The sequence below is a fragment of the Cygnus atratus genome, chromosome 29 (genome assembly GCF_013377495.2).
Source record: "Cygnus atratus isolate AKBS03 ecotype Queensland, Australia chromosome 29, CAtr_DNAZoo_HiC_assembly, whole genome shotgun sequence".
Classification (NCBI taxonomy): domain Eukaryota; kingdom Metazoa; phylum Chordata; class Aves; order Anseriformes; family Anatidae; genus Cygnus; species Cygnus atratus.
The window spans coordinates 2,089,835-2,152,258 of NC_066390.1; the positions used below are offsets into that span (position 1 = coordinate 2,089,835).

The following is a 62,424-nucleotide window of genomic DNA, read 5'->3' on the forward strand; positions in this document are numbered from 1 at the left end:
CTCCCCGTTTCCCATTTGGTTTTGGCCCCCCCCCCGCCCAGCGCCCTCGCACCTGGAGCCCCCCCCCCGCGCCCACGGAGCCCCCGAGCCTCACCGGGCCCAACCCTGCTCCCACCGGCGCTGGCTCACGGCGCTAATTAACCGCTGCTCGCTAATTAACGGCCGCGGGGTTCGCTGCTCCTGGGCACGGCCGGGCTGGCCCAGGGCTCGGGGGGGGGGGGGGGGGCACGACGCGAGGAGTCCCTCGGCCGCAGCTCCGTTAATTGCAGCACGAAGGGACGAGGGACGCACGGGGAGCTCCCGGCCCTGCCAGCAGCGCCCGCTAACGAAGCGCGGGTAATTAAATTAACGGCCCCGAGCGGGGGGGGCGGCGTCTCCAGCCACCACCTCAACTCCAGACGGGGCTCCCCGCTCCCAGCGAGGTGCCATTGATTTAATTCAGCTTCGTTTATTTTCAAAGTGAATTCGGGGAGAAGTGAGCCCCTGCAGAGCCCCTGCGTGGACGCTCGTTAGGGATTAACGAGGAAAAGTCCGCCGGGTCGAATATCGCAGAGCAGCCCCCGTGAGCAGCGCTCACAGCACCCAGGGCACGCAACGCGCCCGCTTACCTCCAGGACAGCGGCCACGATAGCAAAAAACACAATTTGTGCCTCAAAACCGTGGCGGTGCCCTGACTTCTTCTGGGAAAAGCGGCTGGGGAGAGCGGGGTGAAACCTGGAAAGGTTAAAGGGGAGCTGAGAGATTCACCGGGAACGCCCGGCCCGGTCGGAGTCAGCGCAGTGCGAGCGAGTGCTGAACGCAAACAAAAAGGTGTAATTGGGCAGAGATTTAATTAGAACAGAGATTTAATTAAAGGAAAGCGAAGCTATGACAAGTGAAACTGCATCCGTCTGGGGCTCAACAGTGTCATCGCGAACAATCAACCAAAACAGAAGAAGAAAATAATCACGTTGATTTTAAACTCTGCTTGAGGATCGATTCTGGGCTGCGGGAGGGTCCCAGCAGCACCCAAAACCTCTTGAAATGGCACAGAAACGGCGAGCGGGTGCCAAACACGGGGGCAGCTTCGGGAGAGGGCTCCGAGAGGGAGCGCGTCCCGCCTGCAAAGCCGCTGGGAACCCAACGCCGCAGCTCTGCCCCTTGCCTGGCCCAGCCCGGAGCAGGGAAATCCATCGCTCAGCACCAGCAGGAGCCGTGCTGGGCAGGAGCAGCGCGAAGCCGGATCGGAAAACCAGCAGCGCATCCCCTCCCGGGCCGGACACAACTTTTTTTTTCCTTTAAATATAAAAATTTTGGAGGTACCTAAAAGCGCGACGCCGACCCCAACGGCGGCGGTGCCTTCAAGTGGAGCTTCCTGGGTGCTTGGAGCCGCCGGCCCAGCGCTCGGCCCCGCAGAGCTCCCCGGGGCAGAGCCTGGGCTCTGCTCCCCATCCCCATCCTGCCCGGTCCTGCGCCAAGCGCGGCTGCCGGGGGGTTTCCTGCAGCACCCGAGGTCTCCGTTAACGTCTGCGCTGCCGGCGTCATCGAGCCACGACCGAGTCCGCGTCGACGTTGTTGAGGAGGAAGAGCTCGGGGCGCATCGCGAAGCCCAGCTGCTGCTGGAAGAGGCAAAGGAGAAAAGGGTCAGGGCTGGGGAACCGCGGCGGCCTCGGGACCCGGCCGCGGGACTCGGAGGTTTGGGGGTTCTCTTTTTTTCCCAAATCTCTCGCGTACTGCATCGTCAGAGCGACTTTTTCGCAAAACAGAAAAGAATAAATATTAGAGCTCTTGTAAAAAATAAAGTATTAGGGTTCTTGAAGATTCGCTGAGCTGTTAATGGCACTAGTTAATTGCGAGTGCTTAATTAATCTGCAGGGAGCATCACTGGAATCAGTGAGGCCGCACGCAGCTTGGGAAGGGGCCGCAGTGCCTTCTGCCACTGCGCTGACCATTGCTTAAGGCATCGGATCGCTAATTATTTGTCACTCATTTGCTAATCAGGGGTTAAAGCAGAGGAAAGGCAGAGCTCGATGCGACACCCGCAGCCGCTGCTATTTATTAAACCGCTCCAGCACCGGGGCACGTCTACACGCACGGTGATGCTCCAGAATCGCCAGGTTTGTCTGCAGAGCAGCCCCTCGGCAGCTTTTAATTCAAACGAAGAGGGAAAGTAATTGAGTTTTGGGTGTAGACAAGCCTCAATCAGCACTACGTGATCACGGTTTGGGTACGGTTGTGTGACGGCAGCGGGGTTCGGGGGGGGAGCAGCCGCTCCCTGCCCAGGTGCAGGCGAAGCGCCCGGCGCTGCTTCACCCCGCTGCCAGCACCAACGTGCCAGTCGGGCTCCATGCACGCGGCCGGGCGCCCGCCACGCCGCTTGGAAGACTTCATTTTAGCGCTCGATTCAATCAAATTTGGCTCACGAGATTCGGCTGCAGCCAATCAGACCGGCAGGCTCAGCGGGACTTACCACGAGCGTCTTACCAGACAGACACAAAACCTAAACGGCAGTGGTTAGGGTAGCGTAGCAGGCTTACAAAGCAATCCTTCCTCTTCAAACACAAAAACAAAAACCACACAAAGCTCCCCGAGAGCCAGGAGCAGCGCCCAGCTCCCTCGGAGGGGACGGAGAGGCTGCGGAGGGTTGGGTGCCCCCGGGTCAGAGCAAATGCCGACGCCAAAGCAGGAGCTGGCGCTGGCCAGAGGCAGGAGGAGGGGACGCGGGCAGGTGGCAGCTTCGGCCTCTGTCTGCAGAAGGGTTTTAGACCACAAGGGACAATTAGCTCGGTCGTTATACGAGCCCGTCCCGCGCTGCCCGGTCCGCAGGCACAAATCCTTCTTCTGTTAGAGCCACGCGCAGCTCGCGCCTCCGACCAACCCCCCAAAAAAGAGCCGAGGAGCCACGTTGAAAAAGTATCTGTCTTTTTAATCGAAAACGTAGTTTGTACAAACTGGTTCAAAGGCAGATACGGGGAAAAATCAGTGTCACGGGGAGCAGGAGCCACGAGGGACAGCGTGACGCAGAGACTCCTGCTCCGAGCTCCGGTCGGCACGTTACATCAGTAGAGCAGCCAGGAAAATCCCCTCTGCAGTTACAAACCCCGAAATCCCAATCACACAACATCAGAGATGATCGCTACAGCAGAATTACACGAGCCCTTGGCCACGGAAGGCAGACCCCTCGCCACTTACAGACAGATTCACGCCCTGGCTTTTTGTTCGCACCGTGGGACAGGGGAGCTAGGCACAGAACCTACGGGAGCTGCAATATGAGTGTTAATTCCAGCTGGAGTTTCCATGCACTTTTTGTTTTCTAATGCCTGCGAGATTTGAGGCGGGGGGAGCAAGTACAGCTCAGCTGGCTTTGTAAAGGGTAGGAACGGCGTACACAGCCCTGTCCAAGTTAAAACAGAGCCGTAGCACCGTGCGTTGGCTTTTGGTGTCGTGTCACCCGCTTCTAAGAAACGTGTCCTCAGCACCACCCAGCACCCACAGCCCCTGCGCTCCGTGCACCCTCTGCTCCCTGCCCTGCGTCCGCCTCCCGCGCCAGCTCTGCCGGTGCGAGGCATCGCGCTGAGCCACGCCAGCTCGGGCGGCTCGGGCTGAAACTCTGCTGGGACCCGCGGCGTGTCCCCAACGCGCCCGTCACCTTCTGCAGGAGAGCTCCGTGTAGGAGAACCGTGAGCAAAACCAGGGCTCGACTGCCACGTTGCCTGCAGAGCGTGTCCCAGCGAGGCCCCTCCGAGAGCCATCGCCGCCCTGCGACCGGGGAGCACCCAGGAAGATGCTGAAATCCCCGAGGAGGGCCCAGAGCCCTGCCTGAGCCCACTGGGGGTCGGTGCCACGCTGTGTGGAGGTGCAGGGCTTTGGAACAGGGATGTCAGGACCCAGCCCGGCTCCTGAGGATGTGCGGGAGAGGCCAGCAGCCACCACCCCGCGTTTTGGGAGAGCTGAGCCCAGCGAGGGGCCAGGGGGGACAGGCAGAGCTGCCAGCAGCTCTGTTCAGTGGAAGCATCTATGGACACAGGCTCCTTGCTCACACCAAACCACTCGTGCTGGGTCCTTCAGATCCGCAAGAGCCGCTCTGTACCTAAAGATCTTCGTGGAGCTGTGCCCTGACAGCGCTACATCTCCCGGATGAGGAGAGAAACCTCACCAATAAACCTGGCTTCCAGCTTCCAGCACGGTTTTCATGATCAAATCAGACACAGGACACCTAACTGAGGCCACGCAGGATGTAACCTCACAACTCATCTGTCTCGGGAGAAAAGGCAGGCTGCCTTTTCTCATCAGAGAAGCCGAGGGGACTGCTCTCGGCATTGTCAGACTGAGGCTGCCTCCCAGGCGAAGGGTTCTGATTCTCCCCAGAGGATAACGGAACACGTTCCGTGCTGACAGAGAAGGGCAATGAGGGAGGTCACGCAGTGAGCTTAAAACAGGATTTGCACATCAGGCCCTGAGGTTGTGTTACAGCGATGACCGCACCGAAGGCTGATGGCACGCCCTGCAACGTGACTTTGTGAGCCACACGGCAGGGACTTTTGAGAACTGCAGTGTTTCCATGAATCACATCCATAGGAAATTAATTCACAAAACCATAAATAACCAGACAGATTAAAACTTTTTTTTTTTTTTTTCCTTTGCTGACCACCAAAATCACATGCCAGGCAAGTTAAAAAAAACCAACGTGATAATGCTAACACCGAGGCGTCCTGTCCTTACGCCAGGGGACGCTGCTCCGGCATCCCAGCTCCCACCTGCATGGCAGCTGCACGTGGCATTCAGCCTCACGGCGAAATTGAGATGTTTGCCCCCAGTATTTTCAAGTGAAACATCAAATGCAGTCAGCTCACGATCCAGAGCCGTGAGCTGACCGCAGAGGTAGACCCTGAACGTAGTGTCACTGCAGAAGCATCCTTCCGACGTGGCCCAAAGGGCGCACTTGGAATTTCCTAGCTTATTGTTCCTTTGATTCTGCAGCTGAGACCCAGTAATTACGTGGGGCTGGATTCTCACTGTGCTTCAGAATTTCTGCTACTTGGATTACAATGCAAAGAGAGGAGAGAGCCTGCTGGCTGTAATGCAAAAACGAGGGGCTGAGGCAGGGCTGAGCCACAACGAGGAGTCAAGTCAGCAGCACAGCACCCTGCCCTCTGCTACGTGTTAGTGTCTGCAAGCAGGCAGCCTGCAAGTCCTGTAGTGCTCAGCACCGCTCTTACGGCTGTGATTAGAGGCGTTCAGCAAAGAAAACAACTGACTTTTTAGTATTTTTAGCAGCAACGCATTTCCCAGTATGTACATCTGATTTCCCACGCGACAAGCAGAGAACTGCACCAGTAATCCCTGTGCAAACCGCACATACACTTGTATATGTTCACACGGTAAACCATAGAAACGCACTGGCTCTGATGGCTACTTTCTGTGGAGGGGCGCCGCGGCTACTTGGCGGCGTGCGACGGGGACTCCTCCGTCAGCAGGGTCCGGGTGACGCTTACCGTTTTCCCGCAGGCCAGGAAGGAGACGCCCAGAGCGATCAGGCACAGCCAGGTCTGCAAGAGAAGGAGGCGCTGGAGATCAGGGGGACCCGGGCTGCACGGCCAGTTGGGGTAATAGCTAAATACACGGTCTGCTGAAATAGCAGAAGCGGAGTTGAGAAGTAAAACAAACAAGGCACTGATGGCATTTTGCTCCTCTGGCATTATTACAAATTCTCCTCCAACTTTTCACCTGCTGTGACTGATAAATGGAAGCCCTTTGGGGAGCAGCCACGAGAATTGCTACAGAAACAGCTGAAAGAGCCGGGGAGAGGCCGTGCAGGTTAGCAGGTGCGGCACAGAGGGTTCCCAAGCCGATCCGGCCACAAAAGCCTCAATTTCCCCATCTGCTCTGACTCCCTGGCAGAGTTTAATGCCTTCCAAACGTGACAATATTAACACAGTGGTGAAAAAACGAGTCTGTTGATGTGTCCCCCCTACAGGGACACTCCAGACTTACCAAATAGGCGACGAAGGACAGGTAGACCACGCTGAGAAGCGCCGCCCCGATGTACAAACCCAGGTGGTTCAGAGACATGACGTAGGCCACCACGAAGTACATGTTGATGCTGCAGATGAGAAGGATCACCACTCCGCCGCCGATCTTCCAGAACCTGTGAGCAAAATCAGGGCACGGGGGGTGAAGCAGAGGGGCCACGCTTGCATCCGGAGGGTCAGGAGGTGAGGTCAGAAAGGCGTGCCTGAGAAAGCAACGCGCCTGCTCCGTCCCCTCCGTACTTACAGTCCATTGGCAAAGTCATTCATGACACTGGGCAGGCTGGTGAACGTCAGGACCGGGATCAAAGCGAAAGGAAGCTGGAACATGCAACGAAAGGCAGAAGAATAAAGAGTGGAAATCGTTTAGGTTATCTCGGCACGGACAAACACCGCTCACAGCTGACAGCATTTCCCCACGGCTATTGTAGAGCGAGTCAAAGGGACTTCCCCTGGCTGGAAAAAGGAAGCAATCTGAAACCCTGGCGGAACCTCTTCACCTCCCACCACAGACCAGAATCAATCAACGCTAACTTCTCCGCTCAGCTTAGCACCAGAGCCTGAGACGTTCAGGGCTCCACGCGTTGTTCTGAGCCCCGTCCCTCACCTGGAGGCTCATGAGGACGTTTAAGAAGTCGTTCATGCCCGTCAGGTGCTCGACATCCTGAAAGATGGCCACGAAGAGGGTGGGGGTGATGGCGATGGAGCGGGTCAGCAGCACCCGGGCGAAGCGGGACCAGCGCAGATTCAGGAAGCCCTGCAGAGAAAAAGAGCAGCTGTGGGTGAGAAGAGCAAGGAGACATCAAGTGTGTGGGGAGGTGAGGGCAGGAGGAAAAGCTGACTAGTTTGAAAGGCACATAAAGGAATTTCACAGAGCTTCCGTGTGCTCAGTGAAGGGAAATGACCAATATTAGCTCTAAAGGTTCATGAAGAGAGAGAGCAGGGACAGAGGCAGCTGTTAGAGTGCTCATTACCTCCATGACAAACTGTCCGGAGTACGTCCCTGTCATTGTTGAGCTCTGGCCTGCAGCAAGGATCCCGACTGCCCAGATGTAGAGAGCGGCGGGGCCAAAGTAACAGCCCAAAACGACGCCCTGGAACAGAGATCTGCAGGTTCCCATCTGCTCAGTCCCAAGTAAATCCCCCGTGGCCAGCGCTTCCCATCATGGGCACAGAGTTGGAGGAGAAGCAATAATCCATTTGGAGAAGGAAAAGCACTCCCCACATTTGCTGCAAGTAAGGCAACGCCCCGTGGACTCCCATCTTAAGAAAGGGGATTTGGGATGGATTTAAGAGAAAACTCTGTCATGGCCAAGCTAATAAAAGAGGGCAATAGGCAGAGCGGGGGCGTCTCCGGGGTCAGGTTAGATGCAGCACAATTAGCAGAGGGATTGATAATTGTGCTTGGGCAAAGGGCGAGGCTCAAGGACCTCCTGAGCCCTCTTCCAGCTCTGCTTTCAGCAACGTCCCGGGCTCTGTTTACCCAGGAGGAGCAGCAGCTAACAGCCGAGGCTGTCCCGCCCCGCAGGTCCTCACCCCTTTGTAGATGTCCACCTGCAGCGTCTGGTTGTTGTTGGGGAAGAGGGAGGAGTGGGGGCTGCTGGTGTTGGCGCAGACCTCGTGCTGCAACGAGACAAGGGCAGGCGGCTCGACCGGCTCTGCAGGAGCGCTGGGGCCCCTCAGGCTGGTTTACACGGGCAGCTTCAGCACCCGTCATCTTTCCCCCCCAGTTACACACAGAATAAGTGGGCTCTGCCTGACACAGGGGCACTGAGGAGCCTCAGAGCCCCCCTGCTGCCCCAGCAGCCCCACGGCTCGGCATCGGCCCAGAAATCACAGCCGTGTCCCAGCCCCACTCACCACATCCGCATTCGTCTTGTCAAAGAAAGCCTCAGCAAAGACGGTCACCACAAAGATGTTGATGATGAAGGAGACAAAGAGGGCTATGCAGGACTCGATGAAGAAATACTTGTTAGCCTCTCGGACTTCCTTCTTGTTTGCACGGTTCACTTGCCGGGACTGAAAGGGAGATGGTGACAACAGCAAGTTTGAGAAAAGGGAACTGGATATTCCACTACTTCTAACTCTAAGTACGTTATATCAGACTGGCAGTGGGACACAGGTCACCAAAAGTATGGAGAACATGCTGAAGGGAAGCAAAACTACGAATGTGCAGAACAAGCAATGAGTTGGCATCTAAAATGCTGACAGCCCTGTCAGCGTGGCTGTGCTAGCTTGGAACTGGACGCATCCGACGTCCAGGGACCCAGCCAGCCTGGGGTTTGCTGTGTCCCCTCAATAACAAACGCTGACTCTCCGAGCTCCGTGGCTGTGACCGCTCAGCACCGCAGACCTCCCCGCACAGCATTCCCCTCTCTGCATTACGCAGAGCAGCTGCTCACCTTGACCAAGGCAGAGTGCAGGTACATGTTGTGGGGCATGATGACGGCGCCCACGATGCCCACGGCTTGCTCCAGCTGCGGCGTGCCGCAGTTCTGGCAGTAGGGGATGAAGAGCCCTTTCAGCAGCTGCTCCTGGTCAGGTTTTACTGTGACGTACTGGGCACAAACACAAAAAAATGGGGGTTTTTAGTGTGACGTGCATCATGCAGCAGCTTGGACTGCCCATCTGAAAATACTCAAAAACCAAAACGTGGCCACCGTGGGGAGGCAAAACCACACTGCGGGAACCGTGTGCCATTTAGTTAAGGCAGGGATGCTTCGCTGAGCAGCACGCACCGGTGCTCGCACTGCAGCGTGCACAGCAGCTGGGTGACAGCCTTACCCCTCCGTACAGACCCAGCTTCAAACAGCCTCAGTTTTCCAGCTGCAAGTACCTCGTATCCGAACGTCAGCGCCATGATGGTGATCAGAAAGCCAAAGAACGCCTCCAGTTTCCGCAAACCTGCAAAGAGAAAGAGACCGTCAGCGTGCTCGGGAGGGCCGAACCTGATTTCCCTTCCAGGATTCCGCCGGAGGAATTACCGTATTTGTCCAGGAAGAGGAACACAAAGGTGTCGGCGATGGTGATGAGCACGCCGCCCCACAGCGGGATCCTGCAGGCGGGCGAGAGCAGGCGTCAGCTGACGAACCCCCCCCCACCTCCCCCACCAGCACTTCAGGGTCAAAAATCTCTTTTTCCTTAGGCCATCTGTTTGGGGAAGGAACCATGCTGTGAAGAGGTTTGTTTGCAGTCTGACGAGAAGTTTGCCTACACGGGACAAGACCCCGGAGGTTTATTTTCTGCTCAAAGCAGCAAATAAGCAGCTAAGAGCTCAGCATAGCTCCGATAAGATTTTTTTCCTCAAATCTAGAGAGCAAACTGCACGTCTGCAGCAAGGACAGGAGCGAGCGAGACTTCAGCAGCAAGCTGGTACAAAAAGGTAGCTTCCTTTCAAGTTTTGATTTCCAACCTTTGTGGCCAAAAAGGGACACCTTCCTGGCGGTCCTTTACTGGGAATACAAAACTTGCCAGGGAGGCTGCAGCCCAGTTTTTGGCACGTATCAATTACAGCTAAAAAAAAAAAGGCAGCCACCTACAGTTCTCCTTAGAGTCAAAGTAAATCGGGCACCAGCGGCTGAGTCATCTGGGACAGAGCCAGCACAGCGTGGGTGAATCACCCTCCCCAAAGAGCTTATTTCGGGAGGTTTATAGGAAATAAATGAGTACATTTGGCACACGCGACGTCCCTTTCTTAATCCTAGAGGGGGGCACTCATTTCTTGCGTCCCTGTGACGACAAACCCAACTCACTTCCCCATCGACAGGAGGTTGATGGCAATCGCCGAGCCGATGACTTCTTGCATGTCGGAGCCGATGATAGCGAGCTCGACCATCAGCCACAGGATAATCCGAGGAACCTGGGGGTACAGAAACATCAGCATCAATAAAGAGAGGGAACAGCTCGCTTCTCCCTGTAATTTCTGAGAGGGACATGTGATTATGGGGACTGCACACTCAGGAACTGTTGCTCTTCCCTGCTTTGCTGCTTCCACATCGAATGAACGTGCGGAAAACATGTTGACAATTGGCACCTGGGGCTGGTCTGGAGCAGAAATGCAGGTTACCTGTGGCAATCCCCAGGGGAGGTTCCCAGGTCACTTATATAACCTCAATTACTCGCCTCAACAGATATCGCGCGTTGCGAGAGTGAAACCAGCTGGCTCTGCGTGCTGACGAGCCGGGAGCCCTTTCGCACGGTCACGCCAGTGACGAGTCTCGAGGGTTTGACAGGACGGGGACATCACCGACTTCCCCAGCCCTGCTCAGCCGCAGCTGAGGGCGACGCACGGCCCCGCGGGCTTCTGAAGCAGGGGGATGTACCACGAGAAAAGGGTCTTGTTCTAAAAATGCCATTTCTCTCCTCGTGATGCCTTGTGCTTATCTAACCGAGACGTATTTCAGCTTGCCTCGGGAACTTAGGGAGGGAGGATCCAGACAGAACAACTGAAATCAGGGGTTTTTTTTGCAGGCTCTGGCTGCGAGTCACTGCCAAGTGCCAGGACGCTCACCACGCCTCCCTCCTCCTGCCTTCCTTCCCGCAAACGGGGAAAACACCGACGGGACCTGAAGTGTCCCCGAGCCGCCTCCTACCAACCCAGGCCCTCCTTCACTGGGGCAGCTCTCAGGCTGTGATTAAAGCCTCTCTCTAAACCTGCCTTTCTTCCAACCACGCAGAAGAAATCAACTTAATCCCCCAGCTCCCCGAGCAATAAAGATACGAGACTGAAAACATATTTTAGCAACCCAAACACCTTCCCCGGGGAGGATTTGGCACCGTGAGTGGCAGGAGAGGCGGAAGAGCCCCCGGCCAGCCGAGCGGCGCGCTCACCCACCTTCTGGTACTGCCGGTGGCAGACCTCAGCGAGGTGCAGCCCCGTCACCACGCCGAGGCGCGCGGCCAGCCGCTGCAGGAGCAGCCCGATCACCGTCGCCAGCAGCAGCACCCACAGCAGCTGGGGAGAGAGGAGGGCACCAGTGGGTGCGTGGGCGCAGCGGGGTCCCTGCATCCCGCACCCGCCTGCTAAATCAGAGTGGTTTTATTTTTTAATACACATTATGAGCATTCGGAGGCTGTTTTTCGGGCTTGGAGCTGGCACAGGAAGGATCCGAATGCGTTAACGGCTGCAGAGGGCACACGGGTACCTCGTTTCCCCCTTCCCCACCCCCAGGCTGCTTTCAGCCCAGCACCCCTGCCCTAAACCAACTGGGGGCACCATTTCCAGTGCTTCCCTCCCAGGTTTCCGTGCTGACCTTAAACCCTGCGACGGCCCCAGACTGCAAATCCGACTCGATGTTGCCCGGGTCCAGGTAGGCGATACTCATCAGAAAGCCCGGCCCGGTGAAAGCCCAGAGCTTGCGGAAGCTGAAGCACGAGTGCTGCGATGGGGAAGGACGGGGACGTCAGTGCCCAGCTCTGCCACGGGGACGTGGCGTGCCCCAGAGCAACCAACGTGGCAGAAGTTTTGATGTTCGCTGCCCCGGTGAGGTCGGGCTGTTCCTTCACCTGCTCCCGAGCCCCGCAGCCATCGCTGCGCGCGGGGACAGCCGAGGACACGACCCGGCGTGGGAGATGAAGCCTCCCACGACAGCTGGAATGTCACCCCCACAGCTGGAATGTCACCCCCCCGTGCTCAGAGGGGGACAAAGCCACACTCGCGTGCTCCCTTTCCCCGATAAGGGAACAAAGAGCCAACCTCCCCTCCCCTGGGCCTGTAAAGGGTGATTGCTCTGCTCGTTGGCAGCTCTTGAGCCAAATCACCCGGGATGAATCATTAACCCCAGGGCGAGCTTGGAGACCCCTCGCCCTCCCCTATCCCAGCCCTGGAGCACGCTCCCAAGCTGCACACGGATGCGGCCGGCACCCAGGGGTGCTGCTCACCCCCAGCACCCACCGCCTGCAGGACTTTTTCCGGCCCGATTTCCCGCTGGGGAGGCACCCACCGTCTCATCCTCGGGGATGGGGATCTTGCTGTCGAAGTAGGTGGTGAAGGGCTCCTCCGAGGAGGTGTCCGGGGGCTGCAGCGGGTTCCTGCTGCCAGAGACAGTGCTGATGCCATCCCCGGAGCCATCTTCTGGGGGAGGAACAGAGGGGGAAAGGAAGGAGAGAGTGAAAAACCTCACGGGAGAAACTTGGCAGAGGCTCTGCAAAGCAAACCGTGCGTGTCCCGGCCTTGCGGCTGGCACAGGTCGGGCTGTTTGTAAAGACAATCAACAGAAAGAGCACGGTGCTCCAAACCTGCCTCTTCGCACCCCCCGCCCACGTGGCAGCGGGTTTGTTCATTAAATCCCTTTTCAGGCAGCAGTTTGGGGGCACTGCCTGACACCAGGGCGGCCCCAGCGCGTGACCGGAATCATCGAGGAGCCAGAGCCAAGAGCAAGGAGCAAGGAATCGTCAAGGCGCAGAGCCGCTGCCGCTTCTGCGGAGAACATCGCCCCGAGCTCCCCCGGCAGGCGAGTTTTCAGGACGGTTTCTACTCGTGAGCGGGGTGCGGGGGGTCACCCCGGCAAGGAAACTGCAAACTCCTGCCCCTAAGACCCGTAACGTCCCCTGAAGAGCCCTAACGTCAGCCGATCCCCCCCTGCCCAGCTCCGGCACAGCGGGGCCCTACTCACTTCTGCTCTCCGTCCGCGGCATTCTGCTCCCGGAGCCGCGCGCGCCGAGCACCTGGCCCTTGGAAGGGGCCGACCGCCACGGGCCGCTCTTTTACCAACTCTCCTATTGCATCATCAGAGCAAACTGCAGCCCGTCAGCTCCTCCTTCCTCCCGGCCTCCCAAAGACCTCGCGGCACGTTTGCATAATGGCTCCGGAGCCAGCCCTGCGCGGGGGGAGCCGGCGGTGCCGGGCTGCCCGGGTTGAGCAAGGCTGGGCGAGCCCCAGGACCCAGCGCTTGTCCCCGCTCCGCGCAGCCCCCGCGCGGGGCAGCAACGGGCACGCGCTGACCCCGCGGTGGGTTTTTTGCTCGTTTCTTTTGCGGGGGGGGGGGGGGGCGACTGGAGACGTGCGGGGGGCGCTTACCGTCGGGCGTCCTCAGGTCCGTGTCGGGGGTCCCCATGGCTGAGCCCTGCTGGTGCTCCGGGGACGGGTCTAGGTGGGCCGTGTTGGCTGCAAGGGAGAGGGGAGGGTTTGGTTACTGGGGGTGCCGAGGAGGAGACCGAAATCCCCCGGGAGAGCGGCCGCCACCGGCAGGGACAGAGTTACTTCCCCCGGGATCTCCGGCCACGAGGCCGGGAGGAGGGAGCAGAGCACCTGGCCGTGTCCGCGCGCCTCTTGTGAAACTCCAGCTACGGAGACAAGAGGGGAATTTCCTTTCGGTGCACGAAAACCGCATTCCTCCCCTCCGGGCAAGGGTGTCGGACCTACACCGCGCCCTCACGGAGCATCCAGAGCTCTTCTGGGAGCAGGACGCGGCCCTTGCACCGTTGACCCGGGCAGAAAGGCGCCGGGAGCTGGGGCAGGACGCGCAAAGCTGGCCCCAAAAGTCAACCCCAGAGCCCGCGAGGACACCTCGACGCACCACCAGCACCTATCGTAGGGATGTGAAGCGCTTCATCTCCGCCGACGACCCCGTGCATTAACGGGGGAGTTCCTCGTAATACGAAGACATCAAAGGAAAACGTCCAACAGCAATTCAATTTAAGCGATTCGAACCGATTTTAGGCTTGTGAAGATTCATTTGCTGCTTCCACCAGCAGCAGCAAACCCCCAGCTACGAAGGCTGCCAAAATTACCCGGAGAGGGCAGCGAGGCCGCTGCTTGCTGGCGCGACACGATCGCCGCTCCTCCGTCCGCGCGCCCTCGAGGCTGCGAGCTGTCGACTTTTGGGCGAACAAAGCAGCCGCCGTGCCCCGGCAGCCCCGAGCTCGCTGCTTCTGGCAGCAGACAGCCTCGAGGGTTTGCTCCGGAGCGGAATTCCCGCTGGATGCCGCCGCGCAGAGCTGCGCCGCCGCCTGCCCCGTCCCCTCCAGGGCCACCGCCGTGCCCGGGGGGAGCGGTGGCAGCCCCGCGGCCCCCACGGTTCTGCCCGGACCCCTCCTGCCCGGGGAAGGCACGGAGCTTTCCTCCCGCGCACACTTCCACTATTTCCTTCCTTCTAGGCTCACGTTTAAAGCGCTGCCCCGAGGGCTCCTTGGATCAGACTTCAGCAATAAGCCGTCTTCTCCCCGGCTCCTCGCGGAGGAGCGGCGCTCGCCTCGGCTGCCGGCCCCACGAGCGCTCCCTGCACGGGCCCCGGCGAGGCGGAGGGAGGCGAAGGCAGGGCGAACGCTCGGCACGGCGCTGCCTGACCCCGGTATCTCCTTGCCAAACGCGGCCCCGCGCAGGCGGGGGCAAAACGGGCGCCGCTATCTCTGCCGCGAGCTCCTCGGTTCGGAAGCGATGCGGGGGGCTCGGCCTCGCTCCTACCCCCAGCCCCTGTGGGTCTCACCGTCACCGCGTGGGTCCGGATTCGCTCCCTGTGTTCACACCCAGGCGCGGCGGGCGCCTTCCCAGGAGGAAACCCGCTTGGAAATGGGGCGAGGAGCTGAGGATATCGTGCAGTCGCTCTGCTCCGAAGGCAAAGCTGCTACTTCTGTTCTCTGGGCTCTTGATACCCGTCTTTTTGCTGATGAACCTCGGCCCTTTGGGTCTGTTCTCCCCGCTAGCCGGAGGCAGAGCCGCCGTCTGTCACGAGGGCTGCACGCTCGGCGTGGGTTATCGGGCAGCCCCAGTCCCACGCTGGGAACAGTTCCTGCCGCTGAGGTCGTGGCATTTGATTTCGAGCTTTGATGTTGCTGCTTTCCTCAGGCACCGGTAACTCTTCCGGAGTGCCCCGGGGCCCTGCGGGGCCAGCCCTTTGTGCAATGGTGCAGAACTCCCGGCCACATTCCCTGCGGACACCGCTGCCCTAAGAGCAACACCCACAGAAGCCGAGCGGACTGCAAACCAACCCCTCACCCTCCTGCTCCAGACCCTGACCACCTTCCGCGCCCACCCAGTGCCACGGCAGCGCCAGCTACGGACAAAAACCGGGGTTTTCGGGCAAAAGCCCGTGGCAGTGCCCGCTTTGGTTCGCCGACGGGCGACGCGGCCGAAGGTACGGGATTGCTCAACCCTCGGCTCCGCCACGAGGTCGCCCGGCTGGCTCCCGGGTTAATGAGGCGAGCTCCTCCCCGCTAATTGCACCGGGAGAGGCCGTGGCCGAGGGCAGGAGGGCACCGAGCCGCTCCCGGCCCACTGACAAGCGCCGGCCCCGTGGCAGCGGCGAGGCTCGGGGCTCGGAAACGTCCCCAGGAAACGAGGCCGAGGGGGGCAGGCTGGGGCGAGGAACGCTGAGAAGCACGAATCGAAGGGACGAGGAGCCGGGCGGACCGCGGGAGCGCGGTGCCCGCAGTGCCGGTGTCACCTCCATCACCCGGCGGGGTCACCCCCGGCACCCTCGCCCTTCCCGGCAGCTCCGGCCTCCGGACCCCGGCCCGAAGCGGTGCCAGGGCAAGGGGACGCGCGAGGCCCCCACGCCCAGGGGGAGCCCCCCCGGGGGCTGGGGGTCCCGGGGGTCCCCAGGCAGGGCCGTGGGGGTGCTGGGGGCTCAGGGATGGGGGGGGGGGGGCAGCGTCTTGGGTCTGGGGGCATCGCCCCCCCCCCGGACTGACCCCGCCCCTCACCTCCTTTGGGGGATCCCGCAGCACCCCGGGGACCCCCAGCTCAGCACCAACACACACAGCCCCCCCCCCCCCAGCTCAGTCCCAGCACCCCAGGGACCCCCCAGCACCCCAAGCCCCCCCCCCAGCCCAGCCCAGGACCCCCAGGCCCTCCCCTCAGGGCCCCTCCTCGGCCCCCCCCCGGCCGCCCCCTCCCCAGCGCTCCCCTCAGGGGTCCCCCATTGGCACCCTGAGGGGGGGCCTTCCCCAGCCCCCCCAAGGGCTCCTCCCCAGCCGCCCCCGGGCCTCGGGGGGCTCCCCGTGCCCTGCCCCGGGCCCCGGCCCCGCCGCTCACCGCCTCGGCCGCCCCCGGCCGCCCCCGCCGCCGCCGCCGCCGCCTCATGCCCGGCCGCGGCCCCCGCCGCCGCCAGACCGGGCCGACCGCGCTCGGGGCCGCTCGGCTCCGCTCGGGAGCGCTCGGAACCGTTCGGGGCCGCTCGGCTCTGTTCGGGGCCGCTCGGCTCGGCAGCGTTCGGCTCCGTTCGGCAGCGCTCGGCTCGAAGACCTCGGAGCCGCTCGGCTCCGTTCGGCCGCGCTCGGCTCGGAGCCGCTCGGCTCGGGAGCGCTCGGCTCCCTTCGGCTGCGCTCGGCTCGGAGACCTCGGAGCCGCTCGGCTCCGTTCGGTGCCGCTGGGCTCGGGAGCGCTCGGCTCCTTTCGGCTCCTTTCGGCTCCTTTCGGCCGCCCTCGGCTCCCTGCCCGGTGCCGGTGGCAGCAGCCCGGTCCCGGTCCCGAGGCTGAGCCCGCCCCATGCGGCAGCTGCAACTCATGCAGAACCATCAGACAACGCTGGTTTTTTTTTGGGAAAAAAGCCTAGTTTTGAGTCCTGTTCGTTTTCCTGTCTGTTTTTCAGCAGACAAACGCCGCTTCTCCATCACTCCGGGCTGCTCCTGTGAAAACTCGCGCAGCAATTCTCCTCACGAAAGCTCAGACGGGTTACGCTGGACAGGCACCAAAAACGCCGTCCCCTCAAAACCCCCGCGGGGCATTCTGAAAAACACCCGAACCGGAGGAAAAAACGGGCGGCCCGGCCGCGGGGCACTCACCCAGCTCGCAGGCGGTGGGGCCGGGCTCCAGGCGGTGCCTGCGGGGCATGGCGCGAGGCTCGACGCCGCTCCTGCTACCGGGCGCCCGGCCGCCGCCTATAAGAGGTGTCCCCACCCTGCTGCGCCCCGCGGGCAGAGTCCCCCGGGGGGCCGCGGGGCCACCAGCCCCGGCCATGGCCGCCCTATCGCCTGCCGAATGCCCCCCGGGCGGCCGTGAGCTTTGATGCGGGCCTTCGCCAGCGGCCTTGCGTGCTCCTGGGCGGCGTTATCGTCTCCCGGCACAATTAAAAGGGCTTTCTGTCGAGCAGCAGGAGCGCTCCTGTAATTAGCGAGCGGGACGGCCTGGACTCTGCTCCACCGGGGCTGTTTCGACGATTAGGGACCCAACCGCCGCCGCCGCGCATTTCCCAGCTGCCGGGACGTGCAGCGCTGATAAAGCGTTATCCCTCCGGGGCCGGATCAATACGGTGAATTATCACCGAGCCCCAGTGGCCTGAACCCCAGGGGTGCAGCACGATAACCCCCGGCTTTCTGAAACCGGCGAAAGGCCCCGGTGCTCCTGATAAGCAAGCGCTGAATGCGCAGCCCCGCAGGAGCGAGCACGTAGGAGCCGCCGGCGTGCGTGACCGGCCCCACGCACTCCGGCTGCGGCCGAGGGCGGCTCCGGGTCCTCCTTCGGGAGGACTTCTCCTTTGGGAAGGCATCGCCCGGGGCTCGGGGGGGGCTGCCGGGAAGGGGCACGGAGCCGGAGGTGCTGGGGAGGGTGACGGGGGAAGGCACCGGGGGGCCAGGAGCAGCCGTGGTGGCGGCGGGGCCGGTCCCTGCGGTGCTTGTAAGGTCCAACGGGGCCCAACGAAGGCCGCCAGGCTGGAGGCCTTGGTGCAGGGGACGGACGGACAGCGGGGGCCGGTACCACCGGGGCTCGGTGCCGAGCAGGGGCAGCGTCCCGGGGGAGGCGGGCAGCAGGGGTAGGCCCACGGAGCGGCTCTGCCCGGTGCTCCGTGCCTCGCTGGGGGGTCCCGAGACGCGGAGGAGAGCCCCGCTGCCGTGGAGGGGACGGGGCGTGCTCGGGGCTCCCCCCTCCCGGTCCCCCCCGCTCCTCAAGTCCCCCAAGATGGCGGCCCCCAGCGGCCACTTCCGGCGGCGCTCACGTGACCGCCCGCGCACCGCCTCCCGCCCCGTCACGTGGGCACCCGCCAAGATGGCGCTGTGCCGGGCGGGGGCTCGCGGCGCGCTCTGGCGGCTCGGCCCCGGGCCCGGCCCCGCCTGGGGCCTCCTGGGGCCGCGGCCCGCACGGGGGGCGCTGAGGTGAGCCGGGACCCCCGGTACCGGCCCTGGATCCCCCGGTGCCTCCCCTGGGAACCGGCCCTGGGACCCCTCCCCCTCCCCGGTGCCACCCGGGGGACCCCCGGTGCCTCCCCTGGGGACCGGCCGCGGTGTCCCGGGGTCCCCCACCAGCCCCCGGTGCTGGCCGTGGACCACCCGGTACCGGCCGTGAGACCCCCGGTACAGGCCATGGACCACTCGGTACCGGTTGTGAGACCTCCGCTACCACCCCCGGACTCTCAACCCCCCCCCGCCCCCCGGTACCGGCGGTGGTGTCCCGCGTCCCCCCGCCCCCGGTACCACCCCCGAACCCCTCACCAACCCCCGGTTACCGGACGTGGTCCCCAGCGCCCCCCGGTGCCCGCGGCTCCCCCCTCCCCCGGTCCCGGCTGTGCCCCCCCAGCCCCGCCCTGCCACGGAGGCTCCCGGGGCCTCATCCCCTCCCCCTCCCCCCCGGGGAGCTTCGGGGGGGGGCGGGGCAGCGGCCCGGGACCGAGCGAGCTCCTCACCCCCCCCCCCCCCCCCCCGGCTGCCCCCCGCCGCAGGATCCCGGCGCGCGGCCGCTCCGCCAAGGCCGGTTCCCGGGGCGCCCTCGCCGCCCTCGTGCAGGGCGTGAAGCGGCTCAACGGGCGCTACGAGCGGTTCCTGCAGCGCTGCTTCCCCCGCTTCTACGCGCTCTACGCCACCTTCACCGGAGGTGGGGGCACGGTGGCGGTGGTGAGACCCCCCCCCCCCCCCCCCTCCTCTTCCCCCCACCCGCGGGGCCGGGTCGGAGCTCGCCCGGCGCCTTCGGCTTCCCGGGGGAGCCTCAGCGCCGCCTCCGCCGCCGCAGGGATTCGGTCGCTCGTCGTGGAGGTGAAGGAGATCAGGAAAATCAGGCAGAAAATGGCCCGGCAGAAGCTGAGCGCTCAGCAGCTGCCCTACCGCGAGATGGAGAGGCTGCGGCAGGTGCGGCTGCGGGGGGGAGCGGGGCTGTTTTGGGGGGGGGGGGCGGGGGGACGGGGACGGGACACGAGCGATTCCTGCCCCAAATCAGGGCCCGGGAGCCGTGCTCGGGGCGGGGACGCTGCTTTTGGGGGAGCTGTGGGGGTTTTGCCCCCCGGCCGTTTGATTTTCTGCTGGAAATAAATTCCCGCTCTGGTTTCCGCCGCAGTTCCGCAGGGACGCGATCAAGGCCATCCCCGTCGGCGTGCTCGCCATCCCGCCCTTCGCCAACTTCTTGGTCATCGTCCTGATGTGAGTGCCCCCAATCCCCGACCAGCGCCCGCCTCGGGGGGGGGCTGCGGGCTCCTCTCCCGGCTGGCGCTGGCGTCTTGGGTTTCGTGGAATTGCTTTTCGGGGTGACAAATATAGGCAGGGCACCCCTCGCTCCGAAGCTCCTGCAGCTCGGGGAACCCGGCCGGCATTTCGCTTTCGCAATCCTGCCCGCCGCGTGCCCGGGCCCCGGCCAGGTCCGTGCTTCTCCCCAGCTCGGGAGGGGCACAAACATCCCTGGCACGTCGCTGCCACCCCCAGCTGTCCCCTGGGAGCGCTGCGCTCCCTGCCAGCTCCCCTGGCTCGGGCTTTCCCTGCCTTTCTAAATCCTGGCCGTCGTGCCCCGCGAGCCGGTGAGATCCCCAGCGGGGCTCTCCGCGTCGTGCCGAGCTCCGCGACCGTCGGCGCAGCTGGGAATGCCCTGCTGGGAACGCAGCCACCCCGCAGGAGCGTGCCGCCCCCCCCCGAAGGGCAGGAGCTCGCCGCGGCCTCGGGAGGAGCGGGTCCCGCAGGGAGAGGAGCTGCCCGGCCGCAGGACGCTGCTTCCGCCTCCGTGCAGCGAGCGAGGCCGTGCCCGGCTCGTGCGTGCGTGAGTCGGCCCCTCCTGAGCCCCCACCTCTTCTCCCCCAGGTATTTCTTCCCGCGGCAGCTCCTCATCCGCTACTTCTGGACGCCCAGCCAGCAGGTGGAGTTCCTGGACGCCTACCACGCCATCCGCAGCGCGGCGTACGCGGAGGTGCTGGAGAGCTTGGCCCTGGCGGCGCGCTCCCTGCCCCAGCCCCAGCTCCAAACCCAGCTGCAGGAGCTCTGCGCCAAGGTGGGCGGGGGGCTGCGGCTCCCTCCCGGGGGCTGAGCGGCTCCCCGGGGGCTCAGCGGTGCCCAGCGCCCCCGGGAGGCATCGGTGACGAGCGCCGGGGCTCTTGCAGGTGCAGCGCGGGTCCCAGCCGCACGCGGCCGAGCTGTACGCCGTCAGAAGCCTCTTTTCGGGGCCCCCCCTGGCCCTGAGCAAGCTGCGTGTCTCCCACGTGGTGAGCGCCGCTCTCCTCCTCCCCGCGGCTGCGCTGTTTCGGGGTGTGGTGTGAGAAAGACCTCACTCATTTTCTCCAGACGGGACCTTCTGGGAAGGTGTTTTATTCATGATGGCAGTGGCGGGCGTCCTGCCAGTTAGGGGAACATTCTCGTAAACAAGTCCTAGCCTTTTATTCCCTACTACCCGACACCTGATCACCTCCCCTGTTTCCTCGCTGGCTGAGTACTTCAGGTTCACAACCTCCTCGATGCTCCTCTGTACCGTATATGTACAGGTTTTTTTTTTCCTCCAACCCTTTAATTTCTCCTTTATCCCTTTTTTTTTTCTTCTCCTTTCTTATGTTTTGGGAACTCGAGATTTTGTTTTACTGTTCCCGCGCTGCTCATCCCGTGTTTCTCGAGCTTCCACCTTATTTTGGAGCAGTGAGGCAACAGAGTTCGGAGAAGCGTTCGGAACGCCGACCTGCCTAGCGTTTCTCCGTGCTGTGACTACGCAGCTGCCGTTGGGTGGCTCAGGTTGTGCCCGAGCCGTCCCGCTCCGCGCTTGCCTGGGCTCACGGGGTCCGTGCCTTGTTCTCTGCTCCAGAGGGCCCTGAGCCACGTCCTGTTCCTCACCCCCCGCCTGCCGGCCTTCTTCCTGAGGCACCGCCTGCGCAGCCACGTCCTGGAGATCCGGCACCTGGACCGGGCCCTGCTGCGCCTGGGCTTGGGCCAGCTGTCCGAGGAGGAGCTGAGAGCGGTGAGGGAGGCTCCGGTGCCGAGGAGGGGTCCCGGGGCGCTCCCCTGTGTGACCCCGGGGCCCGTTGCTGCCCCCCCCCGCCTGTTTTTCTCCCCCCCCCCCCCCGCCCCGGTGCAGGCTTGCTACCTCCGGGGCTTGAACTCGACGCACCTCGGCATGGCTGAGTGCAGAGCGTGGCTGGAGCAGTGGCTGCGGCTCTCCTGCAAGCTGCAAGGTGAGGGCGGCCGAGCGGCAGCTCCTGCCTGCGGGGGACGGGGGGGGGGAAACGCGTTTTGGGGAGGTTTCGCCGGAGTTTGGCTGGGAAAAGGCTCAGGGCGCAGCACCTGGGGAGCGGGACGCGGGCTGTGTCCCCCGTGAGAGGAGGACACGGGTGGGGGCTGAGGCGCCCTCGTGGTGGCAGGCCCGAGCCCTGCAGCAGGCCTGGGGGGAAGCAAAATGGGAACGGGAGGGAAATAAAGGGCAGGGAACAGAGCAAAAAGCCCCTGGGGAGCTCCCCAGCCCCCCGGGGAGGGGATGAACGCGCCGGGAGCGGTTTGGTTGCAGCCTCTGCTCCCCGCCGCTCACCCCCCGCTCTCGCGGTGCAGTGTCCGAGGTGTCCCTGCTGGCCAACAGCATGGTCCTGCTGTCCCTCAACTACCTCGGGGCCAAGGAGTGAGCGCGGAGGGGCCCCGGCTGCGACCCCTCGCCTGCGGCATCGCGGGGGGGCTCGCGCTCCCCCCCCCCCCCGGCCCTGGCACCTCGGGCAGAGTTTCGGCGGTGCTGGGCAGAGCCTGGAGCCGACCAGCGGAGCCCCGCGCGCCCTCCGGCCACCGCCGCACCCCGAGGTGCTGCCACGCAGGTGAAGGGGGGGGTCCCCGTCCCTCCGCGCTGTCCCCGCTGCCCCTCACGGCTCCGTTTCACCTCCTGACCTGTGTCACTTTACGGATGGGGGGGGGGGAACAGGCGTCCCCCCCCCCCCCCGCCTCCAGGAGCTTCCCGTAGCGCCTCCTCGTAGTGGGTTGTGCTCAGCTTGGGTCCTGCTGCTCTCTTCCCTCGTGCGGAGGGGATCCTGGGGTCGTTTACTGAAGTCTTAATGCAAACAGCTCCTGAAGGGGGGCGAGGGCCAGCCCCCGGCTCCCCCGGGACCTGCCGGGGGGGGGGGGTCCCCGTGTTTTGTTCCCAGGGCTGGGGGTCAGCCCCTGCCCTGCACCGAACCGCTGCGGCCACGGACGACGCTGGGAAGGACCGAGCTGCACCGGCGGCGAGGACGCGGCCTCCAGCAGCGCCTGCCCCGCTCGGGTTCAGCCCCGCGCTTTGGGCTCCTCGGGAAAGGATCCGGGGGCAAGAGGCCGGCAGCAGCCTGCGGCGTGCCCCCCCCGTGTCCCCGAGGGACTAAACCCAGCCTCTCGCCACCTCTGTCCTGGCGCCGTCTGTGCACGAGAGACGCTGGAGTGAATTTCAACCTGCTTTAAATGTTTTATTAAAGACAAAAGCAAGCGACCCGCTCGCCTGGCTCTAAAACAGCTGCCTCTGTCCCTGCGCCTGCGCGCCTTTCCCCACGGAAGCTTCCTGCTGCCCTTGCTCCGTTTTTGCCCCGAGGCGCGCTGCCGGCCCCAGCAGGACGTGCTCACAGCCCGCTTTTAACGCCCGTGAAGCCCAAAGCGACTCCCGGTGCAAGTTTGAGCATTTCTTTATTTTTACACTTAAATATTCTCTTTAAATACAGCATTATCACCATGAAAAGAACGTAAAAGGCCAAAAAAAAAAACCGAAAAATGCGGAGGACCTGACAAGCTTTGGATTCACACTGGAAACGGGAAAAAAAAAAGAAATGCCACCTGCGTACAGTGTGTGAGAGATGGGGGCGAGTTAGGAGGAGCAGGGTCAGGATTTAAATAGGAGGAGCTGGGCTGGGGCCGGGGGGGGCAGGCTGGGGCTTGTGCCGGTGCCACCGCCCCCGAGCAGCCCAGTAGCACCAGTGGGGGCTGACCGGTTCGTCGCGCAGCTGATGGGTCGGTAAGAGCCGGCGTGGTGCCAGCGTTAGTGTCAGTGAGTGTCGAAAACGAACGAAAAAGGCAGAAATGCACTTTCATTGCACTATTAACAGCATAGTTATCTTTGTAAAAATAGAATAACTCCTATTAGTTCTTTGCTTAGTGTGAGCGCGCCCAGCCCAGCCCATCGGGCGTCCTGCCCTCGGGGCCCGCGCGCAGCCCGGCCTCGCTGCCTGACCCGGCGGCGGTTGTGGCTGCGGAGTCTGAGCTGGGGAGCGCTGAAGTCATTTAAACGAAAGGAAAAACCAAGGAAACACCCCCCCGACCCCCCCCCCCCAAAAAAAAATCGCCAAAGATTTAATCCTATTCAAGTGTCACCGTTTGCTCTGGCTTGGCAGCTCAGAGTTTTGCACAGGAGGACGCCCGCCCCGTGCCCTCGCTGGCCAGGGAACGGGGCTGGCACGGCGGGGGCACGGCAGCCCCCCCAGACAGAGGGCGGGGGGGGGGGGGGGGGGGGGGCACGGCTCCGGGTAAGGCGTCGTTCCTCCCAGAGCCCGAGCCGGGACGTAGCCCTTGGGTCCCGGCCGTGCCGGTAAGGCAGGAGGGAGCGCGCTGGGGCAGGAGGCACCGAGCCCCAAAGCTGGAGCCCCCCCCCCCCCCCTCACCCCAGTCACCAGGGTCTGCCCCCCCCCCCCCCAAGCTGCACCTCCCGGGCTCTGTGCGAGCCTGCGGAGAACGGGGACGGCCCTGGGCACACGAAGCCGCCCGCGGAGCTGCTGTGTGCCACCCGAGGCCCCGCTGCAGCCGCTCGGAGGGGCACCAAAAGGTCCCAGCCTGCCACTGGCGGGGGTGGGAGCAGCTCGGAGGCCCCCCCAACCCCCCCCAGACCCCAGCGAGCGGCCACCAAGCAGAAGCAGGAGAAGAGCCGTGAAACAAAACGAAGCCCGAACAATTAAAGCACTTGTGCAGAACACAGTTTGTCCCAGTCCGCTCTCCCTGCTCCCCAGGGCTGGGGGGGGGGGGGGGAGGTTGGGGGGCACAAACGTCCCTTTGGAGTGGGGGGGGGGGGGGGGGGGGCTCCTGCCAGCAGCAGCGTTTGCAAAGGAAATGAGAGGGCGGCAGCAGCCCAGGGCTGTATTGGGTTTCCATCCTCCGGCGGCAGGAGGAAGCTCGTGGGCAGCGGGGAAAGGCTTCAGGAACAGCTTCGGAGCTCGGCACCTTCTCCTCCGCTCCGGCACGGCAGTCGGGGACTCCCGGGGGGGTTCCGTGTGCCCCTCTCCTCCCCCTCGCTGCGGTCTCCCTGCGAGGTTTGCTCAGCTGGAGTCCGTCTGCGCCCTCGGGCAGGGGGTGCTCGAGGCGTGGCTGGGGCTGGAGCAGCGCTGAGCTCCCGTCCCCAGCTCGGATGGCGTTGTCCCACTGGGGGGGGGGGGGGATGGAAACCGCTGCAGAAGGGCAGGGGAGCTCTGCTGCTCGCTGGGTCCTGCCCCTCCGCGTGCAGCGTGGCCAAACTCCCCTCGGCCCCGCGGGGTTGGTGTGAGGAGCTCGAAGGAGCAGCGCTGGGGAACAAACCCCCGGGGGGCTGCAAAGTGCTTTCACCGCCCGGCGAGGGGGCAAAGCGGACGCGCTCGCCTCTGCCCCTCCTGCAGGCTGGCGGGGGCGGACGGACGGACGGACGTGGTGGCCGGACGGGGCTCTCCTCCCGCCGCGCTGCCCCCGCGGCACGGAGCCGGGTGTCGTTAAAAGCAATGAGGTGATGAGCAAAAAAAACCTTCCAGGAGAGTTCGTGGGCCGTCTTCCCCCCCTGTTGTGCAGCTAAAGGGAGGTTAGGGACCTCTCCCACCAGCGCGGGGTCTTCACCGCTCCGTCCCTGCCCGCCCGATGTCTGCCCGGGTGCAACGGGGCAGTGCCGGACAGGAGGGGCTGGTGCGGCAGCTGGAGAGATGCTAGGCTGCGGCACAGCCCGGTAAACATTCAACACATTAAAAAAAAAAAAAAAAAAAACTAAAAAGGTCGTCTTCTGTTTAAAAGACAAGGGGAGAAGGTGCCCAGGTGGGCGCTGCAGCAGGGCAGCTGCAGAGGCGGAGGACGGGGAGAAGCAGGAGGCTGCGTTCGCATGTGGACGGCAACCGAGCGGCCGCGGGCGGTGGCCGAGCCCCGAAACCGTCCCTGCTGGGCTGGCGGCGAGAGGAGGGCGAGCAGCGGGGCCGCGGCCACCTGAAAGCAGCCGAGCACGGAGGCCTCGAGTCTACTGCTCCGAGACGCGGCCACGCGGCGTGGTCCCGGGGAGCGCGCCCAGCGCCAAGCACAAGGAGCCGCCTCCGAGCAGCACCCGCCTGCGCTCGTTTAAAATCACCTGTACAAAGCAGCCCCGCTCCCCTCCCCCCCCCGCAATTAAATAACCTCGCGTGGCCGCTGCTGGTCCGTCAAATAATCGTCAATAAATAGAGGAAGGGGCGCCCGCGGCTGCTCAGACGGGCAGGGCGGCTCCCAGCGCGCGCTCCTCGGCGTCGGGCAGCTCCCGCGCTCGCTCCGGGGCTTGCTCCGGTGCAGGGGACGGAGAGTTTGTGCAGGAGGGAGCGGCGGGCGCCGCACGGCAGCCCTCACCAGCGGCTGCAGCCTCCGGAGCCGGGGCTTTTGCCGCTTCTCCCTTGCTTGGAGCAGCGGTGGCTCGGCCGCAAGTCACCAGCGACGCCACGGGGACGGAGATGACGCTCAGGTCCTTCTCGCTCGGGTACGTCGGGGGCACCTCCAGCTCCTCGGGGCCGCTCTCGCCCTTGGTGCCCAGCACGGTGCGCTGCTCCACCTGGTAGTAGACCACCGGGCCACCGTTCAGGTAGGGCTGGTTGCCCGCCGCCGCCTGCTCGGTGCCGTCGGCAAAGCAGAGGACGGAGGATCCCGGCGGCAGCTGGGCTTGGATGAGGATGGGGGCGGCGAGGCCGGGGCACAAACCCTCCGGCACAGCCAGGGGCTCCTCCAGGATGCAGACGCCCAAGCTCTCCACGCCGGAGCTGCTGCTCGAGTCTTCCTCGGCCTTCAGCCTCTCCAGCTCCTCTGCCGTCTGCAGGTGCATGACGGCCGTCTCGTTCTCCGCCATGAACTCCTGGAAGTCCTGCGTCTCCGGCGGCTGCGTCCCCGGCCAGGCGCTGCCGGAGCCCTGTGCTGCTGCCACCGCCGCCGCTGCCGCCGCCTCCTCCTCGGCGGGCCGGGCTCCCTGGCGCTTGTTCTCCAGCTCCAGCTTCATGATGGTGTGGAGGTAGTGAGTCCGCACCCGGATGGGGTTGAATTCGATGCGGCCGGCCATGTTCCCGCAGCCGTCCCGCGAGCAGCCGCAGGGGAAGGACATGCGGTCCACCTGCGAGAGGGAGATGCCGCAGCTGAGGACGGCGGCGCCGGGAGCACGCGTGACGTCGATTTCTGCCTCCTGAACCAGCCCCACCAGCACCCAAACGCCATCCCACAACAGGGGCTTGACCCCTGGGAGGGTTTTCCCTGCAAGGGGTCCCCAAAACAAGGCCGGGGCTGCACACCCATCGCCTCCAGTCCCTTCTCAGCCCTCCACGTCTCACGGAGGGCCCGGCACCGCAGGCAGGCCGAAGGCTGGGCACTGGCAGCTCCCACCCCGACTCACCTGGCATTTGATGCCCGCCTGGCTGCAGGCGCAGGCCTCGGGGTCGCAGTAGAGGCGGCAGTCGCAGCCGCACTCCTCCCGTGACAGGCGGATGGCCCGCAGCTCCTGCTTCTCCTCGGCGTCGATGCGGTGCACGCCGGAGGCGCGGAGCAGTGCCCGGCGCCGCTTGGTGGGCAGGGGCTGCAGGAAGAAGTAGTCATCCACCTCCACGTTCTCCACGTCGATGTCGTCGTCTGAGACGTCCTCCAGCGTCAGCCCCTCCGCCTCCTCGGACTCCACCGTGCCGTTCTTGGTGAGCTGTGGGGCGGGGGGACAGCGCTGAGACCTGGCAGCGATGCTGGGGGGGCTGCGGGTCCCCTGGGGGGCAGCGCCGACCCCGACTGCGCACCTCAGGGCAGAGCCAGCGGGAAGGATCGAGCCCAGGCCCATCCCCAGCCCCCTGGTCCCGCACAGCGGTTTACAGGAAAAAAAATATGAAGGAGTTCAGAGCAGAGGCTCCGCCGCCTTCCCTCCTCCCTGCAAGGAGCATGACAAAAGGAGGTCGCCGCTTCCTAAAAATACCCGGGCCCTGGGAGAGGAGGGGTTTGGGGACGAAACTTCGCCTCCCTGCTGGGGTCCGTCCTGTTCTTGGCCCCCAAACCCTGGCACCGAGGACGCGCGGCCCCGCTGCTCCCCGGGGAGATGCAGCCGGACCCAGGGGCCGTCGCCAGCCCCTCCGGCCCCCGTGGCTCCACCGGCAGCGCGCGGAGCCGGCGGAAAAACCCGTGCTAAGAAAAAAATGGTAAAACCCGAGGCGGCCGGCTGGGCCTGCGTCCCTCTGCCAAGCGCGTTGTCATGGCAGCAGCAGCCTGATTAAAGGCTGGCTTCGCTGACAGCATCCGCGCTAACGAAGCCCGGCCCCGAGGCAACGCCCAAGGGTGCGCACCCTGCGCCTGTAATTGGGGACGGGTTGGGGAGCAGGCAGAGCCACCCGGACCCGGATCCTCCCTTGGCTCGGCCGCCTCCCAGACTGGAATTTCCACCGGCACAGACCCGGAGAGGTTTGTCCGGGCTCTCCAGGAGGGAAGGGGGGAGCGACGGAGCAACCGGGCAGTAAGAGCAGCAGCAACAGAAAGAAGAGGTGACAGGAGAGAAGAGGAAGCAAAAAAACAATAAAAAAAAAAGGCACAGAACAGAGCTAAACTACCCCAAATCAGCACGGAACAGCAGCCCGGATCCCCCCTCCCCGTGCGCTCCCTTTGCCGAAGCCCGGGGGCAGCTGCCGGCCGTACCTTCATTTTCTTGGCGTGAAGCTTCTCCTCCTTGAGGTGCTCCCGCAGGATCTCCCGGTGGTTCACCTCCTGCTCCTGCGCGAACTCGCAGAGCGTGTAGCGGCGCACCGAGTTGTGGCGCTGCGCCATGCCCAGGGAGCTGCCGCCCTGGCTGGGCACGCTGGTGAAGCCCTGGCGCCGGGCGAAGTAGTACACCGTCACCTGGTCGAAGCGCACATTCTTCCTGCGCAGCTGCTTCTGCCTCTTCAGGATGGAGGTGGCTGCGGGGAGGGCGAGCCCAAGGGGGGGTTGGAGCAGAAAGAAAGCCCGCTCGGCGGCCCCGCGGCGGCCTCCCACCCCCGGAGAGCGGCGTCTCCGCGCCCCCCGCCGCGTGGAGGGCGCCTCGCTCGTGCCAGCAGCCCTGGGCTGGCTCGCGGCGACTTGGCTGTGCCCACCCGGGCTGCTGCTGCCACGTAGACAAATCCCATTAATTCAGCTCCCCTCGCAAAGCTCTCACCCCGTTCAGACAGCCGAATGTTTTGGTAGGGGCTGGGAAAGGAGCGGGAGGAATAAAGGCTCGGGGACGGACACTCGCCAGTTGGCAAGGGATGAGCGTGGGGGGAGCCGAGGTGGCACAGCGGCACCGCCAGGGACCGTCCCCGTCCCGGGCCACTCACGTATGAAGCCGGTGGAGCTGGAGGGGTTGACGCTGTCGCAGCTGTCGGCGCTGTCGCTGTTGGAGATTTCATCGTCCGAGTTGGAGGCCGGGGAGCCCACGTCCGCATCCTCGAACTTCCTCTTGAGGCCGCCGCTCGCAATCGCATCCATTTGGCCGCGGCTCGCATGGAGAGCGGGCGCGCAGCGGGCGGGGGGGGACCTGCCACCGGCTCCCCAGCGCCAGCCCCAGCTGCCGGCGGGCTCGCCGTGGACCTGCAGGCACGGGGAAAGAAAGTCAGCACCCAGGGACCGAGCCCGATCCCTTGCTCCTCACCGGAGCACCCGCAGCCCGGGGAGGGTGATGGTCCCCAGCCCCACCACCGCCCTGCTCTCAGGAGTGCAGAGCTGTGGTGCCCCGGCAGCGCTTGTGGATAAGCAAAGCAGCACCTGGGGCACCCCGAAGCTTCCCCCCTCCAGCCAGGAGAGCTGCAAGACCCACGGGACCCAGCTCAGAGGCCCCGAGAGCTGTTAAAAAACGACCGATTTTCAGGCAGAGCCCTCGGGACAGAGCCTGGCAAGGAGGTGGCAGGGACCCACGGGCCAGAGGAACCCAGCCTGGATCTAGGGAGGGCCCAGGAGCAGAGGCGAGCTCCTCCTGCCCACATTTAATTCGCATTTAACACATTTAATTCGCATTTAAACAACCGCAGCGCTTCCCACTAGCCGCAGAGTGGCCGAAAGCCGGACTCAGACCGATTTGTAACCCCCCATCAAAGGGAGACCCCTGGTTTGTAGCACCCAGGAGCATCCGAGCAACGCGCCGGGGACTGAGCAAAGCCACCTCTGCTGGGGAGGCCGTCGGTCTCTGCATCTCCAAAATCTACAGCCCGAGCTGCTCCCGGCGCATCGTCCCCCGCCGCCGGCCCCACGCGAGGGGCTGGAGGGACGTGGAGCCGGCGGATCTCGCTGGGAAGCCTGGAAGCGCTGGGCAAGGGGGGGATTTCGGGGAGCCCCCGCGGGGGGGAGGCAGAGCCGAGGCTGCCGTGGACGCGGGCGGCTCCGTCCCCGTCCCTCTGTGCGGCAGCGCCGGTTCTCATGGCAACGGAACAAACGGCTCCGGGAGACCGCCGGCAGCGTCTGTCCGTCTGTCCGTCCGTCCGTCCACCGGAGACGTGGATGCGCCCCGAGGAGCCCCCAGCACCCTCAGTGCTGCGGAGGAGCCGCCAGCGGCCGTTTTCTGCCCCAAAAAGGCAGCGCTGGCGGAAAGCCGCGAGGGGCTCGCCGGTGTCCGCGCCCCAGAGCGCCACGATCTGCCCCCACTCAGCTGAGCCCAGGCTTAAAATCAGCTTTTTTTTTTTTAGGGGAATTGGGTTGTGGTTAACTGTGGTGCTGGAGAGGGGAAAGGAGCAGCTCTGGAAGCAGCGTGGTGCTGATCTAACTGCGCTGTGCCTGCATGCGGACAGGGACGGGCCCCAAAAGTAAAGTGAGGGCAGAAAACAGCTGCTCGAGCACCCCTGCCCCAAGGAACCAGCACCACGTCCCTCGTGTCACCGTGTCCCTCGTGCCACCGCGTCCCTTTCCAAACCGGCCCCCTGGCCTTGGTGCTTTCTCATCCCCGCGTCCCGTTTTCGGGGGCAATTTTGCCCCTGGAGCTGGTGGCCACGCACCCCCCCTCGGCTTCCTTTTGGGAAGGAGCTCGCTGGTGAGCACGCGGGGACGTTCCTGCTGTCCCTGCAATCCCCGACACCAGCAGGGGTGGATGAAGGAGGAACACCCCACGAGCCTCCTCGTTTCCCTGGGGCTGGGCCAGGATGCTGACGCCGATCCCTCCCTGCTCGAGGCTCCCTAGCTCTCCATCCTTTCCCCGGGATGGGGGCGGCAGCAGCCCCCGCACGATGCCCGCAGCGGGACGTGGGCTCCGTCCGTCCGCTGGCTCAAGTTACCCTTCCGAAATAGGAAGTGCACTCGTGAAAACGTCCCGGGCACGGATGCGAGGGGCACAAAGGCGCCGGATGCGTAACGGAGCCGTTCACAGCCCGCAAGGGGGGGACCGGGACCCTGACCCGGGCGTTGCGGGGGGGACGTGGTGGCATCCCCTCCTCCCTGCCATTCCCTGCAGGCTTCCTTCGGTTTTGGGCAGGAGGTAAAGCCTCGAGGAGGGAATTCGACTGGAACGGAGAAAGGAGAAACTTCCCTCGCACGCCGGCCAGAGGTTTCCATGCTGAGCTCCGCGGGAAGCCATCACACGACACCAATTCCCCTTCTTTCCGTTATTAAACCATGCCGAAAGGAGCTAAACTAAAAATATTAATTTTTCCATGTCAGCAGTCGCTGGAATTGCCCTTGGGAGCGGGAGCAGGGAGGGCTTTGTACAAGCGAGGAGGGCGGCGGGGCCGGCAGGGCGACGGGTGCTCCGGGGCACTGCTCCGGCCACGAGGCCCCAAAATCTGACGCGACCGCGGGCAGAGGCGCTCGCAGGGCCCAGGGAAGCAGCCGAGGGCTCAGGGCAAGCACCCCCATTTGGTTAACGAGCCGGGGTGACCACGAGGCGCTAATGACGGAGCCAAAAAGCCGAGCTGCTGGCGTGCAGCCGTGCTCGGGCTGGGGCTGCCGTCGCCGCCTTGGTGACACTGGGGCAGTCCCGGCCCTGCTCTGCATCCTCCTGGCTGCCTGCTTCGGTTTTCCTCCCTCCGCCTGCACGTGGGTTCCTCCCACGGCCGGGGACGGCTCAGGCTCGTTGTGGCGCACGGCAGGAGCCTGGAGGACGTTGGCCACGTCTCAGGCGCTCTCCGCACAGAAATCCCCGCAGCCCGTGCGCAGTTCTATCCCAGGCAGCGGGAGCGAGCGGTGCCCATGGGGACCCTCGGGGGCTCCGCCTGCGGACACCCTCCACGGACGCCCCCGAAGCGGCAGGGCTGGGGGGGCGAAGCAGAAATTCGAGCCCAGCACCTCGCAAGGCTGGAGCGGGAGCAGCCCCTTCGGGCGCAGCGGCGCCGGCGCTGGGTTTTGGGAGGAGGCCGGGTTGGGTTAAGTGGCCTGAAAAGAGCAAGAGGCCAAAGCCTGCGAAGGCTCCCAGGTTTGTTTTTTTTTTTGTTTGTTTTTTTTGATGTCAAGAGGCGTCGAACACCCAACCCACACGGAATAACCCCAAATTCCAGCCTGGAAGGAAGATGACCTTTGCTGATCTATGGGTGTGGGAAGGAGCCCTCCCGCTCCCCGCAGCGCGGCCGGGGCTGAGCCTGCACAAAGCCCAGCACCACTCGGAGAAACGCCAGCGTCCATCCGTCCGTCTGTCCATCCGTCCATCCGTCTGTCCATCCGTCTGTCCATCCATCCGTCTGTCCGTCCGTCCACCCCTCTGCCCACTAATCCCACGCCAGAGAGCAGCTCCTCGGCCGGCAGCGAGGCAGCAAAGGCCGATTGTTTCAGCAGATGGAAGAGAAGAGGGAGGGAGGGATGGAGACGCCCGCAGGGGGCTGTGGGAAGAGGACGGAGGGGGGCGAGCAGCGGGGAGACCCCCCCCCCCCGGTTTATCGACACCAGTGGAAAAAGCGGCCCCGGCTGAACTGGGGTCACTGGGGGCGCGCGCACACGGGCATCGGCGGCAGCCCCGCACGAGCAGAGGGCAACGCGCAGCCGTCGAGCCTCCCCGCGCCCCAGGAGAAGCACCTCGACCCCGCCGCTGTTAATGTTTAAGGCCGCAGCACGGCGGGCAGGATAAAGCCAGGGAGAGAGGAAAACAACCCCAAGGAGCCCATTTTATTCCGCTGCAGCGCCGAGCTCAGCATCCCCTGCGAAGGCAGCACTGCAGCGCGAGGCAGAACCGGCAGGGGAGAGATTTCGGCGATCTCCCTTCCACCCGAGACAAGGGGCAGCGATTTCAGAGGGAAAAGGTCTCCGCCGACGGCCGGGCTCCTGCTCCCCCGGCTTGAAACCCACCCCGCAGGGGCTCGGCCGGCGCTCGCCGCGCTGCAGCAGGAGCGGCGCTGCCGGGGATGACGCGGCTGCAGCGCCGCAGAGCCGCCGCAGCGCGATGCCGGCCCCGGAGGAAGCTGCAGAGCGCGCCGGGGGCTCGGACAGACGGACACCGGTGGCTCGGACAGACGGACGCCGGCGGCTCGGACAGACGGATGCCGGCCGAACAGCCCCGCAGCTCGGCGCTGGCACGCAGCGGACGCCCTTCACGACTCCCCGGGATGCGCGGACGAGCACCCAACGCGCCCAGCCTGCGGAGCGGCTGCTTGCGGCCAAGGGAGAGCAAAAAAAAAAACCAAAAAAACCCTGGTCCCCACTCTGCAGCTCCTCCGAAAGCGGCCGAGGCGCTGCGCTCCCTCCCCAAGCCCTGCGGAGCACCCCCGGGACGGCTCGGCCTTGGGCCCGGCCCCTGGGAAAGGGCACGGCTCGGCGGGCAGAGCGCGGCACCGCCTGCCCGAAGGGGGCTAATTGAGCACGGAAGGCGCTGACGCCCGACAAGCTCCGCAGAATTGACCCCGGCACAAGGGTCCGGGACCTCGCCGAGTCCAGACGCTGCCCCAGGGCCGAAGCTGGGATCCACAGAGGAGAGACGAAACCACCTCCACCGCGGCGGGCCCGTCCCCCACGGGGCAGCCACTTTGCAAACGCGACGAGTTCAGCGGTCGCCGCTCCGCTTGTTTGCGAACCGCTCGGCAGAGGCTTCCCAAAGGGTTCGGTCGTCGGCCCAGAGACTTAGGGACCCGCTTCGCCCCGAGCCGTCCCCGTTTCGGAGGGTGCTGCGCTCTGGGGAAGCCCCCGGGTCGGGGCTCAGCGCTCCTGCCACCAACGGGGCCGGGCCGGAGCGAACGGCCGGCCTCGCCTTCGCCCCCACACCACGGTTCGGTTTCTCTCCTGCGCCGCGAGCGGAGCCAACGCATCAATCCGGGCTACGGCTCCCCCGGCAGCGGCACCACCAGCGCCTTACGCAACGAGCATCAAAATTAGCAGCGACGGGCCCAGGTCGGCCTAGCGCAAGGGCCCCAACATCGCGTCTCCGGGCACGCCGCGGCCAGGCTGAGCTTCCCACGCCGCCGCCGGGCCTCCTCGGGGCGGTGAGATGGGCAGGATGGAAAAGGCTGGCCCCGAAAAGCAACGCGGGGCCCTTGCCCGGTGCTCACGCTGAGCCGCCGAGGCTGGGCCCACCCCGTGAGGTCTCGCCCCGAAGACCTCGAGGCCGAGGGCACCGCAAGGCGCTCCGAGGGAGGCCGAAGGCCGGCACGCTGCGAGGAGGAGCGCGAGGAGCACGCCGTGCCCTGCCCTCACAGCTCCTCCCAAAACCCCATGGAGGGCCGGGGCCGCCTCGCAGCAATGGCCGGGGAGGAACCCGGTGGGCACCCGGGCACCGAGGGGCCTTAGGCAGCCCCCGTCCCCCCGCAGGAGGCAGAGGGGGCTGGGCTGGGCTGGGCGGAGGCCGCCGGATGCCTCAGCCCCCCAGAATTGTCCCCACACCACCATGGGGCCATCAGCGCCTTCCCTGGGGGGCTCGCAGTGAACACTGAGGACCCCCCGAGCTGTCCCCGAGGACCCCCCCGAGCTGTCCCCAGCCCCAAGCCACCCCGGCAGCTCCTTGCCCGGGGTCTCCTCCGTGCCCCCGTCCCGGCTCCTTCGTGCCCGTGACTGCAGCCCCACTGCTCGGGGTCCTCCTGGGGGGGGCTCCCCAAAAGCCCAGGGCCGGCCGCCCCTCCCCTGGTGCCCCAACTCTCAGAGGGGTGACGGCCACGACCCCCCCACCCCACAGCCCAGTGCCAAGGGCACCCTCGGCCTCGCGCCCTATGGGGCGCCCAGCACCACCCCACGTCCTCCATAAGCGTGAGACCCTACGCTCCTCACAGCCCCCCCAGCTATAAGGGCCCCCCCATCCCCTACAGCCCCCCTAAACACACATCCCTTACGGACCCCCCAGACAGCAAAGGGACGATCCCAGCTGCAAGGGACCCCCATCTCCTAGAGGCCAAAGGCTGCAGAGCCCCCCACGTCCCCTATAGCTCCCCCATCCCCTATAGAGCCTCAGCTGCAGACCCCCCCTCACCCCCTGCAGACCCCCAGCTGCAGAGCCCCCCTCATCCCCTATAGGCCCCCAGCTGCAGAGCCCCCCCCATCCCCTATAGACCACCCCCATCCCCTATAGGCCCCCAACTGCAGAGCCCCCCCCCATCCCCTATAGGCCCCCAGCTGCAGAGCCCCCCCCCATCCCCTATAGACCCCCCCCATCCCCTACAGGCCTCCCCCAACCCCTATAGGGCTCCAGTTGCAGACCCCCCCCCTCATTCCCTGCAGGCCCCCAGCTGCAGAGCCCCCCATCCCCTATAGCCCCCCCCCATCCCCTACAGGCCCCCAGCTGCAGACCCCCCCATCCCCTACAGCCCCCCCCTCACCCCCCCATCCGCAGCCCCCTCCCCACAGGCCCAGTCCCATAGGGTCCACCGCCTGCCGCCCCCCCCGCCCCCCCACTCACCGGCTCCCCGGGGCGAGGCGGCGGCGGGGCCTTGCGGAGGGGGGCCCGGGGGGAGGGGGCCCCGAGGCCAGGGTCCGGCGGCGGGGCGGGGCCGGCGGGGCGGGGGCGGCCCCCGGGGCGGCTCGGCGCTGGGGCTGCGGCCGCGCGGACCCGCCCCGCCGCCGCTCGCCGACAACAATGGGGCCGCCGGCCCCGCGCCGCCCCTAATATACCCCGCGTCACGTGACGGCCCCGCCCCCGCCCCCGCCGCGCCCGCCGCGGGGCGCGTCGGGAAAGCGAGTCCGACGGCGTGAAGGGAGCCGGGAAAGGGCGGCCGCGGGGGGCGATGGGAGATGTAGTGCGGAAGTGGGCGCCGGGCCTGGCCGGCAGGGTTGCGCCAGCTGCCCCCTCACGTTAAGGATTACCCGAGTTATTAACTAATTAGAAGCTCAGGGCACTTTTAATCAAGTGCTCCTTGATTAAAAACTCTCTTCCTTCCCCCCCCCCACGCCACGCGCTTCGTCCCCTCCTTGTTTCCAGCCATTGCCTCCTGCAGCCGCCCTGCACGACCGCCCCCAAAAAACCAGCGTAATTAAATTTAATTAATTAAAAGAAGCCGCACACACCCAGAAGCATCCATACAAAAAGTTTACCGAGCCTGCATCGCTGCCATACACATCCATTACACTTGGTGCATACTAACAGGAAAAAACAAACAAACAGGGTTAAAATAGGCACCAGCCCCCACCCAGGATGAACTAAACCACGGAGAAAAGGCGTTTTTACCCCAGCCCCCCGGGCTCCTTCCTACCCTGATGCTGCCCCGCGGTTTTGGGGGCCCTGGGGAGCGGGAGTTTTGCAGAGCTGCTGCCCCAGGTCCTGCCCTGGGCGCTGAGAAGGGAGCCGGGAGGTGCCGGGGCCCCTTGCGCGAGGCCAGTGCCAGCTTTCTCCCCCCGCCCGCTCCGGGGCGTGCTCAGGGGTTTGATTTCCATTTCCAAGGAGAAGACGGCTTCCAGGAGCCAGCCCAGCAGGTTGGGAACAGAATCGTTTATGGCTTACAAACACTGCAGCTTACAAACTTCAGCAGCAGGGAGGGGACTCGGGATTGTCGTGCACACCAGTGCCTCCGTTCTCCCCCGGGCCTGTTCCAGGATCTGCCTTGTTCTGGACGTTGCTGAAGCCTGATTTAAAGCAAGAGGTCTGCTTTACGCTGTATTTTTCCCCCGAGATACTTTTTTTCGCCAAAACCACGCTCTGGTAGTGCAGTCCCACGGGGGTAAGAGGCAGGTAGGTGCCACCCAGGGCATCTCGCAGCCGGGGAACGGGATCCATCATCGCAGCACACAGCAGACCCTTCGCTCCAGAGGTGCAGCTGCTGTCCTGGAAAGCTCCACACAGGCACTTTTGTCCCCATCAGGTCCCCTGAGCTTGTCTAACTCCTCCTCAGTGCACGCAGGACTACACCAACGCAGGGTCAGCTGCAGAGGCTGGGCAGGGAAGTGCAGGGGCAGAAAACAGGGCAGCACATAGAGATCACCCCAGTGTTCAATAAAGGTATCCAAGTCTTTCTCCCTTTCCCTTGAGACCCCTAAAACATGCAGAAAGGAATCCCACAGACCGAGCTAGTTAGCGATTTCTTTATCCAGCTTTGCTTCACTCCACATTTTGCTCCAGCTTTACACGTCCACGTGAATTAAATCTGTAGAGAGAGTTCCTGACAGCCTTATACCTGCGAGGGAAGGATGGCACCACAACCACACCGTTTCCAGGGTGGGTGGAGAGGAGAAAAAAGAAGTCACCACCTTTGTCTAACAGATGCGTTGTAATATGAAATGAAAGCTTAACAAAATCTTTAAGAAAATCCCTCCCAGCCCTAGCCTACCGCTCCACCAGCACAGCGCATAGCATGTTTGAGACCTGCTCAGCTCAGCACGTGCCGGAGGGCCAGCTGGGTGTGCTGGACCACTTCAATTCATGTTTTCTTGCCAGTCTGTGAGCGTCACGGGATCTGGTGCCTCTCAGAAAAGCAGAGCACGCTTGCCAGAGAAAAGCCTTCACAATCTTAGGTCCCAATGACAAATTTCTACTGAGAGCTAGAGGAGAGCGCAGCCTGGTGACTTCAGCCTCGCAGCTCCAGCGACCAAGCAGCACGTTTCCATCACTGGCAGCTCGCAGGCTGTAAGAGCAAGGCGGTCCCCTGCCAGAAAGGCAGCCGAGAAACCAACAGCTCGGGGGCTGAGAGGGTGCCCAGGAGCATCCAGATCTCTGCTCGTGTCCTTGTGCTGGAAGTGAGGGGTCTTCATGCGTGACAAAAGGATCATAGGTGTCTCTTATCCCGTCCCCTTCTATTTTAAGATGATGTGGTAGCTATCATTGGTTTCAGCTGCAAAGGAAGAAAAAAGCTTATGAGACACTCGTAAGAGCAAAGGGATCCCCTGGATACAGCGGATCTGACACAAGAGCTCCCCAGGAAGTACACAAAACCCGGGCACTTACACACCTTTCATGGTGTCCAGAACAAAACAGGATTCGTCTTGGAAGTTCTGAATCATCTGAAAGAAGCCAAGACAAGCAGCTCAGTCTGTAGCTGTATTTAAACACGGGAAGTGTTTCACAGAAAGGGCTGGAAGCTGCTTGCTCAGGAGCTCAGTGCTCTGGGAGGTAGGAGATGCACCAGCCATAAATATTTATTCCTTCATCCAGCTCCCCAACGCTGAAGATCCGAACCAGCAAGCCAAGTGAACCGACTGTATTCTGAGATGCAGGTCTGGAAGCAAAGTCCTCCTGCAGCAGCTCCCCTCCCTGCTCTCACAGCACAGCCGGAGCACAGCCGAGCGCGCAGGAGGGCGCGCGCCCAACCCGCGGTGCTCAGGGAGCGCTGCTCACCGCACCAAACCCCACGACTCCAAGTGATCAGAGCCAGCAGCAGAGCAACGTCCCCAGTGCTAAAATCCCTGGCTCTGCGGGCTTCACCAACTGACTCCAAGCCCTCAGAAACCAGAGGCATCGGAGCAGGGCCCTTCCCAAAGACCTGCGCAGGCGGCTCGGGCAGCATCAGACACAAACCAGCCGAGGCAACCCAGCACAAGAGGTAGGGAATAAGGAGCACTGCGAGGCGGTTACCTCGTCGCTGATCAGCACGTGTATCCCCGTCGGGCCTTGCTTGTAAATCTGGCTGATCTGCTGCGAGGAGATGCTGAACAGCTGGGCCAGCTTCTCCGTCAGTTCCACCGCCGTCAGCTCCTCCAGATAAATGGCGTGGTACACTGCAAGGAGAAGCGGCGTTGTAGCAAGGCAGAGAGCAGCCTCAGTGTCTGCACCACGGATGCAGAGACCAGCACGCTCACCTGGGGTGCTGGTGTGCAGAGCAGCACCGCAAGCAGAAACAGCCCAGCCCCCCGGGAAGGGCCGTGCACCCTTTCAGCAGTGGGCTGCCTGCTCTATCAGCTTTCCAAGCCCAAGCTCCTAAATCGTCGCGCGACTGCAGCTGGTCTCTGGTGTCTGCTTTGACTACGTGGCTGCAGCGTGCCCCCAGCTACAAAACCCGGCCATCGTCAACGCTTGATCTGCATTCACGCAGTCCTCGCCCCTAAAAGCTTCTCTTTTGATTACCACCAGCTGAGCAGCACTTTGTACCATTCCTGGTACGCTTTGCAGTAGCAGCAGGGTAGAAAAGCCACCCCTGAGCCCCCTCGTTCTCCCACTCCTGCAGCGGGTCCCGGGGGGATGCGAGAGGACCCAGACAGGAGCAGGGCGAGGAGAGGCCACGCCGCTTGCTTTTGCGCTTGCTGCTCCAATCACAGAGGTGGATAAACCGGCGCCTGGCTGCTCCACAAATGTAGGTCACTCATTGTTGTCTGGGCAAGGCTGGGTTCTCGCAAGAGCTATCATTTGCCGGCTCAGAGCAGGCAGCACGCCAACAGTCAGTCTGCAGCCACCCATTTGGTCAGCAAGGGAAAAAAAAAAAAAAAAATCAGCTGGGTAGGACTGGGGCAAGTAAAAGAGCGCTCCCGGCAATCCTGTGCCACCCTGATCAACGGAGAGCGTGCACAGCACCCTGGGTCACACACAGAGCCTGCATTAGCTTGCAAGGGAACTCTCTGCCTCCTTGCAGGGAGGAGATGAGAAAGCAGCCAAAACGAGGCACAGCAGCTGAAAGCCAAAGCCACAAACCCTCTTAGAGCTGCTACGCAGACTCAGCGTGTTCCGGTAAGGTATCGACAGCCCTGGCTGTTTGCTGGGGGATGCTCGATGGGGGCTCAAAGCCCCAGGGACAGCAGCCTGGGGATCAGCACTGGGGATCAGCCCCACTGCTCCTGCGTTTCTGCCTGCCGAGCCCTGCTGCTGCTTCCTCCTCCTCGCCACCACCCAGGCGCGCGTGTCCGCAGCGATGCCATAAAGCCCTTACCGAAGAACGTGCTGGTGACGGTGTCCCCGTCCTCGTGCTTCTGCTGCAGGTCCCTGAGCTGCTGGGACTCCTGGCACACGTAGATGGTCAGTCGGGGCCGCACCATCCTACGGACAGAGCAGCGAGTGAGCGCAGCGCCCGCAGGACTGCCCGAGGACCCTGGCACTCAGCCAGCAACCTTCTCTCCCCAGTGTCCTCAGAAACAACAGAGCAGGTTACGGAATTCACCTCGAAGCAACGTGGAAGGGGCATCGCGGGTTCCAAAAAGGGTCCCAGAGACAGGTATAAAGCAGCATTCCCTTTACAGGAAGGTTATTCCACTGAATAACCATCAGCGGGCAGAGGAAAGGAGCACGGCACAGGCAGCACCTCCTGGGCTGTGGCTGCATCCCCTGCCACCGACCAAATCCTTCCCTCTCTCCCTTCCAAGAGGAAAATCATTTCCAATGCTCCTTGCCCACATGGATTTTCTTCCCCTAAATTGTCCCTGGAGCAGTTACTCTGCTGGCCAAGCTGTCAAATTAAACTGAAAGGGGTTCACAGAGGTTAATGAAACTCTGTCCTCTGTAACAGCAAGTCCCAAGCAGACGGGCTAACACCAAACACGCTTCCCTGCCACGCACGATCAGCTTTTAGAGCAGACAACCTACCGTCCTTTCAACGCATTGAAGAGCCTGATGCCATCTGCAGGGCCACAGATCTGGATAACATCTTCTCTGGTCAGCTTCAGTAAATCTGCACCTGCAATTTGACATCAAGAGGAGAGAGAGTCACAAAAGCAGCCCAGAGCTCCTAGGGTGGGGGTCCTGGACCGCATGGTCGTGCCAGCTCCCCCTGCAGAGCTCACCCCATCCCAAAGCCTTCAGCCCTCTGCTGACAACCTCCCCCCGCTTCCCCCAGAAGGACATTTGCATGTTTTTCCAGACTGTTTTTGCAAGAATGTGCTTTGGTACGACCCCACGGCCGGCATTATCAGCCTTTTTCCTCTTACAGCTTGCTACCCAGTGCCTTGGTGACCCTGGATAACGGAGACCGCACTGCCAGGGAATGAGAGGAAAATAAATATGAGCAGTCCTTTACACACAGCGCTCCACATCAGCATTTCCCAGCTTGTTTTAAGACTAGAAGGTGCTGCGAGCTTTTGGAAGAGAAGCCACCACCATCCCCAGTGTTTTGTCAGTTGAGAGCGAGGTGAGAAACGAAGCCGACAGCTTTCAGGTAGCCAAGCTTTATTGCATTACAAAGACACGAGATTTTCAAACAGCTGAATTTGCAAGGGGGGACAGAAAGACAGCCTGGGGAGCAGAAGGAAGCAGAGCAACGGCACGGACACAGAGGGGCCACTGGAACCTACCTGAGAAGTTTCGGAAAAGCCGAGAAAAAGTGGAGAAGCGATTCCGGTGCAGCCACTGCTGGGCCTCCTGGGGGGTGCTCGTGGGCAAGAGGTTCTGCAAGGCAGGAAAAGAAGAGTCACAGCCTCAGAGGTGACACGAATGTTTCCACCGAGGAACGAGCACAGGCCAGCTGGTTTGGTGTCTGTAATCTTACATCGAGAACAGACTGGGCTGGGCTCACTGCGCACACACAACAAAGGCTGCAGCCTGGATGGGTTTTGGTTTAAAAGGCTTCAGAGGGACAGAGGGGGAGGAAGGAAGCAACGGGGAAAGCATCAGCAAAGATAAACTGATCAGCAGAGGTCACAGCGAGCTCCAAGCAGCTTGCTCCCAGCTCTGCCTTGCCGTACTGGACATTTTTCACTCTGTCACCTCTTCTTTCCAAACAGGAGTCAAAATGAAGTTATAACTCCCCAAAGACGTTAAACTACAGCAGTCTCTTCCCAGGCAAACTGCAGCACAGCCACCCACGAGCCCACCACCACTCGATCACAGCAAAGCCCCTTTCGCAACCCGTGTCCCATCCTTACCACAAGCACAAGCTCTGAAGTGTGACTTACATCTGCGATCGGAGGGGGTGGCTCGGGCTGGTGGTTTGGAGAGCCATTTCTAGATGGGGGAAAGAGCCAGACAGAGCACAACACGTGGTTAGCACTGCCCTTCCCTTCCTGGCACGGGATGCCCGCAGGCAACAACACCGCCCTGCAAAGCACAGCGCCCGGTTGGTATCGGTGCCGCTCCGACACCGCGGAAGCACGGGGGCACCACTGCTTGCGGGCAGCCCCGCGATGGCAGCAGCACCATCACTGCTGCAGCGAGACACTTTGCAAGCACAAACGGCTCAGGTAAGAGCAGTCAGCACCATCACTGTTGTACTGAAACACTTTGCAAGCACAAACAGCTCAGGTAAGAGCAGTAACGCGATGGGGGAAGGCAGAGCGAAGCAGGCTGGAAGCCGAACGCAAGGGGCTGCTGATCGAACGCGCACACGCTTCTCGTGCAAGAGCCGAGCTTTCTGGGAGCAAGGAAAGGCAACAGCGCTCAGCTCCGAGGGCTTTCGTTTCTTTTTTTCCACCCTGATGCTGCCTCTTTGCGGGCTGCTTCCGCCTCCTTGCGCCCTGGCACCGGGCGCTTCTTCCTTGTGCTGCCAGCTGGGGTGCATCGACCTCTCCGGTGAGCCAGGAGTCGACAGCGAGGCAGCCTCCCCTCCAGACTCACCCTTCTCCAATGGAAAAGCTGCTGTGGGAGCTGTTGAAGCCAGGGGACGGTGCGTTATTGACGTACGTTATCTCTGGCCAGGGAGAACACTGGAAAGGAAAAGCCAGAAGGGTCACAGGTGGCTTTGGACAAGCCCACGCGTCCGCTCCGCTCAGCGCACGTTAACGGCCATTTGCTGGCTGGCAACTGGCGACGAAAGAGAATTAAAGAATAAAGTCGGGGATTAAAAGGAGCCCTGCTAACCCACCGCAGACAGGCACAAGCCTCTGACTAAACAATCCTTCATCTCAAAAAGCCAAAAGCCCCCAAATTCAAGTGCAGGGAGATCAGACTCTAAGTGATCTGTGTCGCTGGGCTGACTGACACGTGCAGCACCGCCAGCCTCAGCACCTCCACGGAGCACGAATCACCTGGGGTAGGACGAGGGCTCCCTCCCCAGGGCGTTTAAGAGCTCAGACTACCAGGGTTTCACAGACTGACACCTCCCAAGCAAAGGGAGGAAACGAGGGAGGTTTTCGGCTCACTCATGACCTACGTGGCCGATTGCCACGCGGGCAAAACAAAGCTTGCAGGCAGAGGGAGCATCTTTCGTTATTCGGGGGAAAAACCACCGACTTTCGAGGCACAAGAGCCCTTTTTCAGGCCTGCTAAAAATTACCTCCTCTGCCTAGAATATTTATCTGGCTTTTGCCTTGCAGCCACAAACAACTGAGGCAAACACCTCAGAGCAGAGCAGCCAGCTCCTCGCGGCCAGGGCAACTCAGGCTTCGCTCAAACAACGTCCCCGCCCCGCACGAGGACGCGCCCCACCTCGGTGAGTATCGTGGTCTCGTAGGAGGGCTGGTACTTCTCCTTCTCGTGGGGCGTTCGCTTCTCCATCTTTTCCCGGTCGGTCTTCTGCTTCCGATCAGCTCCCTTGGGCTGGGGAGGAGATATCGGTGTTAGATCAGCGGTGCGGGACAGAGGGAGAACCGCGACAGCCTGAGGAGGTGACTCGTCCTCCTGCTCTCTGCCATTTCGGTGGCACGTACTGCACCACAACACAGAGAGCTGGGTTACGAGCTCGGCTTTGCCGTGACCTCGAAAAGACATCTACTTTCTTATAGCCAGGCCTAGGAAAGGTTTTGCTTGCTGCCTTTATAATGCGCTCAAAGCCTTGGGGATGGCAGCAAGAGAGGCGTTATAACCACCAAACCGTCCCGGCGCTCCCCTCTGCAGGACCCTACAGCAATTCCCTTCAAACAACGACCGGCAACATCCTAACAGCAGCAATCCAGCACGGCGTGAGGCATCGTCCTCCTCTAGACAGCAGAGAGGAGACCTGAACAAGCTCCCAGCCAGCTCCAAGCTGGGTGAGGAGGTGCTGCTCGGCTGCAGCTCAGCCAGCCTGCTGCAGCCACGGAAATCGAACGGCCGCTGTTATCTTTCCAGCCTCTGTGGTCAACGTTGCGGCTACTGGAAGCTAGGAAGGATCCGTGCTCCAGCCACGGACGAGCACAGACGAGACATCGACACCGAGGGAGCTCTTCTCAAAGCAGATACGCTCCCAATTTGAGGGGCAGAGGGGAGAAAGGGAAGAACGGGGCGGGAGCCCAAAGAGCATCAGCCCTAACCAGAGGGCACCCTGCAGGGACGGGCCCACAGGCACCACCCCGAGCCTGCTGCCCCAACAGTCACAGCCCCAGGGGATCAGGGCAATACCGGGAGCCTCTGCCAAGGGCTCGGGCAGGCGAACGCTGCGGAGGTCGAGGGTCCCTGCGCTCCGGTGGCCTGGCGCGGGGCAGCGTTGGGAGATGGCCGGTGGGACAGGTACAGCTGCGTTCCAGAGGGACCTTTTCAAACGGCAACGGGCAGCGGCTGCAATTTATGGTTTTGCTCCCGCAGGTGCCACTGAGACCATCCCCAGCAGGGAGGCTGCGCCCTGAGGCTGCAGCTTCACTCGTGGGCACTCCAGCTACAGCTCTGGGTTTCCCCGAGGCAAGGTTGTCAGAGCCAAAGAAAATAAAAGCCACCCCCAAAACACATCCCTGGCGCAGAGCGCTGAAGCTCAGTAGAAACCCAGCGCCAGATGCTTGCGATGCCACTATCCTCAGGGTGCTCGTCTGCAGCCAGCCTTATCCTCTCAGCTCACAGCTCCGCAGCCATCCTCGTAGGCTATTTACATCCAGACACGAGCCAGAGATCAAACAAGCCCTAACAAATCACACACACCCCCCCCGCTTTCAAAATTTTATAACGCAAGCGGGCAGGAGAGAGAGAAGGGGAAAGAAACCAAGTCAACAGCAGCAGGGCACGCTGCCCGACATCCTACAGCAACTTCACGATAAAACTGCGGAGCGGCGCAGGCTCCCAGCCAGGCAGCCGACCTGCGGCGAGCCAAGCGCCCCTGGGGGGACCAGGGCAGAGGAAGCACGGCCACAGAGGCTGCGTGGCGTCGGGGGGAGGACGGGGACACGGAAAGGGACAGGGACTGGGCAGGCTCTTTGAGACAACATCAGCGACCCAGACAGAGTGGGCACGGCTGCCCCGCAGCACATTGCCTGGGTGATGCTGCAGTCACCTCGCTGGCACGTGCTGCCACAGCCAGATGTGGCTTTGGGTGCCCTGCAAAGGATTCGGAAGTCCTGGAGAGGCTGCACACACAAACCAACAGCAGCCACAATAGGAACTGGTAATAATGGGATAAGGAGGTCAGACGGGCATCAAAACTCCCCGCAGGATCTCCCAGGTGGGTAAGACGCAAGGCTGAATGTGGGAGCTTTGGCAGAGAAGCACCACAACCCATTTACTCCCTGGTGTGCTGTTCTTGGCTTTCCAATTTTTGAGCCACAACAGCATCCAGGCTCCACCAGGACAGGAACTAGACCAGGAAAGGAGGAGTGACCAGAAGGACCGAGGGTTTTCACTGCCTGCAAGCTCGGCCACGGTCCTGCAGCCGTGCTGCTCGCTGGAGCTGCGGCAGGGACTGGGACCGGCTCCTGGCTCGCCTCCCAGAGGGGCAGGACACAGCGGATGCTGGGTGCACAGCGGGCCGAGGTACCTTGAAGACCTTGATCTGGCAGCTGGCCGAGTGCAGGTGCTCCGTGTACTCCCCGTTCTCGTTCTCCTTAAAGGTGTCTATCTGGACCCGAAAGGGCACCCCCTTCTCCCCGCCGTGCTTCCGCATGGTGAACTCCGTGCTGATGCAGTGAACCTGGGGGAAGGCAAGGCGCCCCGCCGTCAGTGTCGTGTAAAGGGCAAAATGCAGAGCTCGCATGGGAGCGCACAGAACCAGGAGCGTTAAGGAGTTAAGGGGACGCAGCAGCAGAGGTGGAGCCGCATTCTTCCAGCAAGTTTTGCAAGCTCTCGATGTTACGAGCAGCCCCCGGCTCAGCAGGGCAGAGAGCTCGGCTGCACCAGCCTCTGCGCGCTGGAGCCTGTTTATTCTGGGCAGCGAGGCCAGAATACTTCCAGGAGGTATTTCAGGCAGCCAGGGAGATTTGCAAAAGCATCTAAGCAAGATGGAGAGCATATCACCTAAACCAGCAGGACCTAAACCACCACGCAAATCAAACAACTCGTAGGTGGTCAGCCGAGCTTGTCTGTTGCCAATCCACGAGCTGCCGCTCTCTTGCACTGCTTGTGGCAGGAGGCGAGGTGCATTTTAGTTTATACCCTCCACCACTGTGGCATCTGGCTGCTATTTCAGAGCTCTGAGTCAAAAATCATCTCTTTTTTTCCCCCTTGGATAACTTTCAGTTTTTTTCCTAAACCCCTGCAAGTGGAAGTTCCCCCGTCCCTTCCGTTACCTGGATAAACACGGACGTCCTCTTGGAAGGATCCCATAAGAACTCCACCGTGTTGAGCTGGGTTGGATTCGCTCTGGGATCAATGATGCCCACGGACATTGGGATATCTGCAGGAGCGCACGCAGAGAGCCAGGTTTTGTTACGAGGAGAAGCAGGGGAGTCACAGGGAAGCTACGGAAGGACCAAGTGCGCGTCTCCACCTGCAGAACGTGGCAGAGCTTTGGGGGCTCGGAGGCAGACCCCAAGGTGCTGCCCCGGGGACTCACCGATGTCCAGGATCCTGTCCCCAGGCCTGTTCCACCGCCAGCCCTCCAGCTGCTGATGCTCCGTGTACTGCAGGCGCCGGTCGTGGAACACCACCCGGAAAATGCTCTAGAGGGGACAAACTGTCAGCGGCTGGGGCTCTCCCAGCAAACCCCCCGGTCCTCAAGACATTTTCCAGTGCAAACAAAGGAGCAGAGAGGGAAGTGGAGGGACCTGAAGCCTCATGAAGAAGCCAGGGCAACAAAATAAAGCCCAGCTGGACCCTTGACAGGACAAGACCTTGTGTGCTGCTCCCTACAGCCCCAGCTGGACCCGTGCACCGAAGCTCTCCACCTACCTTCACCAGTTTCCCATTAATCTCTGGCAGCTCCCCAATTTTCCTGTTGTCCAGCATCCGGATTTCATACGACTGCCCTGAGGGAAGGAAGACGAAGGCTCCTTGTTGTTCGCCACGTACAAGCCTTTGCTGCCACCCTCCCTTGGATTTTGACACCTTTTGCTGCCACGCTAAACACGCCACTCGATCTCCTTGCCACATTTCAGCGCGGGGTCCCAGGAGCACGACCATCTCACCGCCCCCCAACGCTCCTCTCCAGTGACAGGCAATCCTCTCCCTTTCTGCTGGAGGATTCCCTAGCAAACCCTTACCAACCACGCGCAGACCCAGCACGGGGCAGAAATCGATTACTCAGCTTCATCTGGCTGCGGTCACCAACCCTGACCTCCTGATTCTACCGAGAAGCGACGGCTACAGCTTGAAAGCACGAGATGTGCCCACTGCAGGGCACCCCAGCACACTCCTGCCCAGCTCTGGCAGCACGGAGCAGCTCAGACAGCTTGGCTGCACCCAGTTCTCCAGCTGCACTTCACACCGTGCAGATTTTACTCGTGTGAAATCCCACGGGCTGCTCGCACCGCCACAGCAAGCTGAGGGCAGCAGCAAGGCGAAGGAGCCGGCGGTTTCAAACAGGAGCAACGTGGGGTTTAGTAGCGAGGTGCTTTCCACTCCCAGTGGGAAATAGCCAAAGGCAGACCTTTAGGGTTAAAACGTGGCGGGTTTAAACCAAGCGCCCGGGGTTCCCTCACCTTGGTTGAGGTAGGTGAGCGTTTCGTCGTGGAGCTTCACCGCAGGGGACGTGGCCGCACACAGCACGTACTGGAAGGGCAGAATTTTGTTCTCGTTCTCTGGAGGCAAACTCGATTCTTCCTGTTTGAAGATGGGCAGGGCAAGGACGTCACTGAAAAGAGAGGTGTCAGACATTCATTTCGGCTCTGGCTCCAGGGATGAGGCGGTAGGTGTTGGGATCCTCCTGCGAGGAAGAGCTTTAAGATTTTTAATTAAACCAAAACCAAGAAACAACACCACCACACGAGCTGTGACATCTCTGCACAACTGCAAAGGGGCATTAAAGCAGGCCAAGGAGATCTGGGGAGAGGCCCTGACACCTGCTCTTGCTGCAGCTTTTTCAAGTTGTCCCCCCTAACACTTTTCTTGCTTCAAACCTACGCAACAAGCGAGCCCGCGTTGCAGACAAAGCCCAGCTCCTTCGGCAGCACGCCCGCACCGGCAGAGCAAGGAAGGCAGGATGCCTCCAGCACCACGCTGAGGAATTCCTGTCCTCCCCCTCAAGGTACCAGCCCAGTGCCCTGCTCCCTGCAAGGCGGTGGTTCGGCTTTTCGGGCACAGGAATGGGAGCCACATGGGGAGAGCCAGCGTGGGGCAGAGCCCCCGAGCCCCTTTTTAGGGTGGCACCGAAGTGCTGAGCTCTGCCACCGAGTTAAGCCCTGCTCCTTCTCCGTGAGAGGCTTCTGGACAGCTCCCTGGACAACAGCAACAGCTCCCTGCCAATTCCACGTGCTTTTGGGGAAAGCCTCGGCTTACGCGCTTCGTATCAGGGTGTGGGAGAGGAGCTCCTGGAACAGAAGGAGCAGAAGAGCTGCAGCCAAGTTCTGCAGGTGGAAGCGTCCGCTCCGTGCCCAGTTATCGCCTCCGAAGCCGCCGCTTCTCCCCCAAATCCCCAGGCTCCAGCACAGACCAGCAGCACCAAGAGCTCGGCTGCGTTACGGAGCGTGAAGCACGACCCCACAGCGCACGTCGTGAAGGAGCAGCGGCGTCCAGCCCTCGTCGTGCCGCCGGCAGCCACCTACCAGCGCTCGGCCCCGAGGTAGCAGCGTGCCTCCTCCATGGGGAGAGCCCCAGCCGGGCTCCGAAATGGGGGCGCCTGTCGAAAATGTTCCCCCCCCGTCCTGCACCGCGGCGCTGCCACGAGAGATGGGAGGAAAATGTCAGATGTCAGGCCACAAAGGTCAGCGCGCTCACCTCCGGGGGTACGCGCTCTATTTACGGGCGGCTTAGGTCAACAAAAGTCTCGGAAAAAAAAGAGTCGGGTTTCAGCCGGCTCCGGCAGCGCGGTGCGAGGGTCTGCCCGCGCCATCCCCAGCCGATGGGTGACGGAAAGCTGCCGCCGGTGCTCACAGCGGGGTCCCGAGCGGAGGAACCGATCTGAAATGCAGCCGATGGCACTGCTGCGATGGAGAGGGGATGGGTGCGCTCCTCTCAGGTCCCGCATGTCTGCGATTTGGCCAGCTAGCTGCCCGAGGGGCCTCAAGCACGGCAATTAAATAAAACCAAACGGTTTTGGCGTCCCAAGAGGGGTCAGGGATAACTCCAGGAAGGTGCTGCCTCTCCTTGTCTCTGGAAGGAAGAGGAGAGCTGCTACTCTGCTTCCCCTGGACGAGGGCACCAAGTCAGCAGTTCCTTTCCACCGCCACCTTTCCTCTCTCCCAGCGCCTTGTTTTTAATCCCAACATCTAACGTTTCCAGCTGCATCACTCTCAAAAAACTCAAGTCTTGCATCAGCTCGTCCCGGGAAAGCCTCTTGCAGAGAGAAGTCGGGGGCACAGCTGAAGATTCACGTGAATTCTTTCTGGCTGCACCTCTGGGCTGCACGGAAAACCAGAACAGCTTCCTGCAGCTTCACCTCCACGCCAGCTCGCCCCAAGCTCCTACCTGGCCCCAGCCCTCCGGTCCAGCTCTCAGCACCGCCGAGCAGGCGCGTCCTCGTCACTACCAGGAACAGAGCTGGGGATGGCAGGGCAGAGCTGCCAAGCGAGCACGAAGCCACCTCCGGAGCACGGGCCACGTGCTTGAGCAATTCGGTCTCAATGTCCAACACTGCGGGGTCCTGCTCCTGCTCACCGCCCGCGCACGAGGACCCCCCGGGGGTCCCGGTCCTCTCCTTCGCTCCTGGCTCTGCTCAGAGCCAGGGCAGAGCTGGTCCCAACAGACAAGCGCCCGCCGCTGCTCCTCGGAGGTAATTATTTGTGGCAAGGCAAAGCTCCTGGGGCGGTTACGGCACGAAAACAAAGCCAGGGAACGGGGGAACGGGCTCTGCCAACCGGCCCCACACCAGGCACAGGACCGGTGCCGCAACTGAGCTGTGAGTCGAGGACTGGGGGAGGCCGTGCGCTCAACACCCGCCTGGCAGCGCCACGGCCGGTGCCCCGGCCTCCAAAACCACCTCCAGCCACCGCCCCCCGCCCTACCCCGAGCTCAGGCCTTCCCGTGCCCGAAACCGGGGCGGGCAGAACCCAGCTCCCGGCGGGCCCGGTGCGGCTGCGGCCCCATCCCACGCCCCCGCCACGCCGGGCACCCCCAGAGACTGGCACAGCACCAGGGCGCGTGGATCCCCCCCGAGCCTCCCAAACCTCGCTCGAGGGGCACAAAATGGCACAAAACCGCCCCGGGGGGCGGCGGGCGCTGCCCTGGGTGTGCCAGGAGCCCGGTGAGCGTGGGGGCAGCCCCCCCCCACCCCTCCTACCTCATGCTGTAGGCCCCGGCGCCCAGCTCCTGGCCGATGCCCGAGAGGCTGGCATCGAAGTCCTGCACCAGGCCGGACTCGATCACCTCGTCCGCCAGCGGCAGCTTCAGCGCCCAGGCCATGATCCTCGCCCCACGGGAGGCTGGCTGTGTGCCCCCCCCCGGTGGGGGGACGAGCAGGGGGGAGCCCCGGTACCTCGCCCCTCTGCACAGGGCAGGCGGCGGGGGCCGCCCGGGGGCTCTCGGGGGTCTCTGCGCTGCTGCCCCGCTCCCTCCTCAGGTGCTCCGAGCCGCCCCCCCCCGGGCCGCTTTGGGGCACCCCCAGACCCAATTCAGGGTCTCAACGCCCCCCCCCCCCCCAACCGGCTGCACCCCCCGGACCCTCCCCGAGCCCTGCAGCCCCCTCCCAGCGGGCTCCGCCAGCCCCGACCCCCCCGGGACAGCCCCGCACCGGCCTCACCCCCCTCCCCGGGACCCCCGGACCCCCCCGGGACCCCCTCCTCGGACCCCTCCGGGCCGCGGCCCCCTCCCCAGGGGCTGCACCCCCAGCCCCGCTGAGCCCCCCCCCCCCAGGGGCTGCACCCGCCGGGGACCCCCCCCCCAAGCCCCAGAGGCTCCCTCCGCGGGGCTGCCCCCCCCCCCGGGACCCCCCGCCCCCGGCCCCGCTCCGGCCCCGCCGAGGGCACCGGGCCGCGGCCCCCTCAAAATGGAGGCGGCGACGCCGCGGACCCCCCGCTCCAGCCCCAGCGGGGAGCCGGCCCCGCCCCCTCGGCCGCCGTCAGCCAATAGGAGCCCCGCACGGCCCGGTGACGCGTGGAGGGGGCCGCCAGTGGTGGGCCCCGCGCGGGGCTGCGGGGGCTGTGATTGGTCGGGAGAGGAGGTGGGCGGGGCGAGACCGGCGCAGCGCGGGGCGCTCGGGTTCCCCCCGGCGGGGAGCGGGGCTGGGCAGCGACTGTGGGGCCCGGGTTCGAGGCCCGGGCCCGGCTCATTCGTGCGCTGAGCTGCGCGGCCTCAGCCCGGGGGGGGGGATCCCGATGGAAACGGCCCCGCTCCGGCCTCGGAGCTGCTCAGAGCCCCCTCACCCAAAAACCAGGCCCCGGTGGCCCGGCACCGAGGGTGCACCCAGGGCAAGGGAGAGCCCCCCCCCCCCCCCCCGCGCACCCCTCCGAAAAGAACGGGAAAAGGAAAAGAAAAAAGAAAAATACTGTTTATTTCACACCACTACATGAAGTGCATCAGGCTGCCGTGGCCCCGGTGGGGCCGTCCCTCCCACCACGCTCCCCGTCCGTCCGTCCGTCCGTCCGTCCCCATCTGTCCATCCATCCCCAGGCTCATGGGGGGCTCAGAGGGGGTGCTCCCCCCGCCGCAGGACCCCCAAATCCTCCTCCCAGCTCACTCTGCCTTCTGCTAACCCTGCACGGTCCCTCCCCCCCGTAGTGCAATGTGCCCACGGGGACAGAGGGGCAGGGGCACGAGGCCACCCTTATTTAGGTCAAGCAGCACCTCCCAAGGCCTCGGTGTCTCGACACCTTCGTTTTCGGGTTCACGCAGCTCTGTTTGCTCCGAGCCTCCTCGCATCGGCAGGGGGAGAGGGCTGGGAACTGGGGGGGGCGATGAAATAAAAGGGGGTGAAACTAAACCGGGGCTCACCGCTACCGAGCCGTGACACTACCGGGCCTTAACGCTACCTCGGGAACACAGAGAAGTCGCGGAGAAGGGAGAAAACGGCCCAAAAAATGAAAAATCACTCTTGGAGGGGGGGGAGACCTGACACAGAAGGGCGGGGAGGGCGGCCCCCCCTCACCCAGGGGGAGTCGGGAGACACGGTGAGTGCAGGCGGGGGTCCGGCACCACGCACGTTACAGGACGACGAGGCACGCGCGACACGGGATGCGAACACGGTTGGGCCACGTGTGGGGTGGGAGGGGGGCACGGACACCTACGCGCACGGTTCGGGGGGGACCCGAGCCCCTGCTGGAGCCGGGCAGAGGGGCAGGGGCCGGGGAAAGTCGGTCACAAAGTGCTGATGGCAGGAGGCTGGGGGGGGGGGGGGGCTCGGGGAGGGCGTCTGGGCATGGGGGGCCCCCCCAGCCCCTTTCCTTAGGGGATCTGAAAGACGTTGAGTTTGCTGGTGTTTTTGAGCGTCTGTCGGCGGTTGCAGAACCACACGCGGACGACTTCGCGGTCGTAGTTGAGCTCCTTGGCGATCTCGGTGATCTCCTGGCCGGTGGGCAGCGCGTTCTTCTCGAAGTAGGCGTTGAGCGCCTCGATGGCCTGCGGCGTGAAGGACGTCCGGCGCTTGCGCTTCTTGGAGGGCTCACCGCCCACGAACTCCATCAGGTTCTGCTGCCCCTCCTGGTTGCGCAGCTCGGCCTCGCTCAGCCACTTCTCCAGCACCGGCTTCAGCTTCTGGGCGCTCTTGGGGGTGATGTCGAGCTTCTCGAACCTGCGGGGACAACACGGACCACGGGACGCTGAGCATGTGGCGGGGGCGAGGGAAAGCCCTGCGGCACCCCACGACACCGGGACCAGGAGGTGTTTCCCTGGCAGGGATGCTGCCTCATCCTGACCTCCCTCCTCGCCACCTCTCCTCCTCCTCCAGCAGCAGGAGACGCGCTGCCTACGCCCCACGGCACCCCCAGCCCCGCGCCGGTACCTGCAGATGGCTGACTGGCTGTAGGCAGGGCCCTCGGTGGCCGTCAGGGCCTGCCCCACCTGGGTCTGCGTCAGGCCGAGGGACAGGCGCCGGATCTTGAAGTTCTTGGCGAACTCCCGGATCTCCTCCAGGTTGATGCCGTCCTCCTCCACGCCGCTGTTGGGGGCCTGGGGCTCTGCGAGCGGAGGGGCGGCATCAAGGGCGGCTGGCGGCGACCCCCCGGGGCTCCTCTCCCCTCGTGGGGAAGCCCAAATCCGGTCCCCCCCATCCCTCTCCCCCCCCAGAGGAGGGCAGGGCAACTCACTGGCCACCAGCTGGCTGACGGTGGGCGTCTCGGAGCAGGTGATGGGGACGGGCGCCGAGGCCGCCTTCGCTGCCGGCGCAGGGTTGGCGATGACCACGGCTGGCTGGGGCAGAGCCGGGGCCGGCTGGATGGGCTGCACCTGGGTGGGCAGCGAGGGTCAGCAGCGGGGCTGGCACCCCAGCCAGCACCCGGCAGGGGTCCCCGATCCAGCACCGTGTCCCCGATCCCGCACCGTGTCCCTGTGGCTGGCCGGCCGCGGGCTCGATCCGTGCGGTTAAATGAGCGGCCACTGTGCTGCTTTGGCTTGGGGTGGGGTGAAACGGGGTTGGGAAAGGAGGAGGGAGCCACCCAGTACAGAGCCCACCTGGTTCTGTACCGGGTCCCGGCAGCCCACCGCGTGCAGGGGGGAGGCGAGGCGCCGTGGGGCAGTTTGGGGGTGGCTGTCACCTCTGCTGGCACCAGAGCCAGATGGGGACACCAAGCGTCCCCATCCCAGCTGGGAAATGCAGCCCACGAGCGGGACGTGCAGCATCCCTATGGGGCCGGGCCACGTCCCGAGGATGCTTGCGTTGTCCCCAAGCGGCGCGGCCCCATCTCACCTCGCTCTTGGTGGGAGGCTCGGGGGGGCCGCTTTTCTTGATGGTGGCCGCTTGGATGGTGCCGCTGGCCAGCGTGGCGATCACCTGGCCCTGGGCATTGAGCAGCAGCTGGGGCGTCACCGCCTGTACCTGCAGGTTCGGGGCCGGCACCGGGCTGGCCGCCGCGATGCCGGGGGGGTTCACCACCCACGGCAGGGTCCCGATCACCTGCGCAAGGGAGGAGAGCGGGGGCTGTGGGGGCACGTCCTTCCAGCGCCCTTCCCAGAGCCGCAGCACCACTTTTGTGGGGGGTACCTTGGGGACCCCCCCTCCCCATCCCCGGCAGTACCTGGCCCTGGGCGTTGGTCAGGATCTGCCCCGTGATGCCCTGCACGCTGGAGATGGTGTTGGCGATCACGGGGGCAGCTGCCAGGGAGCTGAGGAGCTGCGTTTGCCCCCCCAGGGAGGCGGCGCTGATCTGTGGAGAACCGAAAGGCAGGGGTTAGGGACGTGTGCATGGGGCTGCTCGTCATCCCCGCCGGCACGGCCACCGCTCATCCCGGGGTCACTGCGTCCCCCCCTGTGGCAGGGCGGCCCCCGCCTTGCTGCCGTGATGGGAAGCAGTCACTCTGAGTCCTTTATCATGAGGGTTTTTTTCCTAAGCCACTCGCTGGGCTGCCCGTGTGGTCACCGGAGAGGGATGAGCATCCATCAGGGATGGGGAAACTGAGGCCGGGGATTTGGTGCAGGGAAAGGGGAGCGGGCGCGGGATTGGGGCTGCCCAGCTCCTTACTATGCCAGGGTTAAAGGCAAATCCCGCGGGCTGCACTGCGATCTGGGTCTGCGGCTCAAGCGGCTTCGCCACGGGTGGTGTGGGCGCTGCAGCGGGCTGTGGCAGGATGGGGGGCTGGCTGGGCACGGCAGGCGCCGGGGGGAACACGCTCTGTGGCTGGAGGGGGGGCCGGGGCTGGACCGCAGCCGGCAGAGGCTGGGCAGGCTGCACCGGCGCCGGGATCGCGGTGTTGAGGACGGCGGCGGCTGCAAAGAGATGGAGAGAGCGTGAGCTGGGGAGAGCAGGGGACGTCGGGGAGGCTCCAGGATGAGACCCGAGGCTCGGTGGGTCCCCCGTCGGCCCCCTCCCAAAGGGCACCGCATCGCCCGTGGCGCCTCCATGCGCTCGCACGTCCCAAAGGAGCTCCCGGCAGCCGTGCACCAGGCAGGGCTGAGCTGCAGGATGCATCCTGCCCCCTGAAGGACTGGGTTAATCCAAACAGAGCGGGCAGCCCAGCGCCCCCATCCCAGGTGGGGATGGATCCAGACAAGGCTTTCTCCCCCCGGCTCCGCAGGGAGCTCGGAGGAGGCAATTCCCTGCTGGAGAAGGGCACAAATCCTTCCTGGGCACCACAGAGCGCCTGCGGTGCTGCCCCCTGGGGAGGCTCTCAGCCCTTGCGGACCTGCACCCGCTGCAGCGGCGTGACATGGCCGCAGCCCCAAACCTGCCCCGGACCCCAGACCCCGAGCACTGTCTCTGTACCCTCATCTCCCCCCCCGCCGCTGCCTTCCTCCCCCCCCGCCGCTGCCTTCCTCCCCCTCACCGCTGCCTTCCTCCCTCGTGCCGTCTCCTTCCTCCCTCCCTCTCGCCGCCCCTCTCCGACGCTCCCAGCACCTTTCGGCCTCGGGGGGGTCGCGACAAACCCTGCTTCTTCCAGCGCCCGCGATTAAACACCGTTTCAGACCCCTCCTGGAGAGGACGGCCTCGGTTCGGCAACAAGCCGGGGAGGACCAGGCGTGCAATTAAGGATGCTGCAAAGCAGAAGAGCACCGGTTACCTTGCAGATTGGCTATAGGTGGTTTGAAAATTCCCCCTGTAGGAGAAGCAGCCGTCAGTCCGGGAAGGGCAGCGACCGTTGCTGTAGGAAATGTCCACACAGCCAGCCCCTGCTGACCTGCCACTTGACCTGCAATACTGATGGGGATAAGAAGAGGTTGAGTAACTGTCCCTGCTGGAACCATTACTCCTGTCACAACTGTTGCTAAGTTTTCCTGAGTCAAGACCTGCAAAAGCAAACAAGATTTAAAAAAGAACAAAAATCAACGCCACTGCAGACAGCATCAGCGAGGCAAGAGCGAGCACAGTCTTTGCAAAGGGGCGCGCAGCTGGCCCGGGGTCCCTCCCATCTCAGCAGCTGGGTTCCCAGCTCCGCGGAGCCCCCCACGGCCCCCCCGAGGGGGGGATGCTCCCCCCCGCCCCCCCCCCCCCCCCGCCACCACCACCACGGCCGTGGCTCTGGCAGCACCTCGGGCGGCGAGGGCGCCGAGCGGAGGGATGGCGGCGTGGTCCGGGAGGCAGCTCCTGCGCCCCGTGCCACCAGCCACCGTCGCTGCCCCGGGTGCCCACCACCAACGGATGCCCCCCCCACCCCGGGCCCAGGTCCCTGCCCCCCCCCAGGGTCCCCTGCAAGCAGCCGTGCTCCCCCCACTCCACCCCCCCAGTGCCCCAGCCCCATCCCATGGCCCCCCCAGGGTAGTTACCTGCGGGGCGGCCAGCGGGGCCAAGGGCTGCGGCTGCTGGCTGGCGGCGTGGCCGAAGGTGCTGCCGGGGGGGACGCTGCTGGGGGACGCTCCGGCCGCCGGCTTGGTTTTGCCTTGGGGGGGGCAGAGGAGAGGGTTCGAGAGGCGCTGGGGTAAGGGGGGGACCCAAATCACAGCCACAACCCCCCCCCGGGGATGAGCGTCCCTCCCAGGGCTGCCCCCGTCCCCCCTGGGATGGTGCTGGGGCAGCACCGGAGCAGCACTGCAGCCCCCCAGTCCCCCCTTGGGATTTGGGGGGGTCGTCACCTTGGTTATGGGATGCAGGAAAAGGGAGTTTGGGGCTTATTATGGGATGTTCAGGGCAGGGATCCAAGGAGGGGGAAGGAAGGGGTTAGGAGATCCGGGGGGGGTGTACGCTGCGCCTGTGCCCCCACCAGCCCAAATCAGCAGCGGCTGCAGCGGTGCCAGCACCCAGCGGGGGCACCCTGGGGAGGTGGAAGTTTTGTAACAAAAAAAAAAGTTTCCAGAAAATGGACGCAATTCTCTGCACGAGTAAAATCTTGCGTTCTTCTGCTAAAGGTGTTTTAGCTAATTTTCATTTGTGATTTTCAACCCTCCGCCCAACTGCACAGGAGATATTAATATTTCTAAGTTATCATTAACATCCAGGTAAGAGGAAACCTTGCTCCTAATCCTTATTTATTACTTTTGAAAGACCTATTTATTTTTTGAGCAACCTCTTGTATTTATTCTGCTCAACTTCTAATAACGGCAGCCCTTGGGTACAAAATCCACATAATCCTCTTCTATTTTTGTAAAAAGAAAGACACCCTTTTCTTGTCTTCTTCTTCGGCAGAAAAACTTTTACCAAATAAATACTTCTCTCATCTACGAGCCAGGCATTTCTCAGATTTGGGTCGCTGCCCAGAAATAGCTACAGGTCCGTGAAGTTTTTTTTAAAAAAAGCCTTTTTAAATTTCTTTTTTTGTAGCAAAATCTAAGTGGTTCTAAGCCCGGGTCTAAGCGCTGCTCTGAGCGCAGGATGCTTCCCCCTCCCAGCTGCCGGAGGAGGAATTGGTTTGCTGAACCCTAACGGAGCTCGGCATGGGGATGCTCCGGAGCAAGGGACGGGGGCTGCTCGTCCGACCGAGCGCCCCGGAGCCCAACCTGCCTGCAGGGCCAGCAGGAGCAGGGCAGCCCAGGGAAGGAGCCGGGGCAGGAAAGCATCTCACCGGCCGCCTCGGCGCTGCACGAGGTCTCGGCGCTGGGCGGCACGTCCTCTCTGCCCGGGTCGCCGCTCCCTCGCGGGGAGCCCCGTGCACCCTCCCCGGGTGGCATCTCCAAAGGTTTCCCGTCCTCCTCGGCCGGCGGCGGGGCGTCCACGCCGACCTCCAGCACGCGGATCGTCTCGTGGCTGGACATGACAATGACCTGCGAACGCGTCCCCAAACGTCCGTCAGCGCCAGGGGCTGGCCCCCATGCCCCAGCGCAGAGCGACGGCTGCTGGGCTCCCCCCGTCCCACGGTACCCCTAAAACAGAGCATGCAGAGCCCCCCATCCCCTCGAGAAGGGGTGTGCAGGGGGTGAACGCCACCCCAGCACAGAGGGGTCCGGGCCAGCACCTCGCTGCTTGAGTTAATCAGCAGCTTCAGGGCTCCCCCGTAATTAAGCCCAGCTCCCTGTGCATCGGAGGGTGACGTCTGTAGTGGTAAAACACGGCTGGCAACGGCCGTGGCAGCCCCAGCAGAGCTGGTATTTGCTGCTAAAAGCCAGCAAACCGGCAAAACTCCCTGCAAGGTGGCAGAACAACGCCAGCGTGAACGGCTGGGGCTGGGCAAGCCCCCAATACGCCGCCTCCTGCACGGGGACACGGGGAGCCCAGAGCAGTTTTGCTCCCCTGGCTGGAGTTTTGCTCCTCTGGATGCGAAAGCAGCCGACGGCAGCTCCTAGGGCTGTGGGCAGCCGAGGCAAGGAGCAGAGGTTTCCTGCAGCCGCTGCCCCCCTGCCTCGCCCTGCGTGCCCCGTGCCGGGACGCGGGGTGCCCCTACCTGCTCGTTGACCGTCAGCGGGGCCTCCTGGGTCTGCACGGCTTCGGGGTCCATGGTGTCCCCGGGGAGGCGGGAGAGGGCAGGGGGAGCCGGCTCAGACCTTCCTCATGCTGCAAGCGAGGGACACCGGTGTTTGTCCCCGAGCCACCGGCTGCCGCGGGGCCATGCACCGGGAACCGAGCGTGCCCGGAGGCTCCCCCCGCCGCCCTGCCCGTCCGGCCTCCCATTTTACCAGCTCTTTACCAGCCCTGGCTGGGGCTCGGGGTCTTGCAGGGCTTGCTGACACCCCCCTGCCCTGCTCCAGGGGGATGCATGAGCCTGGGGGGGCCCTCCGAGCACCCCGTCCCCAGCAGGAGGCTGCGGAAGAGTCGGTGTCCCCCCAGAGGGGTTGGGGACGTGGGGCCAACCCAGTTTGTTTGGTGAGGGTCAAACACACTACGAGCAAAGCAAGAAAACTTGCTCCGAGGGGCAAGCCTCTTCCCCTCTCCTCTCCCACTGCGCTTGGGGAGATGAGGATGCGATTCCTGCAGCCCCTTTCAAAAAACCCTGAAAAAGCAGCCGTGAACCGTGGCTGCTCGGGCACAGAGCAGGTCCCCAGGGGCCTCGGTGACACCCCCTGGCTCTCCCAAGCCCCTGATGCGGAACGCCAGCAGCAGGAGCCTCGACCTGCTCCGTCCCAAGGGGACCCGGGTCACTGGGGTGCTTTGGCTGATGTTTTCTGGGGGGTGAAATGAGTCGCTCCCGATGGAAGGGGCTCGGCACACCTGTTGGAAGGCGGCTCGTCCTCCCCCAACGCCCCTCATTATCCCGTTTGGTCACGTAGTGTCCCCTTGCCGCCTTACAGGAGCATAATTGCCTTTATAAGAGGCTTATGAATTTTTTATTAGGAATGTCTCTGGGACGCATTTAACCAGCCAGCCTGGATGACATTCAAAATTACTTGATGCATGTGCGAAGGTGTCCTTGTTTGTGGAGCTGTGCGGGCGCCTGGGGCGTGTTTATCCTGGTGGGTGCAGCCAGACCCCGGCTCTCCCTGCCCAAAATGCCCCAAAACGCTGGGCCCTGCAGCTCCCTCTGCCCTGGGCCCAATTCTGTCTCTGCCTCGCGGAGTGCGTCCTGAGCCGGGGCCGGCGTTTGTCTGTTGTTCCTAAACACCATCACTTGGATCCCGCCACTACAAGGGGGCCCAAATTGAATTAAGAGCCAAATTCTCATTTGAAACTCAACAGGGGCCGAGCATCTCACTCCCTGAGGCTGGCTTTTCAAACACCGCTCATCATTTATTGTCTGCAGCCAAACGATGCTGGGGGTCCCAGCAGAGCACCGGGACGGGGCTCGGCAGCCGCCTGCCCCTGCCTTGGTCCTGCTGGGCTCATCCCAAACCTCGCCCGGGACCGGGGGGCTGCAGAGTTTCAGCCCCGTGGCCGGATTCGGCGAGGGCGTCCCCGCAGCCCGTGACTGCTCCCTGGTACCCGCTGCGAATTTTTAAACCTGGCTTCAGAGCACACAAACACCTTGGGATGCCAGCGCGCGGTTTAATTAACAATTTATTCTGGTGCAACAGAGAGCAGAGCGAGGGACGAGCTAGCGGCTTACGCAGGCAGCTGGCGTTATTAAAAGTTAATGAGCTCCCCGGCAGCCAGAGCTGGGCGAGTGGCAAGGAAGCCGGAGCAGGGGACGCCTGTGCTGCCTGCAAGGGGCAGGCAGGGAGGAAAACCGGCGGACCCGAGGCGCGAAGGGTCCCGCTTCGTGCCGGACGAGAGGGAGAAGGAAAACTCGCAGCGGGTGGCAGGCACTGGTCGGGGGGCTCTGCCCTGCCTGCTGCTGAATTCCCCCCACCGGCTGCAGTCTGGGTGCTGCATATCGCGATATGTCGCCTCTGTGTCACCCGGCCCGTGTCCTGGCACCAGCAGGGCAGCCTTTGCGCCCTCGTGTTAAGCGCCTGGCATCGCCCAGCACGGGGCAGCTCCGTCCAGCAGCTGGGTCTGCAGGAGGTGGGGAAGGTCCTTGGTCCCGTCCCGTCCCCCCCCTGCCTGGGACGTCACCGTGTCCCCGAACGCCTGCCACATTGGTGTCCCCAGAAGGGGAACCGGGGCTGCCTTTATGGAAGGGGACGCCGGCACAGCGGGGCCCCCCAGTTAGGTGAGGCGAAACCCAAGAAGCTCAGCTATCTATAGCTTTACATAGGGTGCGTGTAAGCAGCTGCTGGACAGACAGACAGACAGACGGACAGCTCCGCGCCCCAGGAGAGGAGCCAGGCAGCCCCCAGGCCAGCCCGTCCATCTCCAGACCCCAATGGTGCGTAGCACCCCACTTTTTGGGCTGCTTCAACACCGTGATGGAGAGGGACGGGGTGCCCCAGGGGCCGCATGGTCTGTGGGGGAACCCTTCCTAACAGCCAGGGAACGGCCAGAATCCCCAAATGCCCCCAGGGCACTGCAGGCAGGGCACGGATGAAGCCCCCGGAGCGAGCGTGCCCCAACGGAGGGGTCTCGGGGCAGCCCCGGGCGCTCACTCACGGTTTGCTCGGGGTGCAGTCGGGCTCCTGGAGGGGCTCGGGGCTGGTCCTCGGGGCAGCGCTCCGGGTTCGCGCAGTCGGCTGTGGGGAGAGAGAAAGCAGGGCTGGAGGGGAGGCTAATCCCCTGGGACACGGAGCCCCGAGCTGAAGAAGCGAACCGTCCCCAGCACACGCAGTAGCTAAAAGCTAACGCATGAATTCGCCTCCCTCGGGGACTCGGGGGGTCGCGACGCAGGGACCCCCCCGCAAGCACCAGGGCTCGTTTCCACCCATCCAAGCCCCTGGCCCCACAAGGTGAGGCGAGGCCAGGAGCCGCTCTCCCAGCCGCGGGTTTCTCCCAGCACGGCCGGAGCAGCGAGAGGCTGCGGAGGGCATCGCGCCCGCGCGCCAGCCGCCGCATTTATCGCAGCGAGGGACTTCGATCCGCTCAGGCTTGCCCCGCGGGGGAAGACTCAAATAACACAGAGAGAAGAGGAGAGAGAGATTTTTTTTTCCTCGGTGCTGTGCAAAGAGACCAATTAGTGCACTAGACGATTAAACAGACATTTCATCACGTCAGGCTCGGCGCGGTTTGGCGGCGCGCTTCGGGTTTGGGAGCGGGCTGCTTCTCCTCCAGCAGCCCTTCTGCAGGTCGGCAGTACCATTTCATTTTCCTTCTTCACACATTTTTCGCAATTAATGGGACAAATAATTTGTCCAGATGGTGGTGTTAAGTGCACGCAGCAAGAAGACAGCCATTTCGCAACAGATGGCGACAAGGAAATGAAATGCACAAAATAATAATAATATTAAAAAAAAAAGAGAGGGAAAAAAAGGAGAGGATAATTTAAGATGCTCTGAGTCTCACTGTGAATATAATTGCCATGTTAATTACAAGTGTTGATGAGTCAGAAATGTAGCCACTTGGATCCCAAGTGGGCAGAAATCTAAGTTTGAACAAACTTGCCACAGGTGAGAAACCCTCGGAGGTTAATTAGGGCCGGTCCATACAGAAGACATTTTGGACGCGGTTACAGCTCACTAATTACTCGCTATCGTTACCCCAGATTAATTCCTTTGGATGGCCATTCCTGCCCAAGGCTCGGGACTTTCCATGCTCCATAAGCAGCAGCCGGGGAAAGGCCCTGCCACAGGTGGGCAAGCCCTAAAAGCCACCCAAAGTCCCACCGGCAAGTGCAGGACTCAAAGTGCCTTTTTACCCTTTCTTGAAATTTATGGCCCCTAAGACGTGTCAGTGCGAGGCTGACCCGCTGTTTATTCTCGGAGGATGTGCTGTGCGACCGCTGGCCTTCGCAAAGAGGAAATCCAGCCCTCAAAATCTGCGCCAGCTCTTTGGTTTTCACAGTATGGCCACTTGGGTTTTCTCTTTGAAGCCCAAACATCTGCTGGCACCCCAGAGGCACCGTCCCGAGGCTCCCAGCACACCTCGCAAACCACCTCTGAGTCCTGTGGGCAGTGCGTCCGGCCACGGCTACCGATGGGGAAACTGAGGCAGGGGATGAGATGTGCCCCCTGCCACAAACTGGCTTGCAGATCTCAAACCCGTCCATTTCCCGACAAAAATAGGCTGCTCGGAGCTGCCGGGAGCATTCCTGCAGCCGAGCCAGCACGGCGAGCTCCGGCAGCCCTGGGCTCAGCCCCGCAGCATCACGCTGCCGGACCTGAACGCGGAGCCATGCGTGCGGCTTCTTCATGCAACCTGGCGGGGCAAAGAGGCTTACGGGACCCAGAGCCCGAGGAGATGAGCCTTTAATTCCTTCGGCTGTGCTTAACAACACGTGCCTCCTAATCAAAATCTTTCCACTAAGCAGCGAGAGCATGCAAATCTGATTTCTGCCCCATCCTTTTGGCACCGCAGGGAC

General features: G+C 63.3%; 5 protein-coding genes across 12 annotated transcripts; 1 reads left to right on the forward strand and 4 right to left on the reverse strand.

The window, feature by feature from the left end:
* Window positions 1-813: 813 nt before the first annotated feature.
* On the reverse strand, window positions 814-16,089 carry SLC11A2 (solute carrier family 11 member 2). Of its 5 annotated transcripts, none has more exons than XM_035571051.2 (17): window positions 15,982-16,089; window positions 13,027-13,113; window positions 11,951-12,078; window positions 11,261-11,386; window positions 10,843-10,962; window positions 9,761-9,867; window positions 8,993-9,063; window positions 8,845-8,912; window positions 8,411-8,566; window positions 7,869-8,027; window positions 7,545-7,631; window positions 6,983-7,102; window positions 6,616-6,765; window positions 6,256-6,329; window positions 5,974-6,127; window positions 5,475-5,528; window positions 814-1,598 (listed from the first exon to the last, which is right to left on the reverse strand). In XM_035571051.2, the coding sequence occupies exons 2-17, from the start codon at window positions 13,061-13,063 to the stop codon at window positions 1,521-1,523; spliced, it is 1,689 nt and encodes a 562-aa protein (XP_035426944.1). In that variant the 5' UTR covers window positions 13,064-13,113; window positions 15,982-16,089; the 3' UTR covers window positions 814-1,520. The 5 variants fall into 5 exon arrangements, with proteins under 5 accessions (XP_035426944.1, XP_035426945.1, XP_035426943.1 ...); XM_035571052.2 differs by having other exon boundaries at window positions 814-1,595; window positions 11,951-12,081; XM_035571050.2 differs by having other exon boundaries at window positions 11,951-12,081.
* A 1,834-nt stretch (window positions 16,090-17,923) lies between these two features.
* On the forward strand, window positions 17,924-22,563 carry LETMD1 (LETM1 domain containing 1). Its single transcript, XM_050715997.1, has 9 exons — window positions 17,924-18,038; window positions 18,602-18,753; window positions 18,889-19,004; window positions 19,210-19,292; window positions 19,941-20,127; window positions 20,237-20,338; window positions 20,926-21,078; window positions 21,196-21,292; window positions 21,663-22,563. The coding sequence occupies exons 1-9, from the start codon at window positions 17,932-17,934 to the stop codon at window positions 21,731-21,733; spliced, it is 1,068 nt and encodes a 355-aa protein (XP_050571954.1). The 5' UTR covers window positions 17,924-17,931; the 3' UTR covers window positions 21,734-22,563.
* Window positions 22,564-25,438: 2,875 nt separating this feature from the next.
* Window positions 25,439-35,066, reverse strand: CSRNP2 (cysteine and serine rich nuclear protein 2). Its single transcript, XM_035571057.2, has 5 exons — window positions 35,056-35,066; window positions 28,607-28,859; window positions 27,951-28,210; window positions 26,680-26,976; window positions 25,439-26,403 (listed from the first exon to the last, which is right to left on the reverse strand). Exons 2-5 carry the CDS (start codon window positions 28,755-28,757, stop codon window positions 25,519-25,521), a joined length of 1,593 nt encoding a protein of 530 aa, XP_035426950.1. The 5' UTR covers window positions 28,758-28,859; window positions 35,056-35,066; the 3' UTR covers window positions 25,439-25,518.
* A 597-nt stretch (window positions 35,067-35,663) lies between these two features.
* TFCP2 (transcription factor CP2) lies at window positions 35,664-50,219 on the reverse strand. 4 transcript variants are annotated; one of them, XM_035571061.1, is made up of 15 exons: window positions 49,928-50,219; window positions 47,193-47,344; window positions 46,444-46,520; window positions 46,109-46,214; window positions 45,843-45,949; window positions 45,095-45,247; window positions 42,865-42,975; window positions 42,055-42,143; window positions 41,397-41,445; window positions 40,797-40,890; window positions 40,093-40,183; window positions 39,443-39,549; window positions 38,158-38,300; window positions 37,535-37,586; window positions 35,664-37,417 (listed from the first exon to the last, which is right to left on the reverse strand). In XM_035571061.1, the coding sequence occupies exons 1-15, from the start codon at window positions 50,047-50,049 to the stop codon at window positions 37,380-37,382; spliced, it is 1,491 nt and encodes a 496-aa protein (XP_035426954.1). In that variant the 5' UTR covers window positions 50,050-50,219; the 3' UTR covers window positions 35,664-37,379. The 4 variants fall into 4 exon arrangements, with proteins under 4 accessions (XP_035426954.1, XP_035426952.1, XP_035426951.1 ...); XM_035571059.2 differs by having other exon boundaries at window positions 41,397-41,538; window positions 49,928-50,118; XM_035571058.2 differs by having other exon boundaries at window positions 41,367-41,538; window positions 49,928-50,118.
* A 1,807-nt stretch (window positions 50,220-52,026) lies between these two features.
* Window positions 52,027-58,148, reverse strand: POU6F1 (POU class 6 homeobox 1). Its single transcript, XM_035571064.2, has 10 exons — window positions 58,045-58,148; window positions 57,233-57,427; window positions 55,997-56,109; window positions 55,294-55,430; window positions 54,258-54,502; window positions 53,814-53,942; window positions 53,486-53,692; window positions 52,887-53,025; window positions 52,583-52,757; window positions 52,027-52,372 (listed from the first exon to the last, which is right to left on the reverse strand). Exons 1-10 carry the CDS (start codon window positions 58,096-58,098, stop codon window positions 52,027-52,029), a joined length of 1,740 nt encoding a protein of 579 aa, XP_035426957.1. The 5' UTR covers window positions 58,099-58,148.
* Window positions 58,149-62,424: the final 4,276 nt, after the last annotated feature.

Excerpts from the sequence above, each read along its gene's own strand:
- POU6F1 (XM_035571064.2), bottom strand. The coding sequence starts at position 58,098 with ATGGACCCCGAAGCCGTGCAGACCCAGGAGGCCCCGCTGACGGTCAAC. Across the intron at positions 56,110-57,232 it reads CCTCGTGCAGCGCCGAGGCG|GCAAAACCAAGCCGGCGGCC; the intron begins GCCGGTGAGATG and ends GCCCCCCCCAAG. Across the intron at positions 53,026-53,485 it reads AGCCTCCCACCAAGAGCGAG|GTGCAGCCCATCCAGCCGGC; the intron begins GTGAGATGGGGC and ends CTGCCCACCCAG.
- SLC11A2 (XM_035571050.2), bottom strand. The coding sequence starts at position 13,063 with ATGGGGACCCCCGACACGGACCTGAGGACGCCCGACG. Across the intron at positions 12,082-13,026 it reads GGACCTGAGGACGCCCGACG|AAGATGGCTCCGGGGATGGC; the intron begins GTAAGCGCCCCC and ends TTCCTCCCCCAG. Across the intron at positions 6,766-6,982 it reads CCGGACAGTTTGTCATGGAG|GGCTTCCTGAATCTGCGCTG; the intron begins GTAATGAGCACT and ends TTTTCTCTGCAG.
- CSRNP2 (XM_035571057.2), bottom strand. The coding sequence starts at position 28,757 with ATGGATGCGATTGCGAGCGGCGGCCTCAAGAGGAAGTTCGAGGATGCG. Across the intron at positions 28,211-28,606 it reads CAGCTCCACCGGCTTCATAC|CCACCTCCATCCTGAAGAGG; the intron begins GTGAGTGGCCCG and ends CCCTCCCCGCAG. Across the intron at positions 26,404-26,679 it reads AGGCGGGCATCAAATGCCAG|GTGGACCGCATGTCCTTCCC; the intron begins GTGAGTCGGGGT and ends TCCCTCTCGCAG.
- TFCP2 (XM_035571058.2), bottom strand. The coding sequence starts at position 50,049 with ATGGCCTGGGCGCTGAAGCTGCCGCTGGCGGACGAGGTGATCGAGTCC. Across the intron at positions 46,521-47,192 it reads GCTCACCTACCTCAACCAAG|GGCAGTCGTATGAAATCCGG; the intron begins GTGAGGGAACCC and ends TCCTTCCCTCAG. Across the intron at positions 42,144-42,864 it reads AGACCACGATACTCACCGAG|TGTTCTCCCTGGCCAGAGAT; the intron begins GTGGGGCGCGTC and ends TTTCCTTTCCAG.
- LETMD1 (XM_050715997.1), top strand. The coding sequence starts at position 17,932 with ATGGCGCTGTGCCGGGCGGGGGCTCGCGGCGCGCTCTGGCGGCTCGGC. Across the intron at positions 18,754-18,888 it reads CTACGCCACCTTCACCGGAG|GGATTCGGTCGCTCGTCGTG; the intron begins GTGGGGGCACGG and ends CCGCCGCCGCAG. Across the intron at positions 19,293-19,940 it reads TTCTTGGTCATCGTCCTGAT|GTATTTCTTCCCGCGGCAGC; the intron begins GTGAGTGCCCCC and ends CTTCTCCCCCAG.